Genomic DNA, 72,089 nt, shown 5'->3' on the forward strand with positions numbered 1-72,089 from the left:
CAAAGGAGATCGAATAGGACAGTTGAAAGTGAGGAGCCTGGCAGAAGTAAGTAGATGCAATGCCACGACTCAGCTAAGAGCCCCATAGTCGCCAATCGACGCTCCCAAGTTAAGAGCCCTGGAGCTTCTTTTAGTCGCCTCTTACGACAAGCAGCGTATACTGCGGGTGTAGTGTAGCTGAAGCCTTCCGAACGCAGAAACCCCTGCTGTGGGCAACCTCTTATTATTCTAACATTGTTTTACGTGCTATTTTGCTAGTACCTTCGCCTTGCGAGACTAATGTAGGTGCCAACATCTGACTATAAATTTCACAAGTATGTATGAGTGTTCAGCCCCATTTCGCTTGTCTTTCTTTTTTTTGCTTTACGTCGTACCGACACAGATAGGTCTTATGGCGACGATGGAACAGGAAATGCGGTCTAGGAGTTGGAAGGAAACTTCCGTGGCCTTAATTAAAGTACAGTCCCAGCATTTGCCTGGTGTGAAAATGGGAAACCACAGAAAACCATCTTCAGGGCTGCCGACAGTGGGATTCGAACCCATGCAAGCTCACAGCTGCGCGACCCTAACCACAAGGCCAACTCGCCCGGTCATTTTTCTTTTACTGCGACAAGGCACTTTTTTTTAAAATTAACCTACTATAAACATTTTGAATTGTAGTGTTCTCTTCCACCCAGTCGTAATTTAGTGTGGACTTATCTTCTGTTTCAATGGGCCCTTTTGAGCCCCCCCTTGTTTTTGGCATTCGGGACAAAGCCCACTCAGCCTGTGAATTATGTAAGGAAGGAATTTATAGGAACTTAATTTAATTTGTTGTTGGGATACAGGAGAGATGGTCTCATCTTCTCGTCATAAGGACCTTTATGACTTCCAGTGGTACACGCGAGTAAGCCATAGAACCGGAGGAGGTTGGAGTGGTATAGTTCTGGTAGAGTAAGATCGATGCGAGGTGAAGGTTTTAGATCTGCAGTCCTGTATCAGAAATAAATGTATATTTTTTCCCTTTATATCATTGCACTCTTGTCATTATTCGGGGATCGTGAGTAATATATCCTATATCTTCGTTCTCTTTCTACTTCTGTGTCTTCTCTAAATTTAAATCTACCGGGCGAGTTGGCCGTGCGCGTAGAGGCGCGCGGCTGTGAGCTTGCATCCGGGAGATAGTAGGTTCGAATCCCACTATCGGCAGCCCTGAAGATGGTTTTCCGTGGTTTCCCATTTTCACACCAGGCAAATGCTGGAGCTGTACCTTAAAATAAGGCCACGGCCGCTTCCATCCAACTCCTAGGCCTTTCCTATCCCATCGTCGCCATAAGACCTATCTGTGTCGGTGCGACGTAAAGCCCCTAGCAAAAAAAAATATTTAAATCTATGGTTTTTATTTAATCTAATACTTTTCTGGCCAATAACAGTATGTAGTGTGAGCCTAGCTCCTGTTTGTTGGGAATCTCTTCCCTGTTTTGACGTCGTGTCGGATACTCTCTTTCCCTGTTATGAACTTCGTACACACCTTGTACCTGACTGCATCAAGGTCAGCCAGGTTTGTTATGAAGCAGGAATTAAAATTATTTGTTGCTATTTCCTACTGCTCTGAGAGCATTTGGCTTGTTCATTATTATAAATACTTATGACAAATTGTTAGAGCTTCCATGGCTCAGGCGGCAGCGCGCCGACCTCTCACCGCTGGGTTCCGTGGTTCAAATTCTGGCCACTCCATGTGAGATTTGTGCTGAACAGAGCGGAGGCGGGACAGGTTTTTCTCCGAGTACTCTTGTTTTCTCTGCCATATTTTATTCCAGCAACACTCTCCAATATCATTTTATTTCATCTGTCATTCATTAATCATTACCCCACAGGAGTGTGACAGGCTTCGGCATCCGGCACAATTCCTATTCTCGCCGCTAGATGGGGGCTTCATTCATTCCATTCCTGACCCGGTAGAATGACTGGAAACAGGCTGTGGATTTTCATTCATTTCTGTCAAATTGTCATTTATTTAATACTAAATTATCGGCCCATGTCAATTAATTACATTATTATATTCCTTGTTATTGAATTATTAAACAAAAATGAGAGAAGAAAACACACACACACACACACACACACACACACACACACACACACACACACACACACACACACCCACACACACACACACACACACACACACACACAAGAAATGATAGTTCGGATTTCATGTACATTTTTGTATTGCCTAAATTATTTTTCTTCTGTTACTTCATCCATACCTAAGGCTGTGCCGCATCTTATATCCTTCAAGCTGCCGACTATTACAGATTATGGCGTACATACATGGTGGTCGGGAAAAACATGAACCGGACATATGAGCGATAGAGCGTTGGTCATACTGATAGGTAATTCAAAAACAAATACGTCGATATCTCGCTCCGTTGTTATTTTGTCAGCTGCTGAAGTCAGCCAATGACATCGTTTCGCGGGCGATTTCAGATGGGCTTTGCGAGGCAGTGTTGCCAAATCTGCACGTGGCTTATAAACGCCTTGAGAGCGCCAAAATAAGAAATAAACTTCTCCAGGAGAGGGACTTGAACAATGACCTCCCTGCTGATAGGCTCGGCCCATAGCAAGCACGTTACGGCGGCACTGGCTGAACCCCACGGTGTGTCAGTGTTTGATGCGCATTTCTTGACAACGGCGCGAGATATTAACGTTTTTCTTTTCAAATCACTTATCAGTGTGGCCAACGCTGTAACGCCCATATACTCGGTTCACATTGCTTCCCACCACTCTGTATTTATGTTCAGAGTTTGTTCATAATTGCATTTCTATTCGTTTCGCTGCATACACAGACACGAAAAGTAGAACCATGGATTTCTGAGCTCTAGCTGATTGATTCGCCTCCAGCTCAGACCGCCGAAATTGAAAAGTGTTCAAATACTTAAGTTTCATGTCGGTAGACTCTTACTAGTACGTAAAAGAAATCCACAGGAACAAAATTCTGGGACTTCAGCGTGTCCGAAAACCGCGAATAATAATTATATTATTTATACAGTAGTATATGTTTATGCTTAGTAGAGAGTTTTGAAGTGTTAAAGGATCGTAGTTCCAGTGAGTCCACAGCCCTATTTTTTCTACTTCATGCCATCCTTTTTACCTCGGTCCTGGGATTAGGCTACGAGTGATTCATCTTCTACATTGAACAGCGAGTACCTTCCAGACAACAGTTTAGATCTGGAATAAAAGTTGTAGACATGACCAAGTGGTGCATAAACGACACGTTGGACCACGTCGTAGAACTTTGGGATTCAAATCAACGTGTCCTCTCATCCTATAAGCAGTGCCCATAGCAATCTTCTTTCTTTCTTTCTTTCTTAATCCGTTTACTTCCTAGGGTTGCTTTTACCCCCAGAATTAGCGAGGGATCCCACCTCTACCGCCTCAAGGGCAGTGTCCTGGAGCGGGAGACTTTGGGTCGGGGATACAACTAGGAAGGAGGACCAGTACCTCACCTAGGCTGCCTCACCTTCTATACTGAACAGGGGCCTCGTAGGGGGGTGGGAAGTTTGGAACGGATAGACAAGGAAGAGGGAAGGAAGCGGCCGCAGCCTTAAATTAGGTACTATCCCCGTATTTGTCTGGAGAGGAAGTGGTAAATCTCGCGAGGCTGAGTGGACCCCGTTCCAGCTCTCGTACCACTTTTCAAATTTCATGGGAGAGCCGGTAGTCGAACCTGGGCCTCTGGAGATGGTAGCTAATCACGCTAACCACTACATTACAGAGGCGGATGCACAGCGTTCTAACAAGCTAAAATATCTGCATAGAATGCTTTCTGACGGAAGGAGAAGGTGACTCACATTCAGAACAAACAGAAGTGAAGCTCCATAAAGCATAAACATGAGTTATCACAGGAAAGGTTCAGTGTGACTTATCGCAACCTGCGTCATATAATGCTATTGATTCTTGAATGTCCATGTTGCATTAACCAGGTATACAGCGCTATTCATAAATTTATGAACATAATGCTTAGAAGTCTGTGTTGCACAGGATACCTCGACTATGTTGTAGGCCTCCTGCAGCACTGACATACGTATCGGATGTGTACAATATATCGAAATATGTAGTGAGGCCACATCTGGCTTGTACAGTGTAACCTGCTTTCCTTACTTCTCCTTCGGGTTGCAGTTCTAGGATTGGTTAGCAGCGGTTTTCTATACGTTCTGGTCTGGGCAAGTCATTTCAATTCTGTGTACGAGGTCATTCATCAGTTGTGTGCGATGTAAATCAGTCTGGATCTTCCTCTGTATTATTCTGTATACAAATACAGATAGTTCTACTTCTTCTTAGCGTGATCAGTAGTTATAGTTTCTCTGCAATTCTACGGAATGTCTCTTCGTTCATGACCCGACCCAGCCAGGACATCTTCAACAATATTCTGTAACACCAAACCTCAGGTGCCTCCAACCTGCCCATTTTAGTTGTATCCAGTGTCCACTCTCGCTACCGTATAACAGTATACTTCACACAGTGATCTTGATCAGATGCTTTCTTAGATTGAGACGAATGATAAAGAGTTCCTGGAGTTGAAAGCTTATTTTACTTTAAGGATGCGACTTTCTACTTACTTCTTTCTGCGACCAATAGATGTTATTCTACTACCACGATTCGCAAACGCACCATCATTGTCTAGTCGTTCGCCTCCCAATGTCAAGTCTGCCCGCATGCAATTTCTGTTTATCTTACTAATACCATACGTATGCAGTGGCGTATCTACGAAAGGACCCCCCCACACACACTGCAAAGTACTATTTTGGCTCCCCTTCCCCAAATTCTGACACAGTGCCAGAATGATGTTTCCTACATTAATCAAACATACATGAGTTATATTATAATTAACTGAAACTTAACAGAACTGGTATCCATCACAATTTTTCGAAACTTCGTTGTTCTGCGAATACTGTATTGGCAGACAAAGGGAGATAAATTTGCAGCACTGTACAGAAATCAGAGACACTACTAGTAAAGACCGAGTTTTCTACTAACAGAAGTTCGGCCAAGACTTTTACAGTTCACAGGTAACAAACTTTTATTTACAAATATCTAACTCACCACTCTACCGGCCACGATGCTTCAATTATAGTTTGCGCACTATCAGTATAAAAATCACTCTGTTGTGTCGAAATGTCACTAACATAAATTTCATCATTCTGTGCTAAAATGTCACTGACGCAAACATTGCATTGCTCAGACTTTTGTGCTGCATTCTCACTTTAATTTTCAATGGACACGCCGGATTCGGATTTATCACAATACTAACACTATTGGTACTAGAACCTGTTATAGAATCTCCACGTACACGCACAGAACACCAATATACACGTTTAAAGAAACAGTCAATTTTTTCAACTTTTTAACAGATTATTCGTTTTTAAGTTCTCTCTTGCGGTTTTGGAAACCACTTCAATACTTAGATGTACTGGTACTTGAACTTATAATATAAACTTGTGCACACGTCACCAAGTCACAAACTGAACTGACCACAACTGACTCTGATTTACCATCCTGCTCTGATTAATTGCAGGTAGGAGATTTTAATCTGAATGATGCAATACAATCAAGTGTGAGTTTTGAGTTCAACAGGAGGAGAGATATGATCTAATCCGAGCTTACAACCTACACCGATTGCGGAGAAAGTACCTCGGGAGACCTGGCAATACTAACTGGCAAATACACTGCGTTGATATTTTTGTGCTTGTGTGTGTGCATGTCTCACCCCAGCACAGCTCAGCTGCCAGTTAATACACAGCTCGGGGCCTCAACACATTGCATCATACCTGTGTTGCATCAGTATACGCACCGTTCTAAGAGAAAGTTGCAATATCATGTGCACGTGAATCACATCAGTACCAAAAAACAAGAAAATGATTTTACATTGCATAATTTAATTTGGCACAGAATAAGCTCCTTTGTTTCATTTAAGAAATGAACGAAATTACGTATTCAGGTATATTGTACTACAGAATAGCTTTGTGGGCCCCTGAGCCCGTGGGGAACTCCCCACCGCGGGCTCTGCGGGCCGATTAGTTCTATCTATCTACAAATGTTTTCATTCCCCACCCTGAAGGGGTGGGGTGGGCCACCTAGAGGGTGACGCCCTCTCTCTGGCCAAGAGATGCGGGCGGGTTGGGGAGAATTGCGGGAAGAAGGAGGTAGGTAAAGGATGTGAAGAAGGAGGAGATGGGAGACGAATTTTGTCTATGCCTATCTTACAATTTATTTATTTATTTCATCTTTTCTTATCTTTTTTATATAAAAAAAGTACATACAATTTACAGTTTGAACAAATTATATACTAGGAATTTTCTTGCCATCCTACGCATGGAAGGACCTGTATGAAAATAGAAAACTGAATTTAAATACAATTTTTTTTCCTAGCACTGACACACCAACAAGTTTGTATCATGATTTGAGTGGTTCCATTTATGAGTGAAGAAATTTATGAACGATGGAGCTTATTGGCTGGAGTTAGAGAATGTGGAGTGCTCTTGGACGAGCGTTTCAAGAGGTGTGAAACTGAAGTGGGATTTTAAGCCCGAGTGAGTGGTTGAAAAATGGAGGTTGAATGTTTGGTTCGCCGCTGCTTGTAGATGAATGAGGACTAACGATCTGTGGTAGGGTTAAATATTCAGTAGGGAAATGGTGAAGAAGCGGAGAAGATCTTCAACTGTAGGTGGTGGGAAGAGGGAACGGTTGGGTGGTGTGGGCATGTCGATGGTTCGTATAGGAGCTACGGGCTCAGGTCGGTTTTGGGGAGGGGCAGGGCGGCTTCTGCAACGACGTGAATATGGTGGATGATTGGCTCCACAAGTGTGACACAGGGGAGGGTGACGGGTGTTGGGGCGACTTGATGTAGAGTGCTGTTGGCTGCAATGACCGCATGCAGGATGTTTTGCTGTGCATTGAGTGGTTATTATATGTGAGGCATCGCTCACACCAGATGGATTGTAGGAGCGGGGCTCGGGATGGCTCCACTTTGTGATAGTGTCTGTAGATTGAAACTCCGCTGGCCAGTACTCGGTCCACGTCTTCAGGTGTCGGCAGTAGGATTCGAACCATGTAAGTAGGTCATGTTGGGATGCCTTCGGCTGTAAATTCGGCGAGGATGTTATCTTCAGTAATAGAGGGGTCTAAACCTCGTATTACGCAGCTGAGGAGTCGATAGCGTGTAGGAGTAGGTGTAGCTTTACTGGGTATAGGTGGGAGGCGTTGAAGGGGTGTGCTTAAACCGAGATGATGAGATCCTATTGTAGTGAGCAGGTTGGCAGCAGCATCCCCGTTGATCTGGATGATGACTCCGGCAGTAGTTTTCCGGATGTCTGCGATATCCTCGCGGCGGATGTAGAAGCGAAGCAGAGTGGCAAATATGGCTTGAGGTGATTGGAAAGCAGGGGAGGGATGGTAAAGTAAAAAAGAATGAGTACCTGACGGAGTTGGTTGAAGAAATCAGGAGTGGTTAATAGGGCGTCTGGTGCCGGATTCAGCGATGAAGGAGAGCTGGAGAGGAGTAGGCGTGGGGGTGGTGGTGGTTTTAGTTGTAAGGTCTCTCTGCGTGTTGACTTCCATGGCGAGCGGCGAGTCACGCGACGTGGGTGGTTGAGGAATCCGTTCCGAGGCCACTTCCAGGTGCTGTGCGGCTGGTACTTGTTCTGGAGTTGATCTTGGAGCCATACTTATAAAGTGACAGTGAGGTCTTGAATTATCTAAAGGTGGAGCTGGTGTGGCAGGAATATATCGGGCTTGATAATTAGGAGCAGCGTAGCTGGACATCACAGCAGAATGATAGGCAATTTCGGCTGTTCGGTTGAAGTCGGTAATGGTGCTGGTGGCGGTGGTGTTGGTCGCCGAAGAGGTGGTCACCGGGCTATAAAACGGGTATGGAAACATGGCAACTAACGTTCTGGAGTTCACTCAAAATACAGTGAATCAGAAATGTGGAAGTCGTCGATGATGAGCTCGTCCCGAGGTGAAACTTCCCGGATTTTCTTCAGTCCACTTGATCAGCACACTTTTAATAGGGAATGCCCAACGTGACTGATGTATCAGTGTAGAAAACCGTTGGACGGCGGAGGATGATACGTCCCTGTAACGTATTTAGTGTCTGTCTGCACATTCGTTTCGTTTCTATTAAGATGTTGATAGTGTTGGCGGCATTCGGAAGAGTGAACTCACCCCATGTACAGTACTAGTTACGTAAGGCAAATATCCCCTGTTCGCTTTTCTTAATGGCTCAGCACTGCTGCCAACTTGACTAGGTATTGAAATCACCAGACATAACCCCATTAACAAACTAACCTCAATGTCCTGGAAGTATGGATGTTCTCTTACCCAAGTAAAAGACCAATCAAGATATTCAGTAGGTTTTCAAGCTTAATGAGGAACTACGGAAGTTCACACACACTCTCTCACTCAATATAATGTTATATATTTCTGCCTTTAGTTTGATATACACATTGCTATAACCGTATTCTTCGGTGTTTGTCTTATGTAAATAATTCAACTCCCTTTTTGAAATTTGCCATTATTCGTCGGACTGAAGAGAAACCGTGCTGTAATAATACACACAAGGAAATATATTACATGTACATATGCCATAATCCAAGAATACACAACGGCTAAGTCTGAAAATTTGTACCAAACTCGTCACAAGACAAGGTCGGGCTAAGTTCGGTTGATACCGAATTTTCCCTCCATTTGAACTGAACATATTTTTATAGAAGTAATGTTGCTTTCCTTTTCGGAGGAATTCTTGCAGATTTTTCTTGCTTCTTAGACATCCTAATAGAATTCTATACGTAAGTATTGGGTCTGCCGTAGTGGTTAGTGTGATTAGCTGCCACCCACGGAGGCCCGGGTTCGATTCCCGGCTCTGCCACGAAATTTGAAAAGTGGTACGAGGGCTGGAATGGGGTCCACTCAGCCTCCGGAGGTCAACTGAGTAGAGGTGGGTTTCAATTTCACAGAATATTCTTCCGTATAGGAGACCTGAAAAACCTCATTAGGTTCACTCAATTTAAATTTGGAATTCCAAAACGTAACACAGATTAATAACAACAGCAGGAGCCACTTCACTACTCCACCGACATATACCAACAGAATACAGCAAACAACATCACATTTACAGATGTAATTATGGTGGTGGTTATAATGATAATAATAGTAAAAATACATATCTACCCCTCAGTCCCGTTTCTTGATGCGAGATCGAGGATGATGTGAGGTGAAATTTTATGACATATTTTTACGGCCGGATGCTCTTTCAGACGCTGATCTGATTTTCGGAGCTAATGAAGATGAAATGAATGATGGTTGAATGAAATGGGGTAAGGGAATGGAAGGAATCGAGTGTGCCATATAAATGGAAAGTGTCTCGGCATTTACCTGGAAGTGAAAATGGGAAACCACAGAAAACCGTTCTCAGGCAGGACAGCCGACGGTGGGTTTCGAACCCACTCGTCTTCCGAATGCAGAGCTTCGATTCATAGCCGTAGCGCGTTAAAATGTGCGTCCTCTCCAGTCGATGATGTGTACCTGTCCAAGGCTGCTGTGAACGGTCACAGATGATGATGATAATAATAATAATAATAATAATAATAATAATAATCGAACAAATAGTCGAATTCTATGAAAACAGGAGTAAACCAAAAACAGACACAATGAAATGGTTTGGCGAAATTAAAATCGATTTGTAACTGGCAGGAATTACACCAGCAGATATCCAAATCAGGGTAATCTTCAGATCCAAAATTCACAAATGGGAAGGTGACCAAGAGGAAAGACCAAAGAAGAAGACTGGAACAACCTGGCCTGAAGACAGAAAGGAAGCCCACAGTAAAAGAATGAAATAAATATTGGCACAGAAGAAGGAAAATAAACGTCTCTAAGTACTTTGCGTAATCTTAAATGGGCTTATTCGCAAATATATAACAATGATAATTAATAATAATAATAATAATAATAATAACAATAATGATAATAAGCATAGACAGTGAGCGCCTAGCTAACTACCATATATATATATATATTTTAGTATTAAAGTTTCGTACTAACACATCGAAGGTTTCCAGCGATGCAAGGTTGGGAAAGGGCTGAGGCTGCGGAGGAAGTCTTTTTCTCGTTTTTTTTACAATATACTTTACATCGCATCGACATAATATGGTGGCGATGGGACAGGAAAGAGCTCGCAGTAGGAACGAATCGACCGTGGGCTTGCATTTACCTGGTGTGTAAATGGGAAACCACGGAAAACCATCTTCAGGGCTGTCGACGGTGGGTTACGAACCCACTATTTAACAAATGCAAGCTGACAGGCACGTGACCCAAACTGCGCAGCCATTCGCTTGGTGCGAAGGAAGCGACCGTATCCTTAATTAAGGTACAGCCCCACTACTTGGCTGATGTGAAAATGAGAAACCACGGAAAATCATCTTCAGGGCTGCCGATGATGGGATTTGAACCTACCATTTCCAGATGGAAAGCTCACAGCTATGTGATCCGAACCACATAGCCAGCTCTCTCGGCACCCTTCTTTTTCTTGTTGTTCTACTACTTCTACTTCTTCTTCTTCTTCTTTATATTATTAAACATCATACATGCATTTTCATTATAGACTGTATGCCTTTCAGAGGTCTTCAGTTAATAGGGTCCCGGTTTGATTCACAACCGGGTCGGGGATTTTAATCGCGTCTGATTAATTCTTCTGACCCTGGAACTGGGTGTTTGTGTTTGTTCCAGCACTGCCCTCTTCATATTAAGACAACACACTACCAACCACGACAGAAACACATCCCTCCATATAGTGTTGGCGTCAGGAAGGGCATCCGGCCGTTAAAACAGGGCGAAATCCACATGTGCAACACAGTTTGCGCCCGCGACCCCATAGATGTGGGAAAAGCGGTAGAAGGAGAAGAAGAAGAACAACTGTATGCCTTTCAGCTTTCAGTCTGCAACCCTCTGTAATTAACCAACGCCTCCACAATTCTTTATTTGCATCTAGTTCTGTGGCCTCGTTTCCATACCCCTTAATACATTAAGAAACTGAGTGTAACCATCGTCACTTTGGTCGCCCTCTACTTCTCTTACCCTCCATAGCCGAATCCATTGTTCTCCCACCTAACCTATTCTCCTCCATTCGCCTAACGTGATCCTAACACCGAAGTCTGTTTATACGTTCAGCTTTATTTCACCATGATTGTTCCTAATTTAATCTTTACCTCCTTACTTCGAGAACTCTTCTGTCACTGTTCCAACCTCTTTGAACCAACAAACATTCTCACTAATTTCATGTCTACTTCCAATTCACGAATAACATATCCCTTGTCCACCCGAACTACACTCCCGTACAGCAAACTCGGTCAAATACAGTAGAGACAATACACGACACTTACGGATTTAGCCTTGTTAAAATGGAAGACAATTCGACGGTGGCGCTCCTAGTGACTTGACCTGTAAAGTCGCGCTAAATTCAAATATCAATGGAAATGCATATGCGAAAATGGATAAATAAATTACGTCTAGAAAGAAAGTGTTATTGAGATATTAACTTCGAAGTTGCTAAAGCAATTCTGGGTAAATGAATGAAGAATTTAAGACTGAAATTAGACATATAAATAAGATACGAAATGGACTGCTGTGAAATGGCTTGATCTTTCATTTATGCATTACTTTTTTTACTTTAGCATTCCTGCTGAACTTTTACGGTCAGATTTGTCTTTTTTCTCATTTAAAAACATTGTATCATCACATTAAGACACTTGTCAATAAAAATATCGGCACATTCCTTACACACATGATGCAATGAATTACCATTTAAAAGCGGGACAATATTTTCCTCTTAACATGAAGCCTACTAACAGAAAGAAAATCTATAAAATCCCGGCTTTAATCTGAGAAGAGGGATAAAGAAAGAAAAGTATGAAAATTTTGTCGATATTGATGCTTTAAGGAACATTTACGTACAATTAGAGTAAAAATGTAACATACCCTTGGCTGTATGGTCGAGGATTTCTAATGTTGCTGGCCTGGAAATGATCTGAACAGATCTTATAATTCTTATATAAGCGTAACGTCCCTTCTTTCTTGTACACCTTATCCAAATCACTTCTGTGACATTTCAAAACCCACAGATCACACCTACAACAACACATCGGTATTGAAGGTTAACTGCTGCACTATACAATAAAATATGTGTATTATATTTTAAGCCAGTTAAAATATGGTTCGAACAGGTCAGAAAATTATGAAGTACTATAAAAATCTCTTTGTCACTGGAAGAATATATGTACAAACACAATATTACTTACATTTTCTTGTCACGAGGGAAGTGAAAGAAAGACCGCACATTCTTCTCTACTTCATAGTTACTGCAGTCAAACACAGCACATACCTTTCCCCTCATGTTGAGAGGAGATGTCAAGGAATGACACACGCTACTATTTGATTATGTCAACTCACTGAAAAACGCATAAATAACACCAAAATCTTCACACACAAATACACGTGCTCTTATGAGAGAATCAGTAGTTCTCTGGTCTCCCCGCTAGAGAGAGCTCTAATAGCTGTACCTCGATATCTCGCTGAGTGTCGCGTATTGTCTCTACTGTATTTGACTCGGTAGTTCGAAAACAAATCGATGTAAAGATAATTTCGTCCGAGAACTCACTTCTATCTTACAGAATACCGTTAACCACGACTGAGAGCTCACTGCATTATTATTATTATTATTATTATTATTATTATTATTATTATTATTATTATTATTATTAGTATTAGTATTATTATTCCACTGACGGTGTTATTTTACATATTCGGGTTGTAAGTAGTCCGTTTGAACGTCAGAAAAATTGCTTTGTCTTCCACCAGAGTAATGATTTGAAAAAAAAAGTCAAGTTGCCGGGGCCAACTCTTAGTAAGCTTGTTAGAGTGCTCCTTGCTTGATGTGCAATAAAATCTCTTTCTACAGTAGTAGATCGCAAGAGAACATGAAACGGTAATAATGAAAACATTGCCTGCTGAGACTGGAGCGACACGAGCGTTCAAAGTGCGTCCTTTGTAACTTCCATTGTGGAAAATATATATATTTGTTTCACGCTCCACTAAATATTTTTACGGCTTTCGCAGACACCGAGGTGCCAGAATTGAGTCCCGTGCCGCTAAATCTACTGACACGAGGCTGACGTATTTGAGCACATTCAATACCACCGGGCTGAGCCAGGATCGAACCCGCCAACTTCAGCTCAGTAGGCCAGCGTTCTACTGCCTGCGCTGCTCAGCCCGGCTGTAGACAAAAGGAGCCAATAGTTAATCCTAACACATGAAGTACGCGCGTACTTGTTGACGGACGTCACAATATCCGTTGATTTTTCGATGCTAGCATTTATACTGGAACGCACGTCAAGTCTTACTGTCTGATAACTAGATGTCGGATGTATATGTTGTATAAATCACCAATAAAAGCATGCAAATATGCTGCAAAAAATGGTGAAATATGTATTTAAGTATTCACTTATTTTATTTCTATTAAACATGAAATGTAAACGTAACATTCCTTTACTAGACTCACGCGATTCACCCACACCAATACACAAAATCATGATCATGAAGAAACTACTCAATGAAAAACAAAAAATCACACTACTTCCAGCTGCGGCTGTTCCGCTAGTACACAAAATTCGTGTGTAGTTTGTGGGACGTATCAATCTGTCAGTGTTCACTGTTAAAACAATATGTACACGTCTCCTAGATAAGACACGCTGTGTTAATACACATGATGAATCAATTAGCAAAGTTGTAATAAAACCACAAAAAAACACAAACACGAAGAAACACCCTTAAATATACACTCCTCTTTCACTTCAAGCTGCACATCCTACTTTTCTTGTCGAAGACTTGCTTTTCAGTACTGTGTCCAACTCTATAGTACGTCATGATACCCAGGAGATGAAATATGCCGTTTTCCGCGTCATTCTACGATAAAAATTGTCCAAGTTAGGATTTTTCCACCCGTTCCGGGACGTGAATGACGGTACGCTGACTCGCACGACCCAACTCTAGTTGTTGGTAATTAGCAGCGAGGCATTGCAGGAGCGCTTGTACTTGAAAATTTCTCACTCCAACCGCGAGCGAGATGGAAAGAGACGCGTTATCACGCGACTGAGATTATTTATCACTAGTAGAGCTCATGGAGGACATCCAACGTAAGAACTAACTTTATACAGTATTTCCCTCATCCATTCACCGCTATCTACTCGCCAAATTCAATTGTTTTTCACAAGACAATTAATACAAATCGCACAATACTCAACGGGTATTCACGTGCAAACATTCATTTGAATCAGAGAATTTTACACATAATTATGAAGCCGAGAAGTGCTCTACATAATTGAAAGGACGGTAATTACACCGTAACAACTGTGCGCCTTAATGGTTGCAAGATGTTAGGACTTAACCGCGGCAGCGAGCTCAAGAATTCCCCTAGCATTCGTCACCATCCATCGACAGAGACCACGCTTTTAAGATTGCTAGAGAATCCACGAAGCTATTTCAATAAGATTCACTCAGTGGAAATGGGAGTACAGGAGCTACAATTTGATATCCTGTTCATTACTGTACGTCACGTATTACCGGAGAACATTTTGAGAAAGATGCGTGTTTTTCCCCCTCTGCCAGGGTATCATGCCTATATATTACGGAGCTGCGAAACAGACATCACCAGTTCATTTTCAGTTCGTCATCAGTTCGTTACCAGTTCGTGAGTTCCTTGTGGAGGAATCATTCTGAAGTGCGAAGAGTACACTACAGTGATGTATTAAAGTCTGTAACTTTATGTGGAAGTAACCACAATCTGATTAAGATATTTACGTGTACAGTGTAAGGTACAGTGCGCCACTAAGAAATTTAGTAGAAACGGTACGAAACTGTGATGATCGTCGTCCGTGTGACGAGGAGGTCGTACATCGAGCCTCATATATGGCTAAACTAGTACGGCTCAATTAACATAAATAGGCAAGTACTTAGCTAAGTGCGTGGAGCGAGTGTATCAGAAACGGACGTAAAATATTTAGGAAAGTAAATGAACGGCCCATTGTCGGCAATGTACAAGGGCAGTGTCTCGTCAGATAAATCCGTAACACAGTAAAGAGCTCGACCTACGTATGACTAGGTGCAGTGGAGTATACCTGAATTATTGTTATGTAGTACGAGAGTGTTAACACATTAGTAGCGTATCCAGTGACATTTCTAAGTGAACCAGTGAAACTTCAGGGCCTAGAGTAACTATCAATAAAAAGGATAGGTAGGTGAGGAGGAAATAATGCCGGGCTTCAGAGACATAACCGTCATTAGGCTGGGGTGCTCGTGTCATTGAGCAGATCCAACCATATATTTAATCTGTGATGTGTGATATAAACTAACGCATTCACATGAAACAACTTACCCTCATTTACATAAGGAGTCTACAAGAACCTCGGAGTGAACGAGATATCTAGCTGTCTGCCGAAATTTCACCCTGTGTAGCAGAGAGAACGAGACATCTAGCTGCCTGCCGTAATTTCGCCTTGTTTAGCAGAGATCGTCCGAAACTTCACACGAGATCAAGCCGTCATGTTCGTAACTCACCAGTTGGTCATCAAAGGACTTCACATCGCTGAGGGCATCATGAAGACCGAGTAAATATATGGGTGTGCCCTCCTGTAAAGCTGTGTTCGTGCTCACTGAAGGATGAGTACATTTTCAATTATTATTATTTGAATATCGTATCATAATGTAAATACAAAAGGTAAATTTGCATGTAGATATTAAGAAAATGGAAATTGAAACACCATGAAGACATTGGCCGTCTGTGTTGATTTTCAAGATATGTAACGACGCCATGCAGGTATGTAAACGATCAAAGTTTCAGACCCATTGGATTGTTGCTACAGGTATTCCCACGTGATTGGTCGCGGAGGAATCAACTCGAGTATACGGACTCTGGTGTAGCGTAGTTGACTTGCAGTCTGTGCAGTGAAGTGTTCCCCGTCAAACATGCTTTGACGATAGAGAAGAGCACGCTATCAACAATTGTCGCCGTTTGAGAGGGCTCGGATAATTTCGCTGTGTGAGGCTCGATTATCGCTAAGGACTGTCGCTGCACGTGTTGGCCGACAGGCATCTACGGTACAACGTGTATGGCAGCAGTGGTCAAATGAAGGTACTCACACTCGTAGACCTGGCACAGGCCCAGCGCGGCGGACAACTGTGAGAGAGGATCGCCGCATCACTCGGATGGCCCGGATGGAACCCCATGCAACAGCAGCTCAAATTCGAGCAGCTGTGGCACCCCACGTTACACAACAAACAGTTGGTAATCGCCTGCGTGCAGCTGGCTTACGAGCCCGTGTCCCTGCAGAAGGTGTTCCATTGACCCCACAACAGCGACGTGTAAAGCTGGCCTGGTGTCGAGAAAGATCGACGTGGGTCGACGAATGCCATAGGGTCGTCATTAGTGATGAATCGCGCTTCTGTCTTGCCCTCAGTGACCGCCGGAATCGTGTGCGCCGACGTACCGGGGAGAGGGGCCGCCCAGATCTTATTTTCGAGAGGCACACAGGGCCAACACCAAGCATTATGGTCTGGAGAGCTATTGGCTTTAATGTGAAATCACAATTAGTGCTTGTTCAGGGCACTATGACTGCTCGACAGTACGTTGGTAGGGTACTCAATCCAGTAGTTGTCCCTATGATGGCGAACATTGCTAATGGGATGTTTCAGCAGGACAATGCCCGGGTTCACACTGCACGCATCTCCAGAGAAGCTCTCCACCACATCACAACCTTAGAATGGCCCGCCAGATCCCCGGACTTCAGTCTAATTGAGCATGTGTGGGACATGGTGGGTCGACAACTGGCCAACCGTCCTCAGCCACCCACAACTCTGGAACAACTGACCCTTGCAGTGCAGTAAGCATGGGCCACAATTCCTCAGGAAGCGATCCAGGGCTTTATTGACTCCATGCCTCGACAAATTCATCAATGTATTGCAGCTCGTGGTGGGCACATCCTGTATTGATTGTTGTCCAAACTTGCGGTCAGAGGGACCTGAAAGTATAATCATCGAAGCACAACCGAACACTCATCCTGTATGTTCAATTGCAGCAATGTAGCACCACTCCTTCTGGGTGTTGCAATTTCCATTTTATTCAGTGTATAACAGGTCGCTAGTATGCTATTGAATCGGGATGACACCATTTTATTTGATGGGTTTTTATAGGAGATATTTCTTCCTGGTTGAGGCAACCATCTATTCTGCTTATTTATAAGGGTTTATAGTCATGACGTAGCTTTAGGAACCTTAGATTAACTAAGTGCGAAGTGTCGTAAAATAATAGGGCGTAAATATTCTGTATAAATGACTCAGATCATCACCGATTCACTAGCTAACATGAGTCAATACAAGCTTTTTCAATTTATTGATTGGACACTCTGCATAATGAGATAGGAAACCCCCATTTAGAATTGTAAGACGTCGGAGACAACGAAGGAGACATGATAATGGAATATAATTTTCATGCCTATTTAGCTCGGGAGCGCTTGGAATAACTTGATCCGTGCAGTAGATTCATCTTCAAGGTGGCTTGTTTTCGGCGTATCGAGGGGAAGGAGACAGTTTATTGTCCAGGCTGTAGCTCGGACGTGGTATTGTGAAATGTACGTGAAGCTCCTTTCGAGTTAAATTGATTAGCGCGAAGTGCATGCCGCACCATATATAAAATACTTAAGGCCGGAGGTAGATACAAGGTGTAATGAGTCGGGGTAAGCCGCCAGGAAAGGAATGATGTATTTAGCTGTGAACAGACAGATTTAAAGGAAACCGTAAGGGCGACCCGTTGTGTTTTGGAAGTGAACCAGGTCACAGCTGGCGTGAATTATGATACCCGGCAAAAGGATGAAGACGGGCCGAGCGCTCGCTCTGTTTGTGAAGGGTAGAGGAGTACTATCTGTCGTATTTCCCTCGAAACAATGATTCCAAGGTACCATTTATTATTTTTATTTTTTGCTAGTTGCTTTACGTCGCACCGATACAGATAGGTCTTATGGCGACCATTTATTATTAACACCGTTGATTAAGCTGCAGTGTTCTGAGATGAGCGATCCCACCAGTTTCTTCTTTGACCATTTAAAACGTATAGGGTTACAGGTTAACATATTCCATATCTCAGGAGACCCAGGTTCATTTCCTGGATACAGTGAAAGGTGGTGCTCGCTGTTACTACCGACAGATTGCAACACCCCCTAACAATTATAGTAAATGACGTTCGGCTAGTAAACGTCATAGGGAAGTGCGCACACAAGAAAAGTCAAAATAGAGCAAACGACCAGAACAATAAGGTAATAATACATCAAGCATACAAGGAAGCAAGGAAGAGTGCTGGAACCCACCCATAATAAAAACAATAGGAAAGGATCCCATGACACTACTGAGGCACTCACCAAAAAAAAAAAAACAAATTAAAAAAATATAATTACGTAAATAATATTTACATTAAAATGAAATTTGAAAAATTAATAAAGTTTGGTAAAATAATAATGAAGAGAAACTTGCAAATAACAAAATTAAGTATGGAGTATAATTAATATTCAGAAAATAAATAATTTATCTATAAATAGACCTAGTTCTGTAGTGATTATTACTATTCTATCACACAAAAATATCCTGGTGCACCAGCCTAGTCTAAACATCACAAAAATTAACATATTAAATGGAATTAAAATTTAAACAAAAGGGGAAAAATGGGTTGGATGGCAAATAGAGGGCTTTTGACAGCACACAGTGAAGGATCATTTCCACAATACCCACATTAACGTTGGTCCACAAAACATATCATATTAAATCTTATATATTACACAAATACAGACCACAATGTCCACACAAGCCCGCACAAAAATTTAAAAAAATATCAACTCAAATAATTTATAAATAAAATTATTAAGCCATAATAGGCACGGAAAATAACAAATACACAACCCGATATAAATAATAAATGATATAAATAAACACAAGATCTCGCCTCAAGACCAAAAACAATTCATTATTATTGTTACCAATTTTTTTGTGGTAGGTAGAGGTGAAAGAAGGTGCGGGTGGTGAACAGGTCTCAGGCTACGAAGTTAAAATTAATTTAAAATTTAACAAGGTTATATTTTCTTTTCAAAATGCAGAAATAACAAAAATGGCAGGTACAGAGTAGCAAAGCCACTATTCGAGAATGTACAATTGCAGAGTTACAGGATGGGCTCCGAGAGCCAAACCCACAATACATGAACAATTAGCCCAATCTTACGATATACAGAAATTCAACAAAGGGACAGAAGACCCCAATCATGCCCAGGAGCACTTGCTCCCAATTACACAGTAAAGCCTCCTCGAGGCATACAACACTCAATTTACGAGAAAGAGCCACTCGCTCTCAACATTAAGCCTATTAAAGGCCACACCAAACTCCACCTTCAAGTTGTCCTCTAAGGACATAGACACAGGGGTAAAATACCCAACCTACTGAGGCCTATTAAGTGAGAAAAAGGTTAATTACATGACCCCTAAAATAACCACTTGAGAGGAGGCGATCTGCACTCCTAATACACTTGTTTAAAAACCTAATCTGGCACTAGGCCGCTAATGCAAGGGCTAATCCCATACTAACGAGGCGACTTAAGAAAGAAACAATTTACATTACTGTTACGGAAGAATCGGTTGAGAAAAATAAGTTCACCTCAGAACAATATGAGTGGGAGCTCGAGAGGGTTAAGCACTCTCTATCCCAATATGAAGTTTAAAAGATAGAATAAATACAAGGTGTCTTTACATTTTAGGGAAGTTATATGGTGGAAACGCTTCGGACCCGCCCCGAGAGTTAAACTGCTGAGCTAGCAAGAAAAGAAGTTATTAAACGGCCATTACCTTGTTGTTGAACTGCTGCCCGAAGAAAGAGGCGCTACCCACCCCCTGCTATGTACTTTACACACTGAAAGATGGTACTGAAGTGGCCCGGAGACCCTAAAATCAGCAGTTTATATACTCTCGCGGAAAGTTCGAGGCGTTTGGGGAATGAGAACACCCTCCCGCAAAACTTTATTGGCTAACCAAGAAAACCCCTACACAATATGAAGAAGAAACACATAATTGGTGGAAAATTAATTCAAGAAATTCGGGATTGGCTAAATTCAAAACAAGGGGGAAGAAAGGGTTAATACTGCCAACTTAAACAATGACTGAAAGAAATTTAACAAAGAACAAACTTATGAATTCAAAATTTCTCCAAAAGCATAGTTCTTTCACTTCACACTAGGGTGCACCATTGTAGTTCTTCAGTTGTGTCCTCTAGAAGAGAAAGTTCACACTTCTTACTACAGGTAAAACAAAAATACATCGAAAACGACCCAGTTCAGAAACTTCAAAATTTCCAAGTAGTGACATCTTCTGAGAAACTTGAAAATTAACACCTTAAATAAAGTTCAGACTTTCTCCAGCAGAGGAGTTTCAACTGGCGCAAAATTTTAAATTAGCGGTGTGAAGGTGTACCGCCCGGTACAGACCTCCCCCCCCCCAAAAGTTCCTCCAAGGGGTAACACAGAAGAACATAAACTTTTGATTCAAAATAAGTTCCAAGTTATGATTTTGATATAGACATTAATTGCAGAAGCATTTATAAAAGTTTACTAAATTTGGATTGATCCAGTTTCAAAAAATTCTCGTAGTAACAGCTGAAGTAATGTCTTTATGTTTGTAGGAATTGAATTCAGAAGAAAAACTTTTAATACTTGAAAGTGAATAAAAATTTTCTAAGTCCACCAAATATTGCAGTAGAATTCCCAAGTGTAGTAATTGCTGATAGTAAATGTCCATGTAGTTGATTAAATAGGATGGCCAGACCGGCCGCTGCAGCTTGTGTCCAGAGAAGGCCGCTCGGACCCCTCAAGTACCCTGAGATACCGCTCGCCCGAACTATGGGAGGAGTAGTGGTGTTGAAGCACGCCGCGCCCGCGGTGAACATATACAGGCTGCGGGCAAGTAGCAGGTCGTGCGCCGCACATCAGCCTTGGCCGGGAGGAGGGCTCCGGCTCGCCGTACACTGGTCGACCTCGCTGGAGGAGAGGGGGCCCTTCCTCTATTCCAGTAGCGGTACGGCGCCGCGCGGCTGCGGGGGCACTGAAACATTAAAGCTCGGCGGCAGAATTTCTGTTGGACCAGAATGATATTAGGGTACATTCATTGTGGTGCAGATGAGTGGCCAGCGGCGTGGAGATATTTATTTCATTCCTTTAAGCCACTGTGTGTTGAGGAGCAGGAGACGGGAGCGTGGTAATGGCCGTGGCAAGGACAGGATGGCAGTTTAACTATGCGGAGAGGGTTTACAATAAATGCTTAAATATTTTAAAAAATATTATAGAAAGGGCAGAAGGCCTAAAAGTGAAAACCTCTAAAAAAAATATAACCTTCAAATTCCTTTCAAGATTATATGAAGCAAGTTAGCACAGAAATTATACAGGTTTCACCTGCGACAGGTGAACCCTAAATATCCTCTCGGTGGCTGGATTACTTAATAACAACGTAACCGGCGTAAGGAAATTGAGAATGACACACGGCCCATGAAATCTGGGGGCAAGCTTGCCCGCGGGAACAAAATTCTTGACCATCACTTGGTCGCCTACCTTCAAATTGGTGGGTCTCTGTCCACGATCATATCTTTCCCTAACCTTTTCATGATACGCTTTAAGATTGGCTTTAGCCTTCTTCCAAAGATCTTTAATGTTGTCCGGGTCTATTGTCTCCGGTAGAATGTCACTCAGAGACCAGAGGTTACAGAGCGGCGTGTTGGGAACAAACTTGAACATCAAAGACGCTGGAGTAAATTTATGAGATTCATGAACCGCCGAATTCAAAGCAAAAGCTAACCAATGCAGGGACGTGTCCCACCTGGAATGACCTTCATGATGATAGGCAATAAGCGCGGACCTGAGATTACGATTAACCCGTTCAGCCAGAGATGGTTGAGGGTAATAAGCAGAAGTAGTTACATGAGAGATGGACAGGTCAAAACAGAATTTACGAAAAAGATTTGATGTGAAAGCCTTAGCATTATCAGACACAATATATTGACACGGACCAAAAGAAGCAAAGATAGAATTTAGACAAGTAATGGTGGACTGAGCGGTAGCCAGCTTAGTCGGAAATAACCAGGAAAATCTTGTAAAACCATCTACACATACAAGGATGAACTTGTTGGCATTTCCCTTTGACTGGGGGAAGGGTCCTACATAATCAATATACAGGCGTTCCATAGGGCGCGACGCTTGATGAGAAGACGACAGGCCTACCTTGGTGGACATGGTTGGTTTACTAAGCAAACAGGATTTACAAGCCTTAACTAGTTCACGGATTTCACCGTCCATACCCTTCCAGATGAACCTGTCACGAATCTTTTCACGAGTTTTAAAGATACCAAGATGCCCGCCTAATGGGGTCTCATGATAGTACTTGAAGATCATAGGTACAAGAACAGCTGGAACGACAACCTTCATCATCTTATCATGCCTCGAAGGGCAACATAGAACACCATTCCTCAGCACATAAGGGACAACATGTTCCCCAGAAGAAAGGGTTTCCATAATCGGAGCCAGCGTCGGATCTTCACGTTGGTATTTCTCGATATCCCTAAAGAGCATGGGAGCATCTGTTAAGATGGCATTAACATCAGATAGTATGGACTCGGGAGGTGATGAACTGTCGACCGGTTCATGGGTCTCGACGTCGTTGGAAAACATACGGCTGAGTCAATCGGCAACAACATTTTCGGTCCCTCTGATATGCCTGACATCGAATTGGAAGGCAGAAATTCGGATGGCCCAACGGGCTATACGACCAGTACGACGCGGCCTACCTAAGACCCAGCTTAAGGCTTGATTATCTGTCCCCAGGTCGAATTTGACATGTTCCAGATAGAGACGGAACTTTTCTAAGGCAAATAAGACTGCCAAACCTTCGAGCTCATATATAGAATACTTGGCTTCTTGAGCCGATAGAGTCCTAGATGCATAGGCGATGGGTCGCCTCGATAGTTCAGTCTCTTGAAGAAGGACTGCAGCTACTGCCGACGACGACGCGTCGGTTTGGACGATGAATTTCTTTGAGAAATCAGGCATAGCAAGGACAGGGGCATTACAGAGAGCTAATTTAAGATCTTCAAAAGTGACTTGTTGAGAAGGTCCCCACTCAAATTTGATGCCTTTTCTACGAAGAAAGTTTAAGGGCGCCGCTCTATTAGCAAAGTTAGGAATAAACTTCCTGAAGAAATTCACCATACCAATGAACCTGGCGATACCTTTGATGTCCTTGGGAGGTTTAAAATCACGGATGGCCTGTGTTCTAGAATGATCGACGGCAACACCATCAGGTGACACAATATGCCCTAGGAATGACATAGAGGGCTTAGCAAAGGCAACCTTGGACAACTTGACAGTTAACCCAGCCTTACGAAGGCGATTGAGAACTTCTCGCAGATTATCTAGATGTTCTTCAAAGGTCTCCGAAAATACGACGACATCATCCAAGTAGTGATACAAGTACTCAAATTTGATGTCGGAGAAGACCCTATCTAGCAGCCTAGTGAGTACAGCTGCTCCCGTGGGGAGCCCGAAAGGCACGCGGTTGTATTCATACAAATTCCAATCCGTGGCAAACGCTGTAAGATGTTTAGACTCTTCCGCTAGAGGAATTTGATTATAGGCCTGATTCAAGTCCAAGATAGTAAAGAACTTGGCCTTACGAAACCATGAAAAACAAGAATGAAGGTCAGGAAGGGGCACAGATTGTAACACCACCTTCCGATTGAGAGCCCTATAATCAATGACGGGCCTGAAGCCACCTTGGGGTTTCGGAACTAGAAAAATAGGCGAAGAATACGCCGACTTAGAGGGCCTAATAATACCATCCTTCAACATCTGATCGATAATTTCTTTCAGAGCCTTCATTTTAGGTGGAGACAGCCTATATGGCGGAAAACGGACAGGAATCGAATCCGTGACCTCAATTTTGTATTCGATAAGGTCAGTAACACCAAGAGTATCAGAGAACACCTCTGGAAACGACTGACACAACTTACGAATACTATCAGCCTGCTCCTCAGGTAGATGTCTAAGGTCTAACAACATCTCATCCTGGGTAGGCGAAATAGATGAACATGATACAGAATTACATTTTAACAAGGGGATTTTACAATTGGAAGCAAATTTGAATGTGCACGACTTACTCTGAAGATCGAGCACAAGACCAGTGTGAGAAATGAAGTCCGCTCCCAATATGATGGGGGTAAGACAAGTGCTTAGCCACAAACAATTTGATTTTCCATTTAAATTTAAAAATGCGGATTTTGACATTTACAGAACCTAGAATTTCTAATGGAGATGAATTTGCCGAAACATATTGAACAGGAGATGAGCCATAGTCAGGTAGTTTACACACAGATTTCAATTTTGAATACCATTCAGCCGAAATAATAGAACAAACACTGCCTGAATCTAATAGAGCTGTTATAGGCTCATTATTTAACTCAATTTTGAGAAAGGGGACCGGTGCGGGGGTATCCGCCGCAATCCTAAGACACTCTTTGGGGCATTCAAAAGATGGATTTGCAGATTGAACGTTCCCTGAATTTTCGATCTGTTTACCAGGGGCTGAGCCTCGGAAAGATGGATTAGTCGACTCAGCCGAAGCCACTAGTCACTTTTTATTATTGGCATTGGTGGAATTTGCACCAGAGGTTGAACAGGAGGGGGTGCTATTTGAATTTGGGCAATTTTTGGCGATATGTGAGAAAGCCCCACATTTAAAACAGCCTTGTGATGAACCAGCTCCATTATTTGCCCTACTAGTTTTGACCAATGGACATTTATTGCGAAGATGGTCAGGCGACCCGCAAGCATAACATTTACGGGGTGTGACTGGTCGGCGAGGTGGAGGCAGAGTATTACTAAACGAAGGAGGGGGTTCTTTCGCGACACGCAAGGAATCGGCGTATCTAACTCCTTCCGCTGAGACGGCCAATGCTTCAAGTTCAGAAAAGGTTTGCGGGCACGCCGCGAAACACAAATATGACCTATAAGATGGTGAAATGCCTTCCACAATAGCCTGTACAATCTGATCCTCAGGGAAGTGAAGAGCAAACACCCTAGTATAGAACTTAATGTCTTGTATGAAATCAGCCAGATTTTCATCCAATCTCTGTACTCGATAATAGTACTTCTGAATCAGAGATGACCTCGCGCGAGCAGGAATAAAATTTGCAAGCAGATGTGCATGAAAATCTTCAATAGATGACTGTTCGGCAATGGCTCTTACTATTTTATCTGAGAGAATACCAATTGCATAAGGATAAATTATCTGTAAAATTTGACACGGAGAAAGAGAAAAAACAAGGGCATGATCTTGAAATTCAACTAAAAACCTTAAGAATGAAATAACTTCACTGGTGGTATTAACAGAAAACTTAGAGATACCTCTGAGCAACATTGCTAATGGATGAGGCAAGCTGCTGAACCCAGGTGACATAGTAGGTAAAGGTTTCAGTGGCAAGGAAGTTAGTTCAGAACGTACATTATTCAACGACATACGGCGTTCAGACTCGTTGTCCAATGGGGCAGAGATAGTTTGAGCTCCAACGGTTTTCCTATTGACTTCTCCCTTAGGAGGCTCTTCCTCGCTACCTACATTCACCGTAGTGGGTTGGTCAGTTTTGGGAGGAACTTCCCCAGTTAACAATTGAGTGACCTTACTAGATAATTCAGAAATATTTTCAAGCACCGTACTAGCTTCCTTCCTCTGAACGTCATTCAACTTTAGAGACAACAGATCGTTAACTCTATTTGAAAAATGAAATTGCCTGGCTTGCACACGCTTAATTTGATTAGGAGAAGGATCATTTTCGTCAAAAAAACTAACTACAGATGCTAGCCCAGTAATATTCTCGATGATCGTGGAAAGAGAGTCGTCAATTTCTTTCTCTCCCAAAGTGGGGATGGAAATGGGCAAATCAAGGGACTCTCTAAGCTTGTTTGTGTCTACTGCAACCGTGCCTCCAGATTGCACATTTCTGATAGTTAACTCATAGATCAACTCCTCCTTGCGCAAATAGTTAAGATGGAGAACATCGCGAGGGCCGGGCATGATGACAGAACAATTTTGAAACAGGACAAATCAAAAATTCCAGCAACTGAGAAAATTGTTAGAGTTCGGATCAAAGCAATGTTTAGCCGTCAAAAGGGGCTAAATTGAGACCCATTCAACCACGCTCTGCTACCACTTGTTACCAAGTTTTTTATGGTAGGTAGAGGTGAAAGAAGGTGCGGGTGGTGAACAGGTCTCAGGCTACGAAGTTAAAATTAATTTAAAATTTAACAAGGTTATATTTTCTTTTCAAAATGCAGAAATAACAAAAATGGCAGGTACAGAGTAGCAAAGCCACTATTCGAGAATGTACAATTGCAGAGTTACAGGATGGGCTCCGAGAGCCAAACCCACAATACATGAACAATTAGCCCAATCTTACGATATACAGAAATTCAACAAAGGGGCAGAAGACCCCAATCATGCCCAGGAGCACTTGCTCCCAATTACACAGTAAAGCCTCCTCGAGGCATACAACACTCAATTTACGAGAAAGAGCCACTCGCTCTCAACATTAAGCCTATTAAAGGCCACACCAAACTCCACCTTCAAGTTGTCCTCTAAGGACATAGACACAGGGGTAAAATACCCAACCTACTGAGGCCTATTAAGTGAGAAAAAGGTTAATTACATGACCTCTAAAATAACCACTTGAGAGGAGGCGATCTGCACTCCTAATACACTTGTTTAAAAACCTAATCTGGCACTAGGCCGCTAATGCAAGGGCTAATCCCATACTAACGAGGTGACTTAAGAAAGAAACAATTTACATTACTGTTACGGAAGAATCGGTTGAGAAAAATAAGTTCACCTCAGAACAATATGAGTGGGAGCTCGAGAGGGTTAAGCACTCTCTATCCCAATATGTAGTTTAAAAGATAGAATAAATACAAGGTGTCTTTACATTTTAGGGAAGTTACATGGTGGAAACGCTTCGGACCCGCCCCGAGAGTTAAACTGCTGAGCTAGCAAGAAAAGAAGTTATTAAACGGCCATTACCTTGTTGCTGAACTGCTGCCCGAAGAAAGAGGCACTACCCGCCCCCTGCTATGTACTTTACACACTGAAAGATGGTACTGTAGTGGCCCGGAGACCCTAAAATCAGCAGTTTATATACTCTCGCGGAAAGTTCGAGGCGTTTGGGGAATGAGAACACCCTCCCACAAAACTTTATTGGCTAACCAAGAAAACCCCTACACAATATGAAGAAGAAACACATAATTGGTGGAAAATTAATTCAAGAAATTCGGGATTGGCTAAATTCAAAACAAGGGGGAAGAAAGGGTTAATATTGCCAACTTAAACAATGACTGAAAGAAATTTAACAAAGAACAAACTTATGAATTCAAAATTTCTCCAAAAGCATAGTTCTTTCACTTCACACTAGGGTGCACCATTGTAGTTCTTCAGTAGTGTCCTCTAGAAGAGAAAGTTCACACTTCTTACTACAGGTAAAACAAAAATACATCGAAAACGACCCAGTTCAGAAACTTCAAAATTTCCAAGTAGTGACATCTTCTGAGAAACTTGAAAATTAACACCTTAAATAAAGTTCAGACTTTCTCCAGCAGAGGAGTTTCAACTGGCGCAAAATTTTAAATTAGCGGTGTGGAGGTGTACCGCCCGGTGCAATTATATTCACAACGGCACACACAAGTTGACGCTATTCCAGACGAGACAATAATGAAGAATGATCAATTACGTAACTTCCAGGCAAGAAGAGATAAGCAACAACAATAGGAAGAATAGATAAGAATCACTCACACTAGGGCTGTCCAAAAACTCTCGATTAAAACCCGAAAAGTTACAATTTACGTTACTACATTACTACAATATGAAAATGAATGTGAGTTTACACAAATAATAAGGACAATAATCTCATAAAACGCCCGCAGTAGAGATGAAAACAAACCATTTCGACCCAAATTATACATTCCCCAAGAGATATTAAAATTTACAAACTTACGATAATAATAATAATAATAATAATAATAATAATAATAATAATAATAATAATAAAGGTAGAGACTAGTGTAAACGTAGTATTAGGTCAAACAGGGCACGAATAGGCCGAAACACACGAAAGGATGCACGAATCACAAATAAGAATTAAAATTGAAATAAGCACGAATATGTGCACACAATACAGCAACGATAGTGAAGATATATAATATAAAAATTTCAAAAGGTGACCACACCCGCATCCAGGACATAACACAGAAAAACACCCGCAGATACACAGAAAAATAGAATTAATCCAAGGGAAATACAAATTAAAATCAAGACAACGGAGAATTTCGAACGTTACCTGAGCACGGCAATAGGCTTCCGTTACACACGACACACACTAGGAGCAAGAACGCCATAGCACAAAACTGAGATATCTTATTGGAACACAATAAACACACGAACTAAAATATAACTACATCACGCCAGGAAAGTAATATAAGCTTAAAGAAATCATTAAAGGCGTACTCACGTTGAAGCCAGTTATGCCTTGGTAACTTACCGGTGTTTGGCCGAACGCTACTACACTCGCAAGTGAAAGATAAAGTAAAATACTACATATCTACATCCCAAAACAATTACAACATAATGCGGATATTTAAAAAACACAACTCCCTTGCTAGGATATATATATATATATATATATATATATATATATATATACCCATTCTGCCTACACCAGTAGGTAGGTCCATTGTTTTAGGAGCCGCTAAGCACTCCATTGCTGCAGAACCATTCGTTTCCAATCAAGCCAACCCGTCAACAGACACACTCCACTATATGCCACTCGCGGCGACACCGTCTAGCATAGGTACTCGCTTTGGCGAGCACAGTCAGGATCCAACTAGCAGTTCCAATAGACGCACATAGATAGCGTAGGAGTTCGTGTTGCTGTGTCCACAGTACGATCATACACATCAGAGATAATAACTTGCAGATAAAAACTAGTGATGTGACGAGTCGAATATTTTAACTCGTTTAACTCGAGTCAAGCATGTATTCGAGTCAACTCGAGTGACTTCCTGTTGTAACTCGAGTAAAGAAATCGACGGATGTCCACATGAACCATGGCCGACTTGACCTCACTCGTTGACTCGCTCCCGAGTCGCCCGAGTCAGAGACACGAACTCGCCCGAATCAACCGGAGTGAGATCGAGTGCTTTCTGTTCCTGACTGATCGATTTCTAATATATGCCGGGAAAAATACTCGAATTCAATTTCGAGTAATCATTCAATTATAATCGTAATGGTTGTTTACTTTTACTTGTTGATGTGTTGGTGTGTTTATAGTTGAAAGTTTTTACGTCATGCCTCGAGAAAATAAGAAATCTCTTGTATGGGATTTTTACAAAAAGACGGGGGATAATAGAGTGAAGTGTGACTTGTGTTCGTGTTCCTATAAGCATTTCGGAAATACAACTAAATATCACATTTGAAAAGGAAGCATCCAGTCCAGTTTTTAGAAAGTTCAGATCCTGTAGTGTCTAATACTATCAGTACAAATACAGCAGTGCAGCCTAGACTAGACGAACAATCCAGAATCGCAGGAAGTAGGCCTACTAGTACTTGCACTACCACTGGGATTCAGTTAAATGAAGACTTATTTTCCACATCGCAAGAGGAAAATACATCACGGCAAGATAATGCAGAACCTCGTCCAAAACGTCAGAGACAAATGCGATTAATTCCTCCTGCAAAAGTGAATCAAAAGGTTATTGACGAAGCGTTGTTAGACATGATAGTTTTAGATTATCAGCCTCTACAAATTGTAGAAAATGTGGGTTTCAAAAGGTACACGCAGAAACTCAACCCTGACTATACGCTACCCACTCGAAAAGTATTATCAGATAAAATGCTCGATGACAGATACAATGTATGTTCAGAAGCTCTCAGACAAAAACTACAAATGGTGGAAAATGTAGCAGTAACAACTGATATTTGGACGTCTGATAGCAACAAATGCTATATATCCCTAACAGCTCATTTCATCCACGACTGTAAATTGAACTCGTCGGTTCTGTCTACTATGGAATTGCCTTCACAACACACGTCTCTTAACATAGCCGACACTATACAAACAATTGCAGGCGAGTGGCAAATATACGGTAAAATTGTAGCTATTGTTACAGATAATGCCAGCAGCATGAAAAAGGCAGTAAATGACTACTTGCGCCAACGTAACCATTATTGTGTTGCCCATACGTTGAATCTCGCTGTTAAAGATTGCATAACAAAAGACAGTGATGAAAATAATCATTTAAAAAATGATCAGTTGATTGAACTTATCACCAAATGTCGGTGTATAGTTTCACATTTCAAGCACAGCAGTAAATAATCTTACAAATTAAAAGAGATTCAAAAGCAAATGGGCCTTGAAGAACTTAAACTGAAACAGGACGTGCCCACAAGATGGAACGCAACTTTATATATGTTGGAAAGATTGTTAAAAGTAAAGGTTCCTTTGTCAGCAACATTACCACTCATACAGTCACCAGTGTCTAACTTAGATTCTTCCGAATGGCTTATACTCGAAGACATAACTGCTCTCTTAAGTCCTGTGGAAAAGATGACTGTAATCCTAGGTGGAGAATCTTATCCGACTTTATCTTGTGTGATCCCACTAATAAGGGGACTGCAAAACGCAATAAACAAAAAGAAACCTCGAACAGATGCAGGAAGACATTTACAAAAATCGTTAGTTGAGGTGTTCGACAAACGGCTAAATGTCTACGAAAACAACAGAACGGCGTCGAAATCAACCTTCCTTGATCCTCGCTTCAAGAAAAAAGGCTTTGGCTTGGAGTCGAACGCAGATAACGCTCAGAAGTGGGTGATCGAAGAACTTGTGGCAGATAATCAACTGACAGTCACGCACACACAGCAGGTGCAATCTATATCAACAGAATCTACACCAACAGAAAACGACGAAGATGACCTTTGGGAAACATTGGACAAAAAGATTAAGGAAATGACAACTCAACAAACTCCGGCTTCTTCAGCTACAATAATAGTGAAACAATACTTGGAATTACCATATTTAGACAGGAAAGATAATCCTTTACAGTTTTGGGAGGACAGAAAAAACATTTTTCCTTCCCTTTAAAAATTGGCCAATAAGTACTTGTGTATACCTGCGACATCGGTCCCATCCGAAAGGTTATTTTCCAAGGCTGATATGCTCACAAATGAGCGACGAAACAGACTGTCGCCAAAAAAGTTGAACAAAATTTTATTTCTCAATAGCTGGTGTGCTGCAGCCTACAAATCATAAGTAGGAGAACATATTGTGATTACAAGAAAAATATTATGCTTGATTTTTTAGGAAGTGTGCGTAATGATATCAAATTTCTTCATTTTTTGCATAATTATTTATAGTTTTCCTGTAGTTTTAGTATTATTAGTGTTATCAATTAGTTTTTCAATCAGAGGGTTGAGACTATATTTTGTCTATATTTTAAGAATAATTCAGAGCTTTTCTCCTTGACTTTATCTAATATTTTTATTCAGCTACTGACCAGTGTTAGTCTAACATGTATATGATCTCTGGTGTAAAATTCGTTATTACTATTTGAATAAGTTACTACGAGTGCGATTTCTTTAATTTTTCGTACCTCAATTGAGCATCCTATAGTCTATATTCAGAGTCATAGCATGGACTCGAGTAAACTCTGTGAATACAAAAAGTATTCGTGTTCCCTTACACGCCTTGCCTATTTGGAATATCTGTAGCACATCCCATCTCATTCACAAGACATAGCGATTGTCGCGAACTCGAGTTGGCAGTGTTTTCGAATACGAGTTACTTCAGTTGACGAGTAGGTATTCAACTCGTCATTTGCTACACGAGGTCAAAGATACCACATGTTCCAAATAATCCCGAGTTCGGCCGAGTGCTTTCTGTTCTTTGATCGATTCCTAACCTAAGCATGAAACCAGATACAGTATTAACGTTATTTTTACACATGATTAAGCCTTTTTTCCTTTAGCGTTAGTATAATGTGCTATAGAATTAGTTTTCTTCACAAAGGGTTGAGACTATTATTTGGTTTACATTTGAGAAGAACTCGGTATTTCTGTTTCCGTATTTATTAAACATTATTTTCTGTAGCTGCCAGACAGTGTTAATTTAACAAGTATGTGCTTTCTGGTAGGAAATGCATTACTCGATTGCTATACTATTACGAATACAATTGTCTTCGTTTTCATGCCTGAAATGTGCAACCTGTATATTCACAGTCATAACATAGACTCGAGTTAACTCAGCGCACACAAAAAGCCTCGCCGTCTTGATTCGCTCTCCCTGCCCGACTCGTCAACTCGAGTTCCCTTACTCGCTTCTTTCAGGAGACATTACGATTGTCTCGCTCTCCCTGTCCTATCCGGTCGACTCGTCAACTCGAGTCCAAACTCGAGTCGGCAGTGTTTCCGAATACGAGTGACTCGAGTTGACGAAGTATTCGACTCGTCACATCGCTAATAAAAACTTTCATAATAATAAGGTGACGTAATGTCCCAATAGCCACACATACAATGAATAGTAGACGTGTAGACAAAATGTTCCGTGCGCCCTTGCACAGAAGAAAATCTGGCCAAGTATGCAGAGTTTAATTGCACAAGGCATGTCACAGAAGATGTTGTTGGGTATTCAGCCCGAAGGCTGGTTTGATCCTCCACAGCTATGCCAACAGCTGTCATTGATGGCCAGGCATCACTGAAGAGGCATACTAGGGAAATGAGGAGTGATGTAGTTTCCCGTTGCTTTCCTCACTGAGCCAGAAGTTGCTCACATATCAGTCTGCCAAGCCCACTGAAATACACGCACCAGCCGACCCTATGAGTGATATTTTCATACCATTCATAACAGGGATTGGTTGCATAAGGAATGGTATTACTAGCATCGCTCATACCTCAGTCACTTTCACATTGTCAAAGCCAAGGATGAGACTGAGACAAGTCAATGAAAGTAACAAATTTATTCTAGCCCATGCCAGAAGATATAGTGCACTGTAAACAATACATTTCACCAGCAAAGGCATACAGAAGATGAGTTATGCCGATAAGGCACGCAATTTAAATATAAATCTCGTACACAGTTCATGGTACAAATTACGTTTTAGTGTATTTTGCATAATTACCCCTCAAGATGGATTGAACCTTCTGCAACTTCATCTAGGGTATTTAAAAGTGCATATGCTGGTTTATTTATTACAGGAAGTGCAAATTGTATGTTCATGAGATATTGGATGTTTGAAGCCGCTCTATTGTTCGTACACAGAATTGCAACGTTGTATATAATGTCATGTTAGGTATTTGCTTGAATCCCAATGAAACAAGCCTGTGTATTATATTGCATATTCAGCAATGATTAACTTAGGGAAATGACATGATACGATCTTCAAATATTTGGAAATGTAGTCATAGAAACATACAATTTACTTCAGTTCATCCGATGTTAGGGTATCGTAATTTGGTAGGTCTATAATTTGAATATATTAATTCTCGACAGATAAACAGAATTATAGCAGGATATGTCCATACTAATTAAATATGTGAAATCATGATCGGCAATGCGCAATGTGATAAGAGCAAGTACAAATTGTAAATAATTCAAGAGGAACGCCTCTTTAAGATTGGAATAATTGAACGTAGAGCGAGGTGTAGAAAGAGACTACCGAACATTTAAAACGTCAAGATCACTCTAAATATTATTTGTAAAGTGTATTGTATGGCATATCCATGTGAATAAGATGTGTTTCACTAGTATAGTAAATTTGTTATATAAGATATAGTATATCTTCTCATTAGTAATGAACTAGTATTCCTCTCATAATTAATATTCCCCTACTATAGAGATTATAAGGTCCATTCAGACCCGTAATGTCCTACCGACTTAGCTAGCGAACTATTTTAGTAGGGGAGATGAGATTTCGTTACCGGGCTGAGTTCGAAGCTCATCGGAGGCGCTCCATCCTAATATTATGTTTATGAGCCACGGTATTTTGTTTATGTACTGAAGCCTTGGACAGGTACAGTACACTGCAACAGTCTTCTCCAAGTTTTCTGGTAGAAATCTGTGGCGTTTGTCTCTTAAAACTAGCTTCAATGCGGATAATGATCTCTCTGCATCTACGGATGTGACAGGACAGCACTTGACTTTGGGAGCGAGTGTAGGTGTTAAACATTCTGGTAGATCCACATTATCAGTACAGACAAATATTTTTTTAACTACCATGATGTCGTAGCCCATTATGTCCAACGAATCACCAAGACGCAACCCTGGGTTTCTAGCTTCTTGATTCATTTTACCTGATATGATTTCGAAGTGTGTCTTGATAAGTGCCAGTTCCTTTTGAACCGTTTCATTGCCAAAAGTGTTCTGCTTCTTCTTTATCTGTTTACCCTCCTGGGTCAGTTTTTACCTCAGACTCAGCGAGGGATCCCAACTCTACCGCTTCAAGGGCAGTGTCCTGGAGCTTCAGACTCTGGGTCGGGGGATACAACTGGGGAGGATGGCCAGTACCTCGCCCAGGCGGCCTCACCTGCTATGCTGAACAGGGGCCTTGCGGGGGAACGGGAAGATTGGAAGGCATAGACAAGGAAGAGGGAAGGAAGCGGTCGTGGCCTTAAGTTAGGTACAGTACCATCCCGGCATTTGCCTGGAGGAGAAGTGGAAAAGGTGGTGGTGGTGGTGGTGATTATTGCTTTAAGAGGAAGTACAACTAGGCAACCATCCTCTATATAACACTAATCAGAGGGAAAATATGGAAGGGAAAAATGAAGACATCGACCAAAGTAAGACAAGGGCCACGAAGGGCGTGAAAATAAAAGACTCCCTAGCCCTCGCAAACCCAATAGCGTCGGGGTCGGAAAAGAACAAGAGTTGACCAAGGGAGGTCGGATAGGATAGATGAAAGTAAGGAGCCCTGCACAAGTAAGTGGAAGCAATGCCAGAACTCAGCTGAGAGCCCCGTGGTCGCCAACCCACGCTCCAAAGTTCAGAGCCCCTAGGGCCCCTTTTAGTCGCCTCTTACGACAGGCAGGGGATACCGTGGGTGTTATTCTACTGCCCCCACCCACAGGGGGAAGAAGTGGGAAACCACGGAAAATCACTTCCAGGATGGCTGAGGTGGTTATCGAAGCCACCTCTACTCAATTGACCTTCCGAGGCTGAGTGGACCCCGTTCCAGCCCTCGTACCACTTTTCAAATTTCTTGGCAGAGCCGGGAATCGAACCGAGGCCTCCCGGGGTGGAAACTAATGACACTAACCACTATACCACAGAGGCGGGCAGGTAACCCAACTAACGAGTATGTCATAGTCATCCGAAAAACTTTAGTAGGCCTACCTGCTTCTTTATGGCCTTAGTACAAACATACCGTTTGTATAATGCTCGCGAATGTGGTAGAAATCATTCACGGCAGTGTTTTCTATTACTTAAACTATAATGAATGTGGAAAACGATAACAGCTGCGAATAATAGCCTAACGTTCGGACAGGAAATATGTATAAGGACTACAACGTTCTAGGATTGCACCGATGTTCGTGGAAGCTAAGGTGGCTAACGCGCGCATTGTTGTTGGTGCGTCAGTCCAGCTGTGTGGGAGTAGGTTCGAAGCGCAGGCTGGTACACGTTTTATCTTTCGATTAACGCCGTTTATAGTAACTGTAATATGGTCGCATATCGTCCTTTTCCAAAGAGTAAAATTTTATTTGGTCCTGAAAGATACCGATCCGCCTCTGTGGTGTAGTGGTTAGTGTGATTAGCTGCCACCCCCGGAGTCCCGGGTTCGATTCCCGGCTCTGCCACGAAATTTGAAAAGTGGTACGAGGGCTGGGACGAGGTCTATTCAGCCTCGGGAGATCAACTGAGTAGAGGTGGGTTCGCTATTTACTAATTGCTTTACGTCGCACCGACACAGATAGGTCTTATTCTGCCATATTAGAAATTAGTTAATATAGGTAGCGATGATGGGTTAGGAAAAGCCTAGGAGTTGAAAGGAAGCGGCCGTGGCTTTAATTAAGGTACAGCCCCAGCATTTTCCTGGTGTGAAAATGGGGAAACCACGGAAAACCACATTCAGGGCTGCCAACAGTGGGATTCGAACCCACTATCTCCTGGATGCAAGCTCACAGCCGCGTGCCCCTGACCGCACGGCCAACTCGCCCGGTAGAGAGGTGGGTTCGATTCCCACCTCAACCATCCTCGAAGTGGTTTTCCGTGGTTTCCCACTTCTTATCCAGGCAAATGCCGGGATGGTACCTAACTTAAGGCCACGGTCGCTTCCTTCCCTTTTCCTTGCCTATCCCTCACAGACCCCCCCAGCAAGGCCCCTGTTCAGCTTAGCAGGTGAGGCCGCCTGGGCGAGGTACTGGTCATCCTTCCCAGTTGTATCTCCCGACCCAGAGTCTGAAGCTTCAGGACACTGCCCTTGAGGTGGTAGAGGTGGGATCCTCCGCTGAGTCCGAGGGAAAACCGATTCTGGAGGGTAAGCAGATAAAGAAGAAGAACAACAGGAAGAAAAATACCATTTTTATCCGATGTTACAACCAGGTTGGATTACGACGTGATGGTCTGTAGGTAGGAAGTAGAGTGCCCTGCATATTCAGAGTAACTTCTTCTTCTACTGCCTCAAGGGCAGTGTACTGTAGCTTCAGACTCTGGATCGGGGATACAACTGGGGAGGATGGCCAGTACCTCGCCCAGGCGGCCTCACCTGCTATGCCGAACAGGAGCCTTGCGGGGGAATGGGAAGTTTGAAAGGGATAGACAAGGAAGAGGGAAGGGAGCGGCCGTGGCCTTAAGTTATTTACCATCCCTGCATTTGCCTGGAAGAGAACTGGGAAACCACGGAAAACCACTTCCAGGATGGCTGAGGTGGGAATGGAACCCACCTCTACTCAGTTGACCTCTCGAGGCTGAGTGTACCCCGTTCCAGCCCTCGTACCACTTTTCAAATTTCGTGGCAGAGCCGGGAATCGAACCCGGGCCTCCGCGGGTGGCAGCTAATCAGACTAACCACTACACCACAGAGGCGGCTGTGCTATTTCAAAGCGCAATAAATCACATGTTTGCAGAATGGTTCTCAGTATTTGGCGCGGAATTGTGTATAGTAGTGTTTCCTTTCCTAGGTCTATGGATCAATTTACAGTCATTACACACATGTAGGGGAGATACTTTTTGACCATAGGTAGAAATTTCACTCGGCTTTGTCTATCCCTTCCAATCTTCCCATCCTCCACCAAGGCCCCTGTTCAGCATAGCTGGTGAGGCCGCCCGGGCGAGGTAGTGGCCATCCTCCCCAGTTGTATCCCCGACCCAACGTCTCACACTCCTTGAGGGTTAGAGGTGGGATCCCTCACTGGGTCCGAGGGAAGAACGGACCCTGGAGGGTAAACAGATAAAGAAGAAGACGGATTCGTCCAATTTCAGCTTCAAACGCACTTCCTTGTCGGTTCCGGAGGTTTACATATCGGCAAACAAATCTACTGGTACCACAGTTTTGAGTAGCAGTTAATGTCTGTTTTTGGCTACCCGTCTCTCGAATTACCACGCTTTTATCTTCTGTAGTGCTACAGCGTTGAGTTGTTTTTGCTGTTGTTTGGGTGCTTCTATTTTATCATGGACACTCAAATGTTCATAAGTGCGGTACAGCATCATCCACTGTTGTAGGACGATGATTACAAAGACACTGCCAGTCAAGAACGTACCGTTTACAACTCAGAGTGCTGCACAACATGTTAACACAGATTTTTTAAAAACTACTGTAACTGTGAATCTATTAAAAACATTAAACTGAATCCCCCCAAAACGCAGGCAATAATCATCGGCACTTATATCAGGTCCCTCTGACTGCAAGTTTGGACAACAATCAATACAGGATGTGCCCACCACGAGCTGCAATACTGTGCCGGTCCGGGGCTTCAGTGCACAATAATGATAATAATAATAATAATGATAATAATAATAATAATAATAATAATAATAATAATAATAATAATAATAATAATAATAATTCGTGAGTGCATCGGCCGAATGGAAAATACGTGATGAGATCTTCGACGAACGGCCCTAGAATCGAATTCTCATCATCCCTACTTCAGAATAACCACGGCTATAGTTTTAGAGCATACAGGTCTGTGATGCGTTCGGACTAATGGGCATTAAATAAATTATTTATAAGTAGGGATCTCAATATATAAGAGGAATACAACGTCACTACTAAATCAGAAGAATGATGTTTTAAGGTTTTATGAATATCAAATTTATTATCAACTGAGAAAGAACATCCACAACTAAAACGAAATGTGCCGTATATCATTTGATCACAAAAATTAAAAAAAGAAAAAAAGCGGGATTAATATTAATGAAATTATTATTTAATTGTCTTGTAGAATTAGTATTCCACACCAATAATCCCGATATTCAGAGGCCTTTCACTTGTTACTGCCTCTATTATTCACGACATTGTTAGGCATTAATTAATTAATTAATTAATTAATTAAACATAATAATCGGCACTACAATGATCACCCTTTGGGATATCATTCCAGCTTTATATTCATGAACTGGAGTTTTGAAATATTATAATTTCTTGTGATCATATCATTACGCAATCAAGGATTAAGACAGTATGTTAATTATGACAAGCACATTCCAAAATATCTGAAAGTCATATTTAGCCCTAATAACTAACTTCATTATTATTCACAAAGGTGTAACTAATCGCATAGGCATATTTCGCCGGGATTAAAAAATACCATTTAATCATTTAACATAAAATAATACTGGACTTATGGATGACGCGTGAACAATAACACGATATTTTACATGTAATAATATACTCAACTACTACTAAACATATAATATGACCTTTTATCATATATACAAGATTATATGGAGGGAATGGTTCTTCCATTACCAAAAATAATAGCAATAATACATGTTGCCCTAGATGGGGTCGAACTCTGGTCTTCTCACTGCAGGATGCATGTTTTGAATTTCTAGATCGGATGGAATGAACAAAAATAAAATTGGGAGGAAGTCTATTGTTCCTAATATATTAATTCAATTGCGGTGACAATTAACTACTCTATGCGTAAATGTCCGTCGGATATTGTTAGAAAGTGAATGGTCACTCAACGCTCCACAGTTGAGGATTGTGACGTGCCCACAGCTTCATTCAGCCCTTGTATCCAGCTGGTACTTTCTCTAGCGTAACGGTACCTTCGCCCGCCTCCCTTTCATACAGTCAGGGGGAAGATATCTCTCTTCAATAAGCTGCCTTGATAGAAAATTCGGGCCAACACGGCTCCTTCAACCTCGACGCTAATATATTAATTCTCACATGGTTCTATTCGACCTAATCCCATTATAACTAGCGTGGTACGATTCTTCACGGTTTGCATAGATTATCTCTGGCACATATTTATATCGCCTCGACTATAAATCGACAAATATTCACCGACCATCACTTCCGGTTCAATACCACAAACACTCGCATATATTTACATAAGGGATATTAATTCAAGATATTCAAAAGAAAATTTACATATTACACTGACTGACAGAGCAAATGCAACACCAAGAAGGAGTGGTTCGAAAGGGATGAAAGTTGGGGAAAAAACAGAGACGGCACGGACGAATAATTGATGTTTATTTCAAACCGATATGCAGGTTACACAATGCGCACGGCATCGACTCAGTAGGATGTAGGACCACCGCGAGCGGCGATGCACGCAGAAACACGTCGAGGTACAGAGTCAATAAGAGTGCGGATGGTGTCCTGAGGGATGGTTCTCCATTCTCTGTCAACCATTTGCCACACTTGGTCGTCCGTACGAGGCTGGGGCAGAGTTTGCAAACGGCGTCCAATGAGATCCCACACGTGTTCGATTGGTGAGAGATCCGGAGAGTACGCTGGCCACGGAAGCATCTGTACACCTCGTAGAGCCTGTTGGGAGATGCGAGCAGTGTGTGGGCGGGCATTATCCTGCTGAAACAGAGCATTGGGCAGCCCCTGAAGGTACGGGAGTGCCACCGGCCGCAGCACATGCTGCACATGCTGCACGTAGCGGTGGGCATTTAACGTGCCTTGAATACGCACTAGAGGTGACGTGGAATCATACGCATTAGCGCCCCAAACCATGATGCCGCGTTGTCTAGCGGTAGGGCGCTCCACAGTTACTGCCGGATTTGACCTTTCTCCACGCCGACGCCACACTCGTCTGCGGTGACTATCACTGACAGAACAGAAGCGTGACTCATCGGAGAACACGACGTTCCGCCATTCCCTCATCCAAGTCGCTCTAGCCCGGCACCATGCCAGGCGTGCACGTCTATGCTGTGGAGTCAATGGTAGTCTTCTGAGCGGAAGCCGGGAGTGCAGGCCTCCTTCAACCAATCGACGGGAAATTGTTCTGGTCGATATTGGAACAGCCAGGGTGTCTTGCACATGCTGAAGAATGGCGGTTGACGTGGCGTGCGGGGCTGCCACCGCTTGGCGGCGGATGCGGATGCGCCGATCCTCGCGTGCTGACGTCACTCGGGCTGCGCCTGGACCCCTCGCACGTGCCACATGTCCCTGCGCCAACAATCTTCGCCACAGGCGCTGCACCGTGGACACATCCCTATGGGTATCGGCTGCGATTTGACGAAGCGACCAACCTGCCCTTCTCAGCCCGATCACCATACCCCTCGTAAAGTCGTCTGTCTGCTGGAAATGCCTCCGTTGACGGCGGCCTGGCATTCTTAGCTATACACGTGTCCTGTGGCACAGGACAACACGTTCTACAATGACTGTCGGCTGAGAAATCACGGTACGAAGTGGGCCATTCGCCAACGCCGTGTCCCATTTATCGATCGCTACGTGCGCAGCACAGCGGCGCATTTCACATCATGAGCATATCTCAGTGACGTCAGTCTACCCTGCAATTGGCATAAAGTTCTGACCACTCCTTCTTGGTGTTGCATTTGCTCTGTCAGTCAGTGTAAATTCACGATCTAGAAATTATACTCGCATCCAAAAACATCATTTTAACTCCTTAAATGCTCCGTCTTACGCATGACATACAAGTCATCCTCGTATTCTCTGAAGAGGCAGAACATCTCATTTAATCATAACATTTGAGATTACCTAGATGAATACCACTTCCATCCATCACAACACTTCATGAAGACAAAAAATTTCATTACTAGAATCTTATAACTAACATGCATTACTTTCCAAGGGGGTTTAAATTAACTGCTGGCCATCATGCCAGTAACAAACTTCCTACTACACAAACTAAAAGTTTTAATCCCTTCGAACAGCCTGCGATCATCATTCACATTTTTAATCTACTTGTCATGCTAATTCTAACTATGTACAGGAGGGAAATGACTTTCAAACATAGTAAATTTTAAAATGTACTTATCTAGAATGATCATTCTTGTCGTAGGAAGCACACTCATAACGGCTTAAGCCCTCATCTTGCTGCCTTTGATGTCGTGAGGTCCTTGATTCGTTTCCGGGATGAGCTTCATCTTGTAGACTTCACCACGCATAATAATCCTGGAGGTATCCAACACAATGAGATGCTGGGTAGGTAAGTGACTCGTGTATTCTCTTCCCAGACCAACGATCACTCGTTCCAATATGCAAAGGGGAAAACACTATGGTTATAATTGGGTCAACTTGTAATACGCACTACATTCAGGCATGGTTAAATTTATCCCAATATTGCTGAACTATCACGTATTCACTTGCACTGTAATCCAACGTTAAGGGTCACTAATTTGCTTATTTCACATCCACTCACAATGTAAGACAACTCATATCCACGTTTGTACTTTCACCAGATGCTGCCCAATTATTATTATTATTATTATTATTATTATTATTATTATTATTATTATTATTATTATTATTATTATTATTATTATTATGCGTGAGTCACAATTTCCTGAACAAATTCACCTTTTCAACGTTCTAAATGTAATTCCAACAATGCTCCCGCAACACTACACTGTATTTTACTAGTAGTGAATTAATCTAGCCACACACGAATCCATCGAACATATATAACAGTAGCTCAGTACGCAGCTCATAACAGGTGGGTTATTCCTCTTTCGCTATCTTCGGTGATTACACCATGATACAAAATGTTATAAATACACGAAATTTACACAATAAGTGCACGTTAATAATCACTGCGCTTAAATAATGATTTATGCAGTACTTCTGCTAGTTAAATCTTACAATTGCAGTACTTCATCACTTATTGCAAGTATTGCACAATCTCACAGGTCGTGCAAAATATCAACACGTCTGGACAGCACGGAGACACAGTAGATAGTAGATAAGTGGTCTCCTGTCCGATTTCTTTTGTAAGACAGATGAAAAACTCAAGAGTGGGAGTTAACTACGCCTTCATGTCGGGGGTCGCTCCGTAAAAAGCCGTTTGTCGGCGTTGATCTGCATATCAAAAGTTAGCTCTGACCTTCCATATTTTACTGATCGAATCTTATTCTCTCAGGATCGGCGGTTTAATTATAATCGCCAAAGCGTCATTTACCACTTGTGCAATGATTGACTTGCGTCTTGGCAAACTCCAGGATAGACTCACCTCGCCAGACCTGTGACGACGTTCTGTAATTGTCTGCACCGATTCAGATCACGTAATCAATGATAAGTTGAATAAATGGAAGATGTTTCGTTGTCATCTTTAACTAAATAATTCGCTGATCATGACAAGCTCTTATTCATGAATATAGATGCGTAAGTCAATAATCATATGATTCTTATTATTGTTATTAATATTGAAAATTCTAAAACAAATGAAGGTTTTGGTTGGTATTACTAAAATCACCAACAAATATTTAGGGAATTACTTCTCCCTAAGTTAACCCGACTTATTAAGTATGGCTCGCGGGCTGTCACATGACTTTTTACTCCTTCCAACTCACTCGCACAGGAGAGAGAAACATCCTAATTGCTGGCTAGCGTATGACTCGCCCTTGTCATTACGCGCACAGAGCCTCTTGTCCTCTGAAGTAGCAGCGCATCGTTCGTATTCCGTGCAGCGCTGTGGTCTGCTAGCTTGCGGCTAAACGTCGTAGAATGACACGGAAAACGGCATATTATTGATATGGGATGCCACGATATGGTATCTAAAGTACCATGAACGGTCACATCACATTGATGAATTCGTCGAGGCATGGAGTCAATAAGGCCTGGATCGCTTCCTGAGGAATTGTGGCCCATGCTTGCTGCATTGCACGGGTCAGTTGTTCCAGAGTTGTGGGTGGATGAGGACGGTTGGCCAGTTGTCGACCCATCATGACCCACACATGCTCAATAGAACTGAGGTCCGGGGATCTGGCGGGCCATTCTAAGGTTGTGATGTCGTGGAGAGCTTCTCTGGAGATGCGTGCAGTGTAAACCCGGGCATTTTCCTGCTGAAACATCCCATTAGCAATGTTCGCCATCATAGGGACAACCACTGGATTGAGTACCCTATCAACGTACTGTCGAGCAGGCATAGTGCGCTCAACAAGCACTAACTGTGATTTCACATTAAAGCCAATAGCTGTCCAGACCATAATGCTTGGTGCTGGCCCTATGTGCCTCTCGACAGTAAGATCTGGGTGGCCCTTCTCCCCGGTACGTCGGCGCACACGATTCCGTCGATTACTGCGGGCAAGACAGAAGCGCGATTCATCACTAAAGACGACCCTATGGCATTCGTCGACCCACGTCGATCTTTCTCGACACCAGGCCAGCCTTACAAGTCGCTGTTGTGGGGTCAATGGTATACCTCCTGCAGGGACACGGGCTCGTAAGCCAGCTGCACGCAGGCGATTACCAACTGTTTGTTGTGTAACGTGGGGTGCTACAGCTGTTCGAATTTGCGCTGCTGTTGCATGGAGTTCCATCCGGGCCATCCGAATGATACGGCGATCCTCTCTCACAGTTGTCCGTCGCGCTGGGCCTGTGCCAGGTCTACGAGTGTGGGTACCTTCATTTGACCACTGCTGCCATACACGTTGTACCATAGATGCCTGTCGGCCAACACGTGCAGCGACCGTCCTTAGCGATAATCCGGCCTCACACAGCCCAATTATCCGAGCCCTCTCAAACGGTGACAGTTGTTGATAGCGTGCTATTTTCTGTCGTCAAGGCATGTTTTACGGGGAACACTTCACTGCACAGACTGCAAGTCAACTACGCTACACCAGAGTCCGTATACTCGAGTTGATTCCTCCGCGACCAATCACGTGGTGTGGGGAGACCTGTAGCCACAATCCAATAGGTCTGAAACTTTGATCGTTTACATACCTACATGACATCGTTCCATATCTTGAAAATCAACATAAACGACCAATGCCTTCATGGTGTTGCAATTTCCATTTTCTTAAGTGTATATTGTCCACAAACGAGAAGCTCTAGGAATAGCATGCTGCAAATCAAATAATAACGTGCTTATATCATAAGCTCGGGAGTGTTTTGACAGTTAAGACATTTAACTGTTCTGCAGAAATAACAAATATATGTGTAGGCCTATTGTTTCTGTCTACAAGATCTAATGTTTGGTTGCATAACTCTCTATCACGGCTGCACATATTGCTAGCATGAATTGAATAAGTTTTTGTGTGTTATCCTAGGAACATTGTCCCTTTCACATCCCAATGTGTTCAAGAACTCTTGTGTGTTGGTGCATGCCTTTTCTCAAACACGGTTTCAGAGTACATTACACATGTACCGTATTCTATAGAGTTCAGATACAGACGTTGACTTGGCCATAAACACGTTGACTTTTTTCTGTTGAAGGTATCCTTGCAGACATTTTAAACGACGTTACGGGTCGTCATCGCGCTGAAAAGAAGATAGGGCGTGGCATGTGTCATCTGGTATAGGTAATCCATTATTTTCCAAAACGTCCCTATAGCTAGGACCATTCATGATACCCCTACATGCACTAACGAACCGCCAACTTTAGCGGAGAGACATCCCCATAATATGATGTTACCTTCTCCATATTTTACGGTTAGAATCCGGTAACGTGGATTGAATATTTCACCTGCAGGGCGACGGACGTATTTAATTCCATCTGAAGATACCAAATTAAACTTACTTTCGTCACTCCATAATACCTTAGACCAGTTATGCAATGTCCAGCTGAGATGTTATTTTATAAAGGCTAGTCTCTTCCTTCTGTTAGATGAATTAATGAAGAGTTTCTTGCTCGGTCGAAGAACTTGCACATCCTTCTCTTTCAGTCGACATGTTCCAGTAGAATCATGGACATCCACTCCATAGTTTTGTCTCAGGACATCCGAGGATCTGCTACCACTTACCTTCTTATAATCCAATCTATTCATACACTTGTCTTTATAGGTCGACCTTGTCGAGGCTTGTTGTGGACATTACCAAGCACTGACTGTATTCTATCTGTACCATACGGATACCAGCTGTCTAGACCAGTGGTTCTCAAACTATTATGAGATTGTACCCCTCACTCATAGCTAAAAGTTCACTGTGCCCCCACTAAAAATTGCTAAAGGATAGGTTTAAAAAGTATGATTACTGGCTAATTATTAAGACATTTTAATTGATTACAAACAGTTCTTTCAAGTAGACATCGTAAATAAGACGAGATTTTGCAATTAAATACGTTTATGTAATTCATCCCAAGAACTTTAAGAGTTTGTGCCTGTATTAAGTATAATACAATGATTATAAAGTACCCTGTTTGTACGAAATTTTTATGAAACGCTAGATTTTAGCCTCAATATCAAATTCATAATTATTGAATAATAATTCTGGAATTCAAACATTGTGAACGACCAACGTATCAATGGAATGGGTGTGCCTGCATGGCATGACACAATTTTCTAGTGTGTCATAGTCCAGGTGAAACTTTCAAGCGAAGCGTGGTTCTATATATACATATTTAACTTTATATTTTTTTATTTCCACATTACTACTTTTCTTCATTTTACCCCTGAAGGCTGCCTGCGTACCCCACTAAAAGTCTCAGACGTACTCCCTAGAGGTACACGTGCTACAGTTTGAGAACTACTGATCTAGATATACCAAAAGCATGAGCAATCTCCACCTGCAACTCCCCCTCCAGCAGAGATCGTATTACTGGTTCCCTGAAATCTATGAAAAGTATACCTTACGTTTACGCTCTGCCATAATTATCTGCTATGTTTTACCATACGTCTGTAAAATATCAAACATCGTAATTTCTAGAGAAGGTAAATAGACTTGTACAGCCGTTTGCAAGTCATTTCTCCATTTTGTGTTCACTTAACTCGACAAGTTGTCTCTGATGCGCTGTGATAAACATTACGACCTACGTGAACATTGTTATTGTACACATCCTGTGTCATTGCACATGCTGCTATCTCTTGACGCCTAAAGACAACGTACTTAGGAGCTTTACGGCATATCAAAGGCTGCATTCTCTGAAGAGGTTCAAGAATTATTTCCTTGGTCTCCGAAAATAAAGCACAAACGATCTCTTCTGTTTCCATTTCTCGATTATTGCAATTAAGTTTGTATTGATGTGATGGTTATAGGCTATCACTTGCTGACGGGTGTGATTGTCTTCCCCAGATGCTACTGGTGAGTCTATGAGTTCTTACGTGACTGTAGAGGCCAATCCTTGACCCATAAATTCTTCCACAGTGGTGGCAAACATCGCCAGCGCTGAGATCCAGTTGTTGAGGGTTATTCATCCTGAGGAACGCCCGCTCTTTCCGAACAATTCTCTTCTTAGTTTCAAATCTCCGGCGTTGTTTTTCGAAGTTTTTAGGACCTCCGTGGACAAGACGACGCTATGCCAGGCGGTTACCTGCTTTTGTTTCCCAGGTAGTGGTGTTGATGTGCCAATTCTTCATGTCTGACTTTAGTACGCCCCTGAAGCGCTTTTGTTGTCCACCATGGTGTCGACGGCCACCCTTCAGTTGAACATACATAATTTGCTTTGAGAGGCGAAAATCAGGCATACGAATGACATGACCTATCCAACGAAGTCCATGTTTCATGATCATAGCCTCAATGCTGATGGCACAGGCTTCTTCCAAGACAATGTTAGTTCGATGACCTTGCCGTTTAACCCTAAGGGTCCTCCTCAGACAGCGCTGATTATATTTCATCAGGCAATTTATGTGCTTCCTATAAGTAGTCCGAGTTTCACACTCATAAAGGAGTGTTGGTATTACAAAAGCCTGGTACACATGAAGTTTTAACTGAGTACTGATGTTTTGGTTATCAAAGACCCCTTTGTCGTGGACGACCAAATGATGCATTAACACAATTCAGATTACATTGAATTTCAGCATCTATATTAGCATTTGTTGAGAAGTGACTACCAAGGTAAGCAAAGTGTTGGATGTTCTGCAAGATCTTGTCCTGAACTGTAACGGTAGGAGCAGTAGCATTAGCTTTGGGTGCAGACTGATGCAATGTCTGTGTCTTTTGGGTGTTGAGACTTAGACCGATCTTTTTGTATGCTTTTGAGAAAGCATTTGGGATGGTCTGTAGTATTCTTCTGGGCTAGTGAGAACAACAATGTCGTATGCATACTGGAGTCCCATAATCAAGGCAGTAGAAACATTGGTCTTGGCACGCAGTCTGCTTAGGTTGAATAAACTTCCTTTAAACCTGTGCTCTATTTCTATGTCCTGTGGTACTTCACCCTTAACAAGGAAAAGTATGGTTCCAACAAAAATTGAGAGTAGTGTGGGAGCAATTACACATCCTTGCTTTACGCCAGTAGAGATCTCAAATCGTTCTCCAGGTCCATTATTCGTAAGGATGATCAGTACAGCTTTGTCAGATGACTGTTTCGAATTTTCTGTTGTCATGTAGGAGTCGAAGGATCTTAATGAATTTTGGAGGACAGCCAATTAGCGCTAAGGTTTTCCAGAGAGTATCTCTATTAACTAAGTCAAAGGCCTTGACAAGTTCTATGAATGCCATATATAGGTGACGACTTTGTTCTCTGGACTGCTCCTACATTTGTCTAGTACAGAAGATCATGTCGACACTACCACGATTGGGTCTAAAGCCACATTGTGTCTCCGGTAAAAAAAAACTCCTCTGCAAGTGGCGCTAGACGACCGGATAGAATTCTGGCAAAAATTTTGCCAGCAACATAGAGGAAGGATATTCCACGATAATTACCACATTGTGTTCTATCTCCTTTTTAAAATATGGTCACTATCAGTGCATCTCTGAGGTCCGCAGGTTTCCGAGTTCCAGATTTTGACAATGAGTTTAAGTAAATGCTCAGTGAGGAGTAGGCCACCTTCCTTGAAGAATTCAGCAGGGATTCCATCTAGTCCAACAGCTTTATTATCATTTAACAGTATTTTGGCATCTTCATCTTCTTGAAAAGGAGTTTCGCCAATATGCTGCTGCATGGGTCGTTGAGGGATTTTAGTAAATATTTCCTTCTGCGCATATGTTTGTCTGTTCAGAAGTTCATGGAAATGCAGTGAACACAGCCTGGTACTTCAACGTGCACAAAACGTATGCATCAGATACGCATACTGGTCCCCACCGTCGGCTGTCCTGAGAATGGTTTTCCGAGGAGATCCATTATCCTAATGAGCTGAGAATTCAGTGTATGACCATGACATGGTTTAAAGGAAGTTTATTCAACCTTAGCAGACTGCGTGCCAAGACCAAGGTTTCTACTGCCTTGATTATGGGACTGCAGTATGCAGATGATATTGTTGTTCTCACTAGCCCAGAAGAATATCTACATACCATCCCAAATGCTTTCTCAAAAGCATACAAAAAGATCGGTCTAAGTCTCAACACCCAAAAGACTTGCACAATAAACTTATGTGACCGGTCATATGGCACTGGAGTCGTGCCAAGTGCACAGCAGTCGTGCGTTGCGATAGCCAACGGACTTGCGTTCGATCCTGACTACATGGGGCTTCTATGTGAAGTGACTTTGTTGCATGAGCAGTGAAACTGAAATGTGAAACCTGTCAATCAAGATTACGGAGGATCGCCGTTTCTGGTAAAGAGTGCCAGGCGAATACCCGCTGCTAGGACAAGAAGGTGAGGTAAGGTAAGGGTGTATTCTGCCCGAAGCTACAGAGAGAGAAAACTGGTGGCCATTTACCTGGGCTAGTGTACTATCTGGCGAAGAATGAGGCGCCCCGCCTCTTGTCTTAAGACACACACTCAGTAAGATGACGATCAATAAGACAAGGTAGCTTGAAAAAGCCGCAGCTTATATGCCCGAGGGGATGGGTCGAGAAGGTTCTAGACTAAATCCGGACACGAAGCCAATTATTGGCTGGAAAATAATTACAGAAAATTAGTGATTGGCCAGATTCAAAAGTTGGCGGAATGAGAAGGAAGTGTTGCAAACCTTGAAATATAGAAATAAATAAAAGTTAGTTTAGTTGTGAAAACCTATAAACACACAATTTCTTTAAATCACTAATTCTTCTACCTTGCACCAGAGTGCATTACCTCAGTTTTTTTAATGACATCTATGGAGAAAAGTTCAAACTTTTGACGTAACCAAAACAAAACAAATAAATCCAGTCAGTTTAGGCAACTTCAGAGTAACACATTACTCAATAATTCAATGGTGACATCTTCCGGTCAATGTCCCAAAATGGTTTCAAATTTAGTTTGGTAGATAAGAGTTCCTTAAGGCGCTTCTTTTAAATGTGCGGGGTCGAGGTGTACCTCCCGGTATAATTTCGATCAAGTAAAACATGTGGTTACAGGTCGTAAAGGCAATCAGACCGCCCGTGTATGATAAAGCAACGTTGAGATTTGATAGTGATACAGTCTACCAAGTTATCAATTTCATTCACGTACGTTTTTCAACAATTGTTTAAACAATTAAGCGTTTGTAGACTCAAGATGCATCGCTCTTTGAGTCAGTCGAACTTGTTAAGAAAACAAAAAATACTGCCCCAGGCGAAACTGGTAAAAAGGTTATAGAGAAGTTAAATAAGGTTCTTACTTCAAATCCAGGATTAGGAAAGATGGAGTCAATCAACCAATATACGTGTGGGGTCAGTGCATCTTTGTCAGATGACCGTTTCGAATTTTCTGTGTCAGTGTACAAATATTGTCCGAACACGTCAGTTGATGTTAAGACCATTTTCGGCCTACAAACGTATTTTAACAGATATTAGCCGAATTTTGACACCAGAAAACCTTGAAAAACTCGTAGTAGTTCTGTGGACATTCATTCTGTATACAGTAAACAGGTGAATCTAATTAAATGATCTCTTTTTAAGTGTATATTATTTTATAGCGCATAATTTTCTCACTTTTAGTGCATATTTTGCATGAATATGTTCAAGTTTCTAGTGCATATAAATCCATGCCCTAGTTATGACATATAGCCGAATTTCGATATCTCGAAGTGCTTGCGGAGCTGAAAATTCTTCGAGTTGTCGATAATTCGAGGTATAGGAATACCATGAATAGGCCTACTACTTCTGCTCTACTGAAAAAAGAAATCAGCTGTACCGTTATTTACTTCTTATTATTTTTGTCACCGATGCCACTATTTATCTCTTTATCATTAGCCACTTCTTTAATCAACTTCTATTTTACACGTCCTCTGTCACGATCTGGTGGGTGAATTCGTACATTGGATGAAGGAAAGAGGCAAGAGGCATTTTAATACGATTTACCGTACTGAGGACGATCGAATTGTCTTGAGGAGTTTGGCTCAGACTGTACGACATGAAGGCGGACTATATACAGAGGTCGTTCTATTAATGTCCCAGGAAGTGCATACTTCCGCTATCATACGTGACGTAAATCTGCCGACAACAATTGCTGTACAGTCGGCCTGATGGAAAGTGCATCAGTCTCTCTCTCCTTTCTTCTCTCTGTTCTCATGAATTATGTTGAATTATTTAAGTGTGACGAAACATTTAACTTATAATTAAGATCGTATAGGCTACCATAACCCTGTGTAACTTTAAAAATTGAGACTGTGCATTCAAACATCTGATTTTGTTTTGTACAGAGAGTGAATTTTACAAATGTTAATGATAATAATAACATTTTAGAGACGGTGCAATATAACTCGTACCTTCCAAGTGATAATAAACATAACTTTCTTGAGACAGTGCAATTAGACTTGTGCTTTTATTCTAGTGCAGACTCGAATATTGTCCGGCTCCGCGGTGTAGGGGGCAACGCGTCCGCCTGTCTCCCGGCGGCCCCGGGTTCGATTCGCGGCTGGGTCAGGGGTTTTTGATTGTAAATTATTAATATTCCTGACCTGGGGACTGGGTGTTTGTGTCGTCCTTAACGTCCCTTTCCTCACTTACAGCACTCTACACTTCTTCCATTGCAATTACACGCAGGTTCATATCACATGGTGCAAGTAGGGGCAAAAGATCTCTATAGGTCGATGCCCCGAAAAAATAGCATTTAAAATAAATAAAAAAACGACTCGAATTTAGAATATTTGACTCCAAAGTTCAGTTTAATAAGTGATAAGGGACGCAAAGCAAAATAGCATTATTATTGATAATGATGCTTGTTGTTTTAAGGGGCCTAACATCGAAGGTCATTGGCCCGCATTATTATTATTATTATTATTATTATTATTATTATTATTATTATTATTATTATTATTATTATAAGTGATAAATGTAGTGAACGAGACTAAATTTATATTACTGTAAACAGTATTTCAAAGTGTTATCTTCGTTTATGTGTGAACGGGACTAATTTCTCACGCAGTATTTAACTTCATAAATCTTAGCGAAGTTATTACCGTAAAATTGTGAATCAAAAGGTGATCAAAAAGTCTGTAAATATTCCTGAACAGTAAAAGAACAGTGCTAAAACTCTTCATGCTTTTGTGTTCCCTTACAACTAACAGTGTAAACAATTTAAACATTTGCGTTCTCTAGTAACGAACAGTGAAGTGCACAATCAACTATTTCTTTTGTGTGTAAACTATAGAATGTGCCAAGTGAAATTTACGTCAGAAGTACGTGTTCGATTCTATTAACATTAGGAAGAATAAAAGTCTCTTTAATTTCAAAATTTTCAGTGACAATTTTATTTCATTAAAGAAATGTTCGTGTGTGATCTCATTGACATTCCTCTCGATAGCAACACATTTCTTTAATCCCTTCATGGAAAAAAATAAAATTCTTCAAACATCATGTCTAGTGTCTCCACTATTTAACTCGAGTGTTCACCTCACTTTGAATAAGTGAACCCTACAACTAGACCTCCTAGACGGTGTAATGCTGTATGGCGCTTTGGTGCAGAAGGCTGTTACGTAGGAGGAACGGGTGGAGCAGTGTCAATGTGGGACATCGCCAGCGCAAGACCGGGGACCAGTGGCGGCCGGTCAGTACGTGCTACCGGGCTCCAGCACGTAGCTTGGAACTGTAAGGAATATTCCGTACAATTATCCCGGTGCCTTTTCGTTGTTTTGAGTACGATATGAATTTGTGTTTTGTGCAAATCAGGACGAGATCTGTCGAACACCTAGCGCCGTTCTCCCGGGGAACAAGGCTCGTGCTCATGTAAAGTGAGCCCTTGCCTGTAGCCTGAAGGAAGCAATACGCAGGCGCAGCCAAGCTTGCAACACTCCCCCTAGCCGGCGGAGTATACCGTAAACCGGGATCAACTTTCACTGATCCCGTTTATAGTTACTTCCTCTCCCGCAAGGGGGTAGAATTACTCGATGTCTCCTGCTACCCGGAGCGCAGCGAGGGATCCAGTCGGCCGTGCTTATGTTGAACGTGGTAAGCGAATCTGCCACTAGAGAGTAGCATCGTCTGGTTTCGAAAGTAAAGCGTAACTGGAGGCAATCTATCTCACACATGCTTATTAAAATATCCATCTTCCTTTTGTGTCAAAAATAAGGAATTCGTAGGTGAGTCAAAGAATCTTTGACTCACCCTAAATGTTATCCCGCATTACAATGTAATTTACTCTGGTGAAATGAAATAGCGTATGGCTTTTAGTGCCGGAAGTATCCGAGGACATGTTCGACTCGCCAGATGCAGATCTTTTGATTTGACTACCGTAGGCGACCTGCGAGTCGTGATGAGGATGAAATGATGATGACGACAACACGTACACCCAATGATGGTTAAAATTCCAGACCCTGCCGGGAATCGAACCCGGGATCCCTGTGACCAAAGGCCAGCGCGCTAACCATTTAGCCATGGAGCCGGACATTTACTCTGGTAATAGGGGAGGTCTCAATGAATCAGTTGGCAGCTCTTTCAGTTGCTTTGTGCGGTTTTTAATCTCGCGGTTATATTACTGGTGCGTGTTTTTTCTGTCATTGTGTTAGTGCTAAAGTTTATACGAAGATTTATCAAATTATTTATCCACTGCAGTGTATATAAAGTGAAATTAAATTAGTGTTCTTAGTGGGGATCTATATTCCCACGATTCTATTTGCACTGATGTAAGTTGCGCCATTAGGTTAGTAAAAACAATATTTCTCCAATGAATTATTTATCTCGTAGACAGTTGTCGAAGAATTCATCTGCTTCCAAATTAATGTTGTTTTTGTTTGTTCTGAGTTATAAATTGTGAGAAAAGTTGTATTATTATTATTATTATTATTATTATTATTATTATTATTAGTAGTAGTAGTAGTAGTAGTAGTAGTAGTAGTAGTAGTAGTAGTATTACAAAGTTTGAAGTATGCATTGTTCATCATGGCAATATGCAGATTTAAAACAGCGTATTTAGCTTGTTTTTTGTAGCACGTAGGACGATTTTTTCACGAGCCGCCACTGCCGGGGACCATTGGCCATTCTTCAACATCAACTGTGTGAAGAGGTGATATGAACTTGTTCTTTCTGAATAAATCCAGTTTTCAAACTAAACGGTTATTCAAAATGACCCCCTCTGTACTCAGTCCTCTCCAGTGCTCCGTACATGCTCTGCGTAAAACCCATGCTCTTCAAACTAGTCAAATACAGGCATTTCCAGGTACAATACTGTAAAATCCTATTGGCTTGATGTAGTGATAGGCAACGTTCTCGTTCGAGACTCTCGAGGCTGAAGTCACAGATCTCGAGACTCTCGCGAGAATCTCGAGACCGATTCTCATGTTCTGCGATCTGTGCGACGTTCCAGTAACTACGAGTGTAAGCTTGATAGTATATCAGCAGTTATTGCGTAAAATAACTTTCTCATATTGAAACACGTCCGCCTCTGTGGTGTAGGGGTTAGCGTGATTAGCTGCCACTCCCGGAGGCCCGGGTTCGATTCCAGGCTCTGCCACGAAATTTGAAAAGTGGTACGAGGGCTGGAACGGGGTCCACTCAGCCTCGGGAGGTCAACTGAGTAGAGGTGGGTTCGATTCCCACCTCAGACATCCTCGAAGTGGTTTTCCGTGGTTTTCCACTTCTCATCCAGGCGAATGCCGGGACGGTACCTAACTTAAGGCCACGGCCGCTTCCTTCCCTCTTCCTTGCCTATCCCTTCCAATCTTCCCATCCCTCCACAAGGCCCCTGTTCAGCATAGCAGTTGAGGCCGCCTGGGCGAGGTACTGGTCATACTCCCCAGTTTTATCCCCCGACCAAGAGTCTGAAGCTCCAGGACACTGCCCTTGAGGCGGTAGAGGTGGGATCCCTCGCTAAGTCCGAGGGAAAAACCAAACCTGGAAGGTAAACAGATGATGATGATGATTATAATGATGATATTGAAACACGAATGCCGATAAATTTTGTCAAAAGCCTGTAAATGTACAGCATGTTCATCTATGAATCCTGAATACCATTAACGAAAATGTAAACATAATGTCAGTATGTTGAAATGTTCACGACGGATTTGAAGTGGACATCTTAGCTGAAAAACTCTGCATAATTTGTGAATAACTGTAGATAGTATGTACACCTACTTGGGGAGAGGCGTGCATTATTTTAGCCGGCCCCGTGGTGTAGGGGTAGCGTGCCTGCCTCTCACCCGGAGGCCCCGGGTTCGATTCCCGGCCAGGTCAGGGATTTTTACCTGGACCTGGGGGCTGGTTCGAGGTCCACTCAGCCTGCGTGATTAGAATTGAGGAGCTATCTGACGGTGAAGCCAAGAATAATGGCCGAGAGGATTCGTCGTGCTGACCACACGACACCTCGTAATCTGCAGGCCTGCGGGCTGAGCAGCGGTCGCTTGGTGGGCCAAGGCCCTTCAAGGGCTGTAGTGCTAATGGGTTTGATTTGGTTTGGTTTGGTGCATTACACTGACTGACAGAGCAAATGCAACACCAAGAAGGAGTGGTTCGAAAGGGATGAAAGTTGGGGAAAAAGCAGAGACGGCACGGACGAATAATTGATGTTTATTTCAAACCGATATGCAGGTTACACAATGCGCACGGCATCGACTCAGTAGGATGTAGGACCACCGCGAGCGGCGATGCACGCAGAAACACGTCGAGGTACAGAGTCAATAAGAGTGCGGATGGTGTCCTGAGGGATGGTTCTCCATTCTCTGTCAACCATTTGCCACAGTTGGTCGTCCGTACTAGGCTGGGGCAGAGTTTGCAAACGGCGTCCAATGAGATCCCACACGTGTTCGATTGGTGAGAGATCCGGAGAGTACACTGGCCACGGAAGCATCTGTACACCTCGTAGAGCCTGTTGGGAGATGCGAGCAGTGTGTGGGCGGGCATTATCCTGCTGAAACAGAGCATTGGGCAGCCCCTGAAGGTACGGGAGTGCCACCGGCCGCAGCACATGCTGCACGTAGCGGTGGGCATTTAACGTGCCTTGAATACGCACTAGAGGTGACGTGGAATCATACGCAATAGCGCCCCAAACCATGATGCCGCATTGTCTAGCGGTAGGGCGCTCCACAGTTACTGCCGGATTTGACCTTTCTCCACGCCGACGCCACACTCGTCTGCGGTGACTATCACTGACAGAACAGAAGCGTGACTCATCGGAGAACACGACGTTCCGCCATTCCCTCATCCAAGTCGCTCTAGCCCGGCACCATGCCAGGCGTGCACGTCTATGCTGTGGAGTCAATGGTAGTCTTCTGAGCGGACGCCGGGAGTGCAGGCCTCCTTCAACCAATTGACGGGAAATTGTTCTGGTCGATATTGGAACAGCCAGGGTGTCTTGCACATGCTGAAGAATGGCGGTTGACGTGGCGTGCGGGGCTGCCACCGCTTGGCGGCGGATGCGCCGATCCTCGCGTGCTGACGTCACTCGGGCTGCGCCTGGACCCCTCGCACGTGCCACATGTCCCTGCGCCAACCATCTTCGCCACAGGCGCTGCACCGTGGACACATCCCTATGGGTATCGGCTGCGATTTGACGAAGCGACCAACCTGCCCTTCTCAGCCCGATCACCATACCCCTCGTAAAGTCGTCTGTCTACTGGAAATGCCTCCGTTGACGGCGGCCTGGCATTCTTAGCTATACACGTGTCCTGTGGCACACGACAACACGTTCTACAATGACTGTCGGCTGAGAAATCACGGTACGAAGTGGGCCATTCGCCAACGCCGTGTCCCATTTATCGTTCGCTACGTGCGCAGCACAGCGGCGCATTTCACATCATGAGCATACCTCAGTGACGTCAGTCTACCCTGCAATTGGCATAAAGTTCTGACCACTCCTTCTTGGTGTTGCATTTGCTCTGTCAGTCAGTGTATTTTAACGTGAGACGGGAGCCTTGCTGCATATGCAACCACCATTACGGATGAGTGGAACGTGCAATCTAAAATGCCTAAGTTTGCTCCAGTTCTTTCGACAGGGCAATGTTCTCAAGACAGATTCTCCAGTGCTGCGATCAGTGCGACGTCCCAGCAACTACGAGTATACTCTTCATAAGTGTTCTCATATGGAAACGTGTGTGTGTGCTGATAAATATTGTTAAAAGCCTAGAAAAGTACTTCATGTTTCAACTATGAGCCCCTTAATACCATTAACGAAAGTGAAAACACAATGTCAGTATCTTCAACGGTTCACGAGTTATTTGAGGTGGACAACTCAGCTGAATAACCCTGCATAATTTGTGAATAACTGTGGATAGGATGTACACCTACCTGGATGCCTCGCAATTGTCGACAACATAGCTTCTTGTGATGCATACCGGGCTGAAGGTGTTCTCTGTGGCGATTCCCCTTCAGCAATATTATGTGTTTTTAAGTGCTGAGTCATCCCAGAAGTATTTCTGTTGACGTATTTTACCTTTTGTGAATAAACAACGCAGCGAGCTGTGTTATGTGGCATCTCTTCAAAACAACCTACATTCACGACTTACGTTTAGTTTCGGACAGCGTCTTAAAATTATCACGTACAATTCGTATACACAATTTCATATTGCGCCGTCATATACCGAAGTACTCAATTATGACGCGAATATTCTATAACATTGTAAGGAATTATGTTCCTTCGTCACCAAAATATCGGTAAACACAAGCAGTGGTCATATGATATTGAATGTGGATTCTGATAATGATATATACCCACCTATCGAAAGAATTGGAGCGAACTGAAGCATTTTAGATTACACGTTCCACACATACGTAATGGTGGTTGCATATGCAGCAAGGCGCATCCTGCCCCGTCTCGAGTTCGAATAATGCACGCTTCTAATATCCAGGTAGGTGCTTAGCCGTCAGTGTCTGTACTTAGCCTACTCATTTGTGTACTTACCGCTGCATACAATGTCATAATTGTGTCATACTTCGTCAAAATAGACCTCAGTAGAAACGAAAGAAATAACGCTCTAGTCGCTTGTTGACACGTTTTATGGAATGGAGAAGGCACGCTGCTCGCCACACAATGCGGGGACAACGCTCTCGAGATCTCTCGAAATTTGTCGCGAAAAATGGTGCCTGTGCTAGTTTCGAGAATTCTCGAGACCCCGTCTCAGCTGCCCATCTCTAGCCCTGATGTTTCCAGAGGCGCCGAAGTGCCGAAAATTTTGTACAACCATTAATTTAAATGCTGTTGTCTACAGGCAAGAGGCTGACGTACTTAGGGTACCTTCATACATCACCAGACTGAGTTTCATCGAGCCCGCCGACTTGGCTCCGAAAGCCAGCACTCTACGATCTGAGCCATTCAGTCCAGCTTAAAGATTTAATGACAAAGTTATAGATGAGGCCAGAATTGTGTTACTGCCGGGAACTTTCTGGGCTACTCGTCCCACAAGGTAGAGCTGCGGAGCTGTTGACGAGAAACTCGATGAAACTCAACAGCATAGAAAACGGACGTGTCCAAACCAACATGAGCAAAATATTACGTTTCGCAATCACCCGTAACACTCGAACAAGGGAGAAACATCTGGAAGGTGCCCGTCTACAAATAGCACGGTTCACAGCCGTGCTACGTACGAACGCTAGATTACCTGTTAATGCTAGTCTTTGACAGTCGCTGTGTCGACCTGGTTGTTGTGGGAGTGGTGAGAAAATTCATGTACTATGGTCATCTGACGAGAAGTCGCGTGAATAGGGGGTGAGATGTGCGAGAAGTAAGCAACGCTGCCGCGCATGCGCCCATATCAAGTCTCAAGGTCTGACAATAAACATCTGTTCCGTCCGCGGTGACTCTTGCGAATTGAGGTGCTCTCGTGATATTTCAAAGTGGTAGTGCAATTGTGCCTTAGGTGCACATTTACTGTATGTACTGCATAATGAATAGTTTAACAATGGATATGCATTGATTCAGAGAGCTCGCATTTTCTGTCACGACTGATGTTTGTAGCTAAGAGTGTAGTAGCAGTTACTCGTGCCGTACCTACAAGCAGCTGCGACTTCTCGTCAGACGCAGATAATAAGTCTATGTGCATCCCAACAAAGATTGTGCACAACGTCGTGAAGAGTATTGTCAAGGATTTGTTTTACTATTGTTTGCACGACTGTGTGCTGCACAGACGTAGGCTACGTTGATTGGCAAGTCTTTAAAGAAGCGATTACGCTTTTTGCCTTGTAAGTGTATTCATGACCGCCTCTGTGGTGTAGTGGTTAGTGTGATTAGCTGCCACCCCTGGAGGCCCGGGTTCGATTCCCAGCTCTCCCACGAAATTTGAAAAGTGGTACGAGGGCTGGAACGGGGTCGCCTCAGCCTCGGGAGGTCAACTGAGTAGAGGTGGGTTCGATTCCCGCCTCAGCCATCCTGGAAGTGGTTTTCCGTGGTTTCCCACTTCTCCAGACAAATGCCGGGATGGTACCTAACTTCAGGCCACGGCCGCTTCCTTCCCTGTTCCTTGTTTATCCATTCCAATCTTCCCATCCCCCACAAGGCCTCTGTTCAGCATAGCAAGTGAAACCGCCTGGGTGAGGTACTGGTCCTCCTCCACAGTTGTATACCCGGGCCAAAGTCTGAAGCTCCAGGACACTGCACTTGAGGAGGTAGAGGTGGGATCCCTCGCTGAGTCTGAGGGAAAAGCCAACCCTGGGGGATAATCAGATTAAAGAGAATAAGCGTATTGATTTGATTTCTGTTTCGTCTCCTCTGCTTTTGTGTTTTTTCGAGTGAACTTTCATTTCATACTGTCCCCGATTTGTGTTAGTTTAATATGCAAAAACGTGGTATGCAACCCATGTCCTGTTATAAAATGATTGGTGAATGAAGTGACAGAGAGCTACGAAAACGGCTCCGTCATTTGACAGGCGAATTGCAGGGAAATGTTATGCACTTTTGCAGCAGCATATTGGAGGCGACGCTATCATGGTAGACGAACAGATGTTATGGTGTGACACAACAAGAGATGAGCTTAACCGATATTTCAGAATATCGGTCACAGGCTTATCTGTTACACAAAAATATCTGTGACTTTTATCTGTGATTCAGTCACAGGAAGCACGAGCATAAGAGTGTCGTCACGGGTCACGGTTAGAGATGAGCTGAAATTATATTTCAGAATATTTGTGACTGGCGTATCTGTGATACAAAAATATCTGACTGTTGTCTGTGATTCAGTCACAGGAAGCACAACGACTTGAAGTTTCAATAATGCATAGGGAAATGGTTGTTATCATAATGCGCAATAAATTAACAAGTGGAATGTGATTACCCGTGTCGTGTCTCCGGGATACCAATTATTTACAGTACCGTACTTATTGTACTTATTGTAAAGAAATAAATTTATGAACTTAATACAAAGATTCCTCCCATATACAGGGCTATTTAGCAAAGTTGTCCACCTGAAATAACTCGTGAACGGTTAACCCGCGGTTACTCGCATGGTGAGCGCGGCGCTCACCTTCGTAGTATATTGTTTCTTGTTGGAATGTTACAAATCCTCTACCTTTGTAAGTCCCTGTACCTTTGTAACAGATTGTTATGAAGGGGATGCGTCAGTCATTTTCATTATCTTTGAAAATAAACACCCGAAATTCATTGTTAGGCACGGCAGTGTCTGTTTGGTGAGCGGCGCGCTCAGTAGCGAGGAACTGTGCTACTTATATTTCGCGCATTGTAATAGGTCAGGATTTGTTTTATGCTTGTGTTTAGTGTGAATTGTTTATACTGTGGCTGTTGTTAGAGAATATTTACAAGTTATTGTGGCATCCAGTGATCAGATACTTTCGTGATTGGGTGAAACGATGGAGGAAATGTCTTGAACATCGAGACTGATGGTAATGAAACAAATGAAGTTTACGGAAGTGATCATAACTCAGTTTCAGAGTGTCTGTAAGTTCTGGGGAAGGAGAGGCACTTTAGTTTATAGCAATCTGTGATATCAATGTACATAGCTTGTTTTACGGCCGGATGCCCTTTCTGACGCCATCCTCAGATGAGGAGTTAATAAAGATGAAATAAATGATGGTGAACAAAGTTGGCTAAATAGGTGGAAGGAAGTCTATGAATAGAAACTGCTCCGGCATTTGCCTGGAAGCGTAAACAGAAAACCATTCTCAGGACAGCTAACGGTGGAGATCTAACTCGCGCGTCTCCCGAATGTAGAGCTTGCCTCCATAGCCACTCCACTCGGCCGTGTTCCTAAATAAATAACTGTCTCAAATTGACATATTAAGAATACCTGCATCTTTATAAGGACATATTATAGCCTTTAAACATAAAGGTGAGCGCTGCGCTCACCAGCGAGTGACGGCGCACGTAAGGACCTAGCGAGTAATGCCGGGTTAAAGATATTGACATTTTGTTTTCACTTTCAGTAGTGGTACCAAAGGACTAATAATCGGGCTTAAAGTAAGTGCTGTGTCATGACGTTAAGATTTTCTGGGATCATGCTACTAACTTCGCTTTTCTTTAAACGGTACCCCACTATTCTGTAAACTAACGTATCCACAAACACGCACACGAGATGCTGTCAGTTGATACAATTATATTTTCACATATATTTACAAATTAATACACACATAACTTTAATCACCGTATCCACAAAACAAATACACTTCACTTGTAGGATATCAACAAAGCCGCCATCTTTAAACAGTTGACAACTGACACCGAATTCCACTGAGGTTACACTTTGAAACACAGTTGAAAACAGATGACTACTGATCAATTCAACATGGAGACTGCCTAACTCGGCATGTCAGCCACGTGCTACTAAACAATAACTCTTTTCCAATAACTTCCAAACCACAACTGAACAGTAACTCTCAATAACTTCACCATCAAGATCGCCTCTTTATACATAGCCTATATATATATATATCTTGGCCAGGTTTCCAGAAAGATACATTACAAAAACTACCTTCGTGAATATTCTCGAGTGCGTAACACATGGATTACAAGGTACAGAATATTCTCAATTGTTCTAGTGCCTATACCATTCTGGGAGTTACAGTGTGTTTCACAGTTATGGATTACAAGTTATACAGTTAAGAATAAATTACATAATATTAATTTACAGGTATTTACATTAACGGAACTGACATCAATGTCTATGTACAACATATGTTCCATGACATAACCTCACACATAATACGATCATTCGACTACGTAAATAATAGTAATACTAATACTGTCATGACATAACCTCACACACACAATTCGATCGTTCAATTACGTAAATAATAACAATACTAAATGGATGTAACTTCATAGCTATATATATATATACAAGTAATAATAATAATAATAATAATAATAATAATCGTAAAATAATAATAATAGTCACAATAATAATTCCAGCTCGATATCTGCATTAGTTACCCATGGGCGAGAGAACATTGTTTTCAAGTTATACCTGTTATCACTTGCGTCAACACATAGCCTTAAATCTACAAACATTACAAATTCAGTCCCGTGATTATTTTGAAAATCGGACAAGTACTTCTTGAAAAAATGTTATGTATTCAAACAAGCCCCATTTGCCAGCTGAGGACTAATCTGTTCGATTCGCGCTACGTATGAAACATGAGCTAGCTATTGGCATATAGAGTTGCTAGACAGGTATTCTCTCTACTGTGCTCATTAATAAACTATGTTAAAATGTATGATTAACACCTTTAATATGGACGTAGGTACCGGTAACTGGTAAATGAAAAACGGGTATAGACCTTGAGCTTCAGCGGATAACATTGCCCTGTGAACGTGATCAAGAACACAACTTAAACGACATTTTGTCACAGATACTTCCGTGACAGCGTACTGATATATCGGTGACAAAGTAACAGGCTGTGATTTATCAACCATCTCTAGACACAACAGGCTTACACTACTGACACGAGATATTCTGGAACACAGTGTGCAAAGCAGTTCAAGTTCTTACGAACCTTCCGCTACCAGGACGAAACGAGTCAGTATACACGACCAGGTTTCTGAACGAATCATGTGCCGAATCTACAACAGTGTAAAGAATGAAAAAAAGGCTGTTGTTGCAACTAACAGAAAAGACAGGATAACACCGGGAATAGTGTGGCGAATAGTCCAGGATGTAGAAAAATTTGGTGCCATGTAACGTAAAACGGCACAAATTCGCCAGTGCATGTACCGGTATTCAAAGTTTCAGGAGTCACATGGGAAAGGACACTTAATTTACTACTGGCATTGAAGAAATGGGCGAGAGAAGCGGCTATATCCATTGACGAATACAACCTTAATGACAGGCTCTTCAAATTGTTCTTTTATATAGCCTACAGTGTGTTTCTCTCATCTGTTGGCTGGCAGGTGCGCCCAGGTTATTGCCTTCCGTTGACTCATCACTCCCCGCTCCACGGCATAGCAACAAAGACAGCACTTCGCTCACTTTAACCGTGCATGACATGAGATAACAATTAACATTAAGAATTATGAAAATTAGTAATGAAGAAGTAAGAAAATTAGCTCTTACCTTACGGTTTCATTTTTAACATTTTCGTAGCCCGCCATGTTGAGCTTCTTGTCCAAGTCGTCTTAGGGATTTTGTAGGCGCATATTCTAATATTTCTGAGATTTCTTTTACTTTTTCCTTATTAATTTTTTTAACACTTCGCTGCTTATCGAGTAAAGAACCAGTTATTCTCAATTTGTTTACTAGTTTCCACACGGTTTCTCTCTGTGGAGGCCTTACACCTAGAAATTGTGTTAAAAATCGCCTAAGGACTTCCCTGAAAGACTGTGCTTTCACGTAATTATCGTACATAAATAGCCTTTCCTCTACCGTACACACGTGTAGAGGCATTATGAGAATTATACACCGAAGTAACACTTCACAACTCGAGAACATTTGGAGCGACAGATCAACACTTAATACACGTTCTAAGCATGGACCTGAACCGCGAAGTGCGGGCATTCCCGTGCTGGTGATGCGGTGTGTAACGGGGAGTGATGAGTCAACGGAAGGCAGATAAGTTGGGCGCGCCTGCCGGCCAACCACTGAGAGAAACTCACTGTACAATCAATGAAATGCGGCACAGTACAAACCTATGCGTCAGTATGCCTGGAAGACCTCTGGTAGTGTGTCACAGGACACGATGTGTCTCTTCCGTAATGTACTGGACATTCAGTTAACTGCATTGGATGTTTGCAACCGTCCTGAATGTGCTTCGAGTGGTGGCATTTACTGTATTCTCCATCCAAGAGAGGTAGCTGTACTTACATCGCTGTTTCCACACGCCACATTAACATGAAGTTGAATAAGGTATACTCCGCACGGCTTTACTTCTAAATTGACGTTTTGACAGATTTTGGCTCTATTGGTGGTTATGCGCTGAAACATAGACATCCAACCAATCCCAAGCTGCCATTCATATCGACTTATATTGGCAGAGTGCTATATCGAAGCCTAGTTGCCGATTTTAAATTTACATTCGCCACGTAGTTAACGTATCTCGCTCAACGTGTTTGGTATTCGGTACGGTTCGGGATCTTTTGCATTTTTCTTCAGTAATCTGTCTTTTTCATATTAGTCTTTATCTTTCCAGTATTGTACAGTATAGTGTAATGTACAGTTTAGCATAGCATAAGTTAGTACAATACAGGTTTAATACTTCAGTGTATAAGAATATAGCTGTAGTTTTATTTACGTCCGTGTAATGTTTAGTAAACTTCGTGCGTATTTAGCACGTCTCAGTGTAATTCGGAAAAGACAAGTGGCAAATCTGAGATCAGTGGAGTGTTCCCTTTGTAAGCCATAACCTCCTTCCTGTGCCAGCCATTATCAGTGAGTGATGTGTTATTTTCTCATTCTCTTTTATTCTTAATATATTCTCTTTTTATTGTCGGATGTTGCTAGAAAGTGTTGTTTTGTGAATTTGTTTTCAATCCAGATTCATTAGCTTTTCTGATTACGGTATTACATTTTACGAGGGCTGTTTACCGCGGTCGTATTGCATCAGCTGTTTTCGCTGCCGTAGCGCGCTGGCAACAGAGGTATGCCGATGCTCATTTGTTTTGCGAAATGTCAATTTAGAAGTAAAGCCGTGCGAAGTATATGTAATATTTTGTAATACCGTATGTTGCATCTGCTTTGTTATGTTTTGTGTGCTGTATAATGAAACTGATTCATAAGATGTTAACATTAATGCTTTAATGGCCTGTACTTGTATACATGATATGGGCTTTTGGTCTTATGCCGTGTCAAAAAAAAAAACAAGGTGAAACTCTTTATGATTCGCAGAGAATTTTGCTCCGCGTCTTCAGGAGAAAATCTCGACTGTTCAGGAGGAAGTCTTCTGCAACAATAGCGGAGCAAAGTTCCCCGCGAAACATAAAGAGTTTTAACTTGTTTTCTAGACACGGCATACGCCCATATCATGTCTGATTCATAAGATGTTATTACATTATGCGTTCTCCGCCACATGAGATTGAAACAATTTCAGAGTGACAACAACCAATAGTTATATTGTATGCATTTTCTTGTGTACACACGCTGCTCTCGAGTTCCCAAACATGTATAGTGTCGGTAGTGTAGCCTGTTCTTTAGTTCGTTGCGTACATTATAATCCCCCATCCCCTCCCAGGTTCTGATCATTGCATGAGGAGCTACGGGCAGTTGTGAAACTTAATACCTTACACATACTGACCTGAAACCATTACCTATCGTTCTCAGCTGAAAATATCTCCGGGATTCTTGTCGACATCTCCGCAACTCTCCCTTCTCAGTCTCGTACTGGTTTCACCAAAGGCAAGGTGTGGGAGATCGATGATCCAATGTATTGTCGGAGATGTGGCAGTAGTGCTTAGCTCTAAAAATTGCTGAAAACGGAATAACAGATGTGACTAACGTAGAATTCTTTTACTTTCCTGTTGAAATTTATCTGTTGTTTACAAATTTCAACTGAATTTTTCTAGGGGATATGTTAGCCAAGTGGCATTCTCACTGGCTTCTCATCAAGGCGGCCGCGGTTCGAATTCCGGCCAGTACTTCTCGGACTTTTGTAACGAAAAGTCTCACCCCTGTGGTTCAGACTGTACGTAAAATTTGAAGTCTCTTAGCAATGTTCACGATATCACCATTCACGTAAAACGACAAGCCTGCTTTTTGAGATTCTATATGTAGTTTGATGCGGCAGACCTTACAACCTGTACTTCATTCCATTCTGCAGCTGATGCTTAACTCTAGTTCTGAGTTCATTGAGCCATGTCACACTCGTACAGTTCACTCATTTGGAGCATTTATCTCCTTGCCACATGATGTCAACTCAAAGTAAAGAAACCTTGCACTTAAGTTAAAGGAAACAGCGAAGCGTGAAGGACGAGTTACGACCGTGACAGGCTAGGTGTGAATTGGTCGAGTTCAGTGTGGAAGATGCTGATGTACTTTGGGTTCTCTTCATAGTGGGAAGGTAGGTTAGGATGAGCACATTACAAGCATGAAAATACGGGACACTTCGACTACCGTTGGCTTCATTAGGTCCTATTTAAGATTATAATTTCTTGACATAAGCCGCAGACGGAGAGCCATTCATTTATAGAAAACCAGTACTCATTATATTATTATTATTATTATTACTATTATTATTATTGTTATTATTATTATTATTATTATTATTATTATTATTATTATTATTATTATTATTATTATTATTATTATTATTATTATTATTATTTTGATCAGTGTAGGCTACCATGGCATTTGGAAGGGAGGGTGAGATCTATGGTTGAGAGTAAGTTGGATAAAACCAGTGTGGTTTCAGACCACAGAGGGGATGTCAGTATCAGGTTTTTCAGTACTGGACATAGATTATTAAAAGCAATCAAAGACATTTATGTTCACAATTGGACTGGAGTGAGCATCCATGGTAAAATGCTAGTTGCTTTACGTCGCGCCGACACAGATAGGTCTTATGGCGACGATGGGACAGGAAAAGCCTAGGAATGGGAAGGAATCGGCCGTGGCCTTAATTATTAAGGTACAACCCCACCATTTGCCTGGTGTGAAAATGGGAAACCACGGAAAACCATCCTCAAGGCTGCTCTATTAACATTACACTAAAATTCACGTACTAAAAATCAAGAACACATGAGAATTTTAGTACATTTTTTAACATTTTAATTTTAATAGATCTACTGGAGATGGAAAGAAGTTTCTGAAAGCCGTTTCTGGATTAATTGAGTTTACAAAGTGTGCTGATACAGACTATATTTTAATTCAATAAATTGTTTATAATGATGATGTTTTATTATTATTACTATTATTGAAAATCCACAGCCTTTTACCATTCATTTGACCAGGTCAGGAATGGACCCCATCTAGCGGCGAGGATAGGAAATGTGCCGGTTGCTGAAGCCTGTCGCACTCCTCTGGGGCAATGATAAATGACTGACAGATGAAATGAATTGTTAATGGAGAGTGTTGCTGGAATGAAATATGACAGGGAAAACCGGAGTACCCGGAGAAGAACCTGTCCTGCCTCCGCTTTGTCCAGAACAAAGCTCACATGGAATTATTATTATTATTATTATTATTATTATTATTATTATTATTATTATTATTATTATTATTATTATTATTATTAAAATGGGAGCGGCCCAAATCCAGTACATAACAAAACATCAAGTGTTGTAAACAATTTTCACCGTGCAGGATCATAGGGTGTCATTTTTACATTTTATAAACGTCTGTCTTGCTGGTTTGTTACATTTAGTGCCAACCAAAGAAACTGTAATTACTTTACTCAATGAGAAATATACTTCAGAGCTTTGCGATAAATAAAGTTTAAACACGGTGTCTTAAAATATACAGGACGATTGACGAAAAACAGGACAGTATACGTCCCGTATATCTTTTTTTGCTGGGACAATGGGGCACTTTAGAGAAATAAGGGACAATTCCGTAAATTAAGAAACGATTGGTCACCCTAAGGTAGGTAGAAGTTAAAAACAAGCTAAAGGAACCAAGGGCCCATGAAAATATAGAATACAAAGCTCTAAACGTGTTTGACCTTTGGTGTGTTAAGGGCAGTACATATTTTTTCTCCTTCTTCTAAGAAGAAAAAAAAAAGAAAAAAAGGAAGTCAGCTCCCAGACGAAACTATCGTTACATCGGTCTGTTTTCAGACCAACTTTGCTTTACGGGAGCGAAAGCTGGGTGGACTCAGGATATCTTATTCATAAGTTAGAAGTAACAGACATGAAAGTAGCAAGAATGATTGCTGGTACAAACAGGTGGGAACAATGGCAGGAGGGTACTCGGAATGAGGCTATAAAGGCTAATTTAGGAATGAACTCGATGGATGAAGCTGTACGCATAAACTGGCTTCGGTGGTGGGGTCATGTGAGGCGAATGGAGGAGGATAGGTTACCTAGGAGAATAATGGACTCTGCTATGGAGGGTAAGAGAAGTAGAGGTAGACCAAGACGACGGTGGTTAGACTCGGTTTCTAACGATTTAAGAGGTATAGAACTAAATGAGGCCACAACACTAGTTGCAAATCGAGGATTGTGGCGACGTTTAGTAAATTCACAGAGGCTTGCAGACTGAACGCTGAAAGGCATAACAGTCTATAATGATAATGTATGTATGTATGTATGTATGTATGTATGTATGTATGTATGTATGTATGTATGTATGTATGTATGTATGTATGTATGTATGTATGTATGTATTCTTCTTATTCTTATTCTTCCTAGCCTTTTCTTTAATTGCTTTGAGTAAGCATTTGATAGGGATCTGGCCGAGCCTTAGGGCCGAATGCCCTCCCTGACGCCAACCTTATGTGGAGGGAGCCTTTTTTTCTTCTTTTACGTCGCACTCTCACAGACAGGTTGTATGGCGACGATGGGATGAGAAATGGCTAGGCGTGCAAAAGAAGCGACCGTGGCCTTAATTAAGATACAACCTCAGCCTGGTGTGAAAATGGGAAACCACGGAAAACCATCTTCAGGGCTGCCGACAATGGGGTTCGAATCCATTATCTCAGAATGCAAGCTGACACGTTCCCCAAACCGCGCAGCAACTTGCTTGGTGTGTGGAAGGAGCACTATTGCGTGTTTCTGTGGTTGTTGGTTGTGTGGTGCGTTCTGTAAAAACAAGCTTCCTTCTTCTTGGAGCAGCATAGTCGATTGAATCAAGGCCTCGCCTTCCTTATAGGCGGCTCTTGCTTTTTAATCGCGTGTTTAATGATTTCTTCTATTATTTCCAGTGCTTTATCTATACTGCTGTTCTTAATTAGCCGTAATATAGTAGGTATTTTGACCCCGTTGTCATTAAGTTTGTCCATATCTAGCTTTCTCGAAGATGTTTCCCGAGGTGCTTCTCTTTCAATTTCAGTTGTTATTGCGAATGTCATTGGCACTGGAATGTGTTTCCTTATGATTACTACGTGCAAAGCTTTGGTTGTATTTTCCTTTTGGCTTTCAATATTACTGAATAAAAGGTCTATGCAACTGCTTCCATTCGATCCTATGTATGTATGTTCATTTCTTTTATTGTGCAGAGTGAGTCCTTCTTCCTCCAGATATTGAATAGCAGTCCGCGCTTTTCCGTTCTGATATCCATCAATTCTGCAGTTGAAATCCCCCCCTAGAATCAGATGTTTGTTGTCATCCACTTGTGTAAGAGCCGTGTTAATTTCTTGAATAATCTCGTATGACTTCACCTCTGACTGAAAATATACGCTGATTACACAACAAACTGTCGTTTCAACCAATAAGAGATTGTCTGTTTTATGTACTACTTCGAACGGGCACAGAGCTGGACTTAAAAGACATTAAAATCCCCCTTTAGGCCGCCCTCTATTTGCTTGAGATGCGAAGTTTCGCACTGCATATTTTCCTTGCACATGCAGAAAAGATGTTAGGAATGTTTCCATCAGTATCACTATGTCATATGTACTAAACAATTTTTCAGTAACTGCACTTAATACGCCACTCAACTCCTCAACATTCCATAAAATACACCTTAATTCACGAAGTTTCACTGATTGATTGAAATTTAAAACTTTAATGAGAGCTGAGTTAGTCAACTCGTATCTGTCTGACTTTCCCCCTGCTATTAAAATCGAAAGCGGCGAAAAATGATGCCTTCTGGCCAGAAATTTTCGTCATATACCTTTTCTTTTTCAGAGAAAGGTACACCGAGTTATGATTTCATATGGATGAAATTGCTGTCTCTTTCTTAACCTCCTTTACATGAACAAATGAATGAAATTGCCACGTATTTTAAGTACAGGGCTCCGTTCACAAAATACGGCTCCGAGTAGAGTAGAGTATCGCGGAGTAACTAGTAAGATTAACTCTGATCAATAGTATTTTGTGAACGCTTAGAGTGAATACAGAGTAACAGAACATGGGTAATCAATTAAGGAAGATTATTTGTTTTACCATAACCTTATTTGCGAGGAATTTAATGACCAATTTTCAGGTGTCCGCCTTCGTAGCGTAACGGTTAATGTTATTAGCTGCCGTCCTCGGAGGCCTGGGTTCGATTCCCGGTACTGCCAGAAATTTAAGACTGGCAGGAGGGCTGGTATGTGGTCCAAATGGTACATGCAACTCACCTCTAATGGCGGTGTGCCTGAAAAGAGCTGCACCACCTCGGGATGAGGACACGAGTGTACTTTAGGTGAAGTTCTTCATAGCAGTGTGCTATATGAGTTGTTACCTACTACTTTCCTCACCGAGTTGTGCCTTAAAACAGTATCCATTATTCTTTATCTCGTAGGAACAATCTCCTGACGGTGATGATGAGTACCAATATATCGGCTCTGCTCTGGTGCGCGATAAGCCATTTAGAATAACTGTATATATAGATTATGTTGTTGACAACTACGACGAAACTGAATTTAAACAACGTTTCCGATTGCAGAGATCAGAGTTCGAACATCTGCTGAGAGTCATTGGCCATAAACGTTCTAAATCCAAAATGGGGGAACGAGGAAGACCATTGCAAGACCCGCGAAAGAAACTTCTGGCAGTCATATTGCTCTTAGCAACGTCTGATCCATACAGATCTGTTTCGTGAGAGTTATAAAGGCATTGTGTTGTATTTTTGATAATATAAGTAAATGGTCTCATTCAGAAGGTCGTCTAAAATAAGTTACATATTATACAATTACCGGTACCAAATAAATCTTAGAATTGTGAAGTTAATAAATCAACGGATTATTAACAACAAAGGTATTCTTATAAAAAATAATCATGTTATTTCCGCCGATTATCAAATGAGTACCGGTAGCTAAGTACTTTTCCTGTTTTGGATGCAAATACGTCCTTCTTCATTCAATACATAACGTCCTTCTTTGTCGACAGCTAGAAAATAATTTGAATTCATTGCCATGTCGATATACTCGTACTTGTATTTTAAAAATTTTCACCGCTACCAATGAATCCATTACTGCGCATGTCGAGTTAAATCTACCTACCAGTCTAGCCAAAGCAAGCAACGGGTGCGAACATGCTGGGTTGAGTGTGCCGGTAGAGCGGGAGTGGAGTGTTAGTGGGGAGTGCAAGAGAGAAGCAGAGAGTGACGAAGATGATGATTGGTGTGGATCAATATTGGGTAGTTATCAGAAGATGGCAGGGGAGAAGGAAGGAAGCAACCAAAAAAGAAGTAAAGTGGAAATGGGAATGAAGGAGGAGATATTGTTGGTGGCAGCGGTGATTATGGTTTTGCTAGTTATGGGGGGCGTGGAAGTAAACCCAGGCCAGACTTCCAGCGGCAACATGAACTGGGAAGATGTAGAAGTCATAAGGAAGGTGGTCAAAGAGGTTGTGGAAGAAGTTTGCCCGTTTGAGCAAATCAAAAATATGATGCAGAAGCAAGTGAAGGAGTTCGAAAATATGAAGCAATGGTTCCAGAAAAGAACGGATGAAACAATAACCAAAGTAGGAAGCAACGAGAGAAAAACGAGAGAGACAAAATAAGAAATATGGAAGAGGAAGTGTCGAAGCTGGAGTAAAAGACAGTAGTCAAGATCGAAGAAAGAAATGCTGATTTATATATGGTGTGTCAGAGGAAAAGAGAGAGGACAAAGTGAGTACAATTTACAAAGTGGTGGAGCTCATCCAGAACAAAATGAAAAT

Source organism: Anabrus simplex, chromosome 3 (genome assembly GCF_040414725.1).
Source record: "Anabrus simplex isolate iqAnaSimp1 chromosome 3, ASM4041472v1, whole genome shotgun sequence".
Classification (NCBI taxonomy): domain Eukaryota; kingdom Metazoa; phylum Arthropoda; class Insecta; order Orthoptera; family Tettigoniidae; genus Anabrus; species Anabrus simplex.